The sequence below is a fragment of the Malus domestica genome, chromosome 05, assembly GCF_042453785.1.
Source record: "Malus domestica chromosome 05, GDT2T_hap1".
NCBI classification, from domain to species: Eukaryota; Viridiplantae; Streptophyta; class Magnoliopsida; order Rosales; family Rosaceae; genus Malus; species Malus domestica.
In genome coordinates this window covers 2,272,272-2,342,848 of record NC_091665.1, presented here as the reverse complement: position 1 = coordinate 2,342,848, position 70,577 = coordinate 2,272,272, and the positions used below count along the sequence as shown (strand labels likewise).

The 70,577-nt window shown below is 39.1% G+C and overlaps 7 protein-coding genes and 1 long non-coding RNA gene across 13 annotated transcripts in view; 3 read left to right on the top strand and 5 right to left on the bottom strand.

The window, feature by feature from the left end:
• Window positions 1–2,917, bottom strand: part of LOC139195785 (uncharacterized) — a 2,974-nt gene extending 57 nt beyond the window's left edge. The window contains exons 1-4 of the mRNA XM_070821404.1: window positions 1,754–2,917; window positions 1,330–1,587; window positions 933–1,229; window positions 1–564 (exon numbers count right to left, since the gene is read on the bottom strand). The exon at window positions 1–564 is cut by the window's left edge and continues 57 nt beyond it. Of these exons, the coding sequence (XP_070677505.1) occupies window positions 1–564; window positions 933–1,229; window positions 1,330–1,587; window positions 1,754–2,917 (2,283 nt within the window). The remainder of the gene's footprint in view (window positions 565–932; window positions 1,230–1,329; window positions 1,588–1,753) is intronic.
• A 147-nt stretch (window positions 2,918–3,064) lies between these two features.
• Window positions 3,065–6,957, bottom strand: LOC139195784 (uncharacterized). Its single transcript, XM_070821403.1, has 6 exons — window positions 6,847–6,957; window positions 6,186–6,286; window positions 6,015–6,081; window positions 5,613–5,702; window positions 4,093–5,522; window positions 3,065–3,584 (listed from the first exon to the last, which is right to left on the bottom strand). Exons 1-6 carry the CDS (start codon window positions 6,955–6,957, stop codon window positions 3,065–3,067), a joined length of 2,319 nt encoding a protein of 772 aa, XP_070677504.1.
• Window positions 6,958–13,708: 6,751 nt separating this feature from the next.
• Window positions 13,709–14,095, top strand: LOC139195775 (uncharacterized). Its single transcript, XM_070821277.1, has one exon. It carries the CDS (start codon window positions 13,709–13,711, stop codon window positions 14,093–14,095), a length of 387 nt encoding a protein of 128 aa, XP_070677378.1.
• A 666-nt stretch (window positions 14,096–14,761) lies between these two features.
• Window positions 14,762–15,235, top strand: LOC139195774 (uncharacterized). Its single transcript, XM_070821276.1, has one exon. It carries the CDS (start codon window positions 14,762–14,764, stop codon window positions 15,233–15,235), a length of 474 nt encoding a protein of 157 aa, XP_070677377.1.
• A 15,081-nt stretch (window positions 15,236–30,316) lies between these two features.
• LOC103436626 (2-oxoglutarate-dependent dioxygenase 19-like) lies at window positions 30,317–35,990 on the top strand. Its single transcript, XM_008375071.3, has 4 exons — window positions 30,317–30,633; window positions 31,360–31,583; window positions 33,021–33,351; window positions 35,561–35,990. The coding sequence occupies exons 1-4, from the start codon at window positions 30,394–30,396 to the stop codon at window positions 35,804–35,806; spliced, it is 1,041 nt and encodes a 346-aa protein (XP_008373293.3). The 5' UTR covers window positions 30,317–30,393; the 3' UTR covers window positions 35,807–35,990.
• Window positions 35,991–41,282: 5,292 nt separating this feature from the next.
• LOC139195863 (uncharacterized) lies at window positions 41,283–42,274 on the bottom strand. The gene is made up of 2 exons (XR_011580931.1): window positions 41,840–42,274; window positions 41,283–41,632 (listed from the first exon to the last, which is right to left on the bottom strand). It is a non-coding gene; the product is annotated as an uncharacterized lncRNA (long non-coding RNA).
• Window positions 42,275–45,724: 3,450 nt separating this feature from the next.
• On the bottom strand, window positions 45,725–48,498 carry LOC139196321 (2-oxoglutarate-dependent dioxygenase 19-like). Its single transcript, XM_070822021.1, has 4 exons — window positions 48,186–48,498; window positions 47,486–47,718; window positions 46,795–47,122; window positions 45,725–46,129 (listed from the first exon to the last, which is right to left on the bottom strand). Exons 1-4 carry the CDS (start codon window positions 48,420–48,422, stop codon window positions 45,887–45,889), a joined length of 1,041 nt encoding a protein of 346 aa, XP_070678122.1. The 5' UTR covers window positions 48,423–48,498; the 3' UTR covers window positions 45,725–45,886.
• Window positions 48,499–55,667: 7,169 nt separating this feature from the next.
• Window positions 55,668–70,009, bottom strand: LOC114824731 (TOM1-like protein 3). 6 transcript variants are annotated; one of them, XM_070822075.1, is made up of 11 exons: window positions 69,754–70,009; window positions 69,416–69,470; window positions 69,099–69,258; window positions 68,252–68,330; window positions 67,869–67,967; window positions 67,624–67,737; window positions 58,730–58,875; window positions 57,817–57,898; window positions 56,980–57,065; window positions 56,714–56,902; window positions 55,668–56,534 (listed from the first exon to the last, which is right to left on the bottom strand). In XM_070822075.1, exons 3-11 carry the CDS (start codon window positions 69,206–69,208, stop codon window positions 55,868–55,870), a joined length of 1,572 nt encoding a protein of 523 aa, XP_070678176.1. In that variant the 5' UTR covers window positions 69,209–69,258; window positions 69,416–69,470; window positions 69,754–70,009; the 3' UTR covers window positions 55,668–55,867. The 6 variants fall into 6 exon arrangements, with proteins under 6 accessions (XP_070678176.1, XP_070678178.1, XP_070678177.1 ...); XM_070822077.1 differs by having other exon boundaries at window positions 69,420–69,470; window positions 69,754–69,961; XM_070822076.1 differs by lacking the exon at window positions 69,416–69,470 and having other exon boundaries at window positions 69,754–69,966.
• Between the last annotated feature and the right edge of the window lie 568 nt (window positions 70,010–70,577).

The following is a 70,577-nucleotide window of genomic DNA, read 5'->3' as shown; positions in this document are numbered from 1 at the left end:
CCTGTCAATCCAGACCCAAGAACCCATCTCAGGAAAAACCCGCGACGCAATGCAGTCAGCGGCACCATTGGCTGTTCTTGACACCCAAGACCAGCGACAAGACTGAAAAGCAGCACTCACCACTTTAACTCTTGTCAGAACAGGAAAAGCTTCCCAACTGCCGTTATCACCAACTCCTGAAAGCCAATCAATGGACTCCCGAGAATCCGACTCCATAATAACCGACTGAAAGCCCAAAGAAGAACCCAATTCACAACCACGCAGCAGCGCAAGCGCTTCAGCCACTGCAACAGAAGGAGACGAGATGGCATATCTCGCCGCAGCCTTGAACTGACCAAAAGCATCTCGCACAACCACACCAACAAAGCCCGAGAGAGACGAACAGGACCAGCTTGCATCAACATTAATTTTTAAGAAAGGAGAAGGAGGAGGGCTCCAATGAGAGATCAGACCACATCGGGCAGATGGCCTGGAAGCACCCAATCCCGACCACCCCCTGGCATCCCAGTAAGACCCAATAGCCGAGGATATCCCGAACAAAACCAGCAAAGGATTAATAGGTACCTGATTAAACACAAACTCGCATCTTGTCCGCCAGATAAACCACACAGTAAACGCAACATAGGCGCTGACCCAATTCATTTCCGCCGAGCCACCCGGTAAACGCGCACAGACCTCCAGCAACCAATCCGACCAAGAAGAAATACCTTCTCCATCAATCCTATAATTAAGGGCGCCACCGAACCAGATTACTTTCACCCAAGGACACTGAAGAAAAAGGTGTTCAATTGTTTCCTCATGACCATTGCAGATTGGGCAAATGGGGGAAAGAGAAACCCTCATCCGAAACAAATTATATCGATGGCAAGACCGCGATGCAGCGACAACTAAACGAAAAGACGAATCTTAGCAGGAGCAGCCAGATTCCAAACCATCTGCCATAGCTTTTTTGGTATATTGCGAGTCCTGGGCAGTCTATGATCCCGAGACGCAAGGGAGCTCATTTGCAACCAACGATATCCCGACTTAACCGAGTACTTGCCATTCTTGCTAGCATCCCAGATTAACCGATCTTTGCACCTGAAATCACCAAGAGGCAGACATTTAATCGCAACTTGGGCCTCCTCAGAAATAAACGGCACAAGAAAATCAAGATCCCATTCCATCGTCTCATGGCTGATCAGAGAAGAAACACGCAGATTGGGAGAGACAGCAAGATCTCTAAGCGCCTGTGGATGCCCAGAAGGCAAAGAAGGGAGCCATCGGTCCATCCACACCCTAACATCCCTCCCCTCCCAAAATCTGCCAATGAGATCCACGCCGAATCACCTCCCTCCCCACCAAGAGACTAGTCCAAGCCCAAGAGGCACGACCTCCTTTCACAGCATCCCAAAAGGAACAATGCAGGAAATAGCGGGCTTTCATAACACTGGCCCAAAGAGAAGACGGATCAGAAAGTAACCTCCAACATTGCTTCGCTAATAAGGCATCATTGAAATCAGAAAAGTTTCGGAAGCCCAACCCGCCCAAGTCTTTAGGGAGGCCAAGAACCTCTTTCGACACCCAATGAGTTTTCCGTTTATCTCCCTGACTCCCCCACCAAAAATCAGCAACTAACGAATCGAAATCATGACACACTGAGGCAGGGAACTTAAAAATATACATGGGATAGGCAGGAATAGCCTGCACCACAGCCTTAACTAAGACTTCGCGCCCCCCCCGTTGACAAAAGTTTATGCTTCCAACCCTGAACCTTGGACATAATTTTTTCCTTGATATACGTTAACCCCATTTTCTTCGATCTTCCCCAAATAGCTGGGACACCCATATAAGCTCCCGGATCAAGAACAACCTGAACACGGAGAATATTGGCCAACTCAGCAGAGACCCGTCTAGGAATATTCGCACCAAAATAAACACTGGATTTCTGAAAGTTTACAAGTTGGCCCGAAGCATCACAGTACAACTTAATCAAATCCACTAAATTCCGACAATTTTTGCCATCAGCCTTAAGAAACAACAAAGTATCGTCAGCAAACAAAATATGGGAAATAATAGGCCCAGAAGCACCCAACTGCACCCCATCCAGCAGCTTATCATGCACAGCTTTCTGAATTAAACGGGAAAAAACCTCCCCCACCAGCAGAAAGAGAAATGGAGATAGAGGATCTCCCTGCCGGAGCCCACGAGAAGGAGCAAAACGTTTTCCAGGCTGACCATTAAGGAGAATGGCAAATTGAACAGAGGAAACACAACCCATAATTAATTGCTGCCATCTATTGCAAAAACCCATTTTTCCCATAGTAGCATCGAGAAAATCCCATTCGACCCGATCGTAAGCCTTCTGCATATCAATCTTCAGGCCCAGCTCATATTTAGTTTTAGCTTTACGCCCTTTCAAAAGATGAAACATCTCATGGGCGATACCAATACTATCGTGAATCTGCCGCCCCTCCACAAAAGCGTGTTGAGACGAAGAAATAATGTTCGCCAGAACCACCTTCAAGCGATTTGCCAAAACCTTAGACAGAACCTTATAAGAATAGTTACACAGACTGATCGGGCGGAATTGCGACACCAGTTCAGGTTTAGGCACCTTGGGAATGAGAACCACATGAGTGTCATTTAAAGAATTAGGCCCAATCTCCTCATGCATCAGAGCACGAATCAAAGAATTAATATCTGATTTCAAATCCTCCCAAAAAGACTGGTAAAAAATCCCTTGAAAACCGTCTGGGCCAGGAGCCTTAAGCCTTCCCATATTCATTACTGCCGCCTTAATCTCTTCATCAGACACCAGCGCAATCAGGTCCCTATTCATTTCCTCAGTAATCCCATTTGGAACGCAATCTAACAAGGCACCCCAGTTCTTGTTTCCCTCAGATTTAAATAAATTCTGAAAATGGTCCTCCACCATCTGACGAATCCGACTAGGGTGCTCAACCCACTGCCCATCCTCAGCCTTGAGCTTTAAAATCGTGTTTCGGCGCCTTCTTTGTAAAGTAGACTGATGGAAGAAACTGGTATTTAAGTCTCCTTCACGCAACCATTTAACGCGGGATCTTTAATGCCAAAAGCTCGCCTCCTGAGCTTGACGATCAGCAATGAGTTTTTGCGTCTCTTGAATGTCCGCCAAATTAGGTCCCCACTGCTTTTGTAGCTCCATAAGGCGCACAGTAAGCTCCTCAATTTGCTGTCTCCGATGAAAGAATTTGCTTTTGCTCCACCTAGTAAGGTATAACCGACAAGCGTTAATTTTCTGAGCCCATTGCTCCTGCACCGGTCCGACTCCTTGCCTGGCCCAACAATCCTCCACAATCTTCTTACACTCCTCCTCCTGAGCCCAAAACGCCATAAACCGAAATAGCTTACCTCCCAGAGGCCTACCCAAAACAGACTTGATGACAATTGGGCAATGATCAGAACCAAGAACAGGACCATGCTCAGCAAAGGTGGAAGGCCAACCCTCCTGCCACGACCCATTAATTAAGCCCCGATCCAATCTTTCTTCCACCCACTCCCCATGCCTACGACCCCTCCAAGTATAGGCAGGGCCTTGAAAATCAAGATCCAGTAACTCCGTCCTATTCAGGAAATCAGCCAAAAAACGAGGTCTATTATAGATACCTTTCACTCCCCCGGATTTTTCATGATCCCAAAGTAATTCATTAAAATCACCCCCACACAACCAAGGAATGTCAGAATGAGAGAAATGAGAATTCATCCAGTCCTAAAAACCAGCTTTTTCCCCTCTGTACGGCGTACCGTAAATACCAGTAACACGCATCCAACTATGCTCACCCTCAACACGAGCTATAGCATCAATCACATGCCTAGAGGAATAAACAATTTGCACTTCCATAAATTCCTCCCACCATAAGCTGACACCACCTGTTTTCCCAATGGGTTCCACATTAAAACCATTCGCATACCTTAAGCGCCTTCTTAACCTATTTATTCTATGATTTTTCATTTGGTTTCGGAAAGAAAAATCATAGAGGGTCGGTGCTTTCGAATAAGCCCATTAAGAGCCCGAACTGCCGTGTCCGACCCAAGACCACGACAATTCCAGAAAATATAACTCATGGCAACCTTGCGGCTGTTGAGGGCCAGCCGCCACCACCCCGAACCTGAAAGCTCGACTCCGATTGCTTATCCTGTTCATTACCATCTACACAGCCTTCCTCCCGATCTACCCCCAGACATTGCCTGCCATTTGAGCCCTCCATAGTCCAACCCTCCGTATATACGGCCCGTTCAATCATTAAGCAACGTTCTGGTAACATCTGACCCATCCAATTCTCTGCCATCACAGTAGAAGGGTTGCTCAAAAACTCTATCCCTCTCACTTTCTTGATAGGGTTGTGAAAATAGTCCCATCTTTGGGAACCTCCCCGTTTCAGACCACTGCTCTCAATGTAAGATGGGTCCATCATCACCCCTGTACTCGAAAACTTCCCTGAGGGGGCAACAACCCACCTGTCAACCCCCCGAGGAATTCCCATTTCTTTACCATCAAGCGAACGGACATTCGAAACCCCTTGCACTTCGTGATTGTCGTCATCTAAAACACATTCTGCACTTGTATTACTAGAGGCCTGTCCCCGCTCACGTCTCCTCCATCTCTTTGAAAGCCGCAACTGTGGGTCTGCCATGACATCACTAGTCGGGGCCCCCACCCTTGTCGACTGCTGGCTAAGACTCGGTTCTGGTCTAGGACTGGTGGGCACAGCAGAGGCTCGAGCAGTTCCAGCTTGTCTTCTCTCCCCCACTCCCGCCACAAGAGATCTCGATGGGACCATGTCCTCTCTTATAGGTGGCGCTTTCGTCCATTCACCATACCCTGCAGTCCCAGTAGTAGCAGCATCAAAGGTGCATTCTGTATTTATATGATCAAGACGCCCACACCTGTAGCAGAAATCTTGGAGTCTTTCGTAACGAAACTCCACCCACGTGTCTCTATTAGCCCCCCTCCTAAGCCAACATCCAAGACACAAAGGGTTGGCAGTATTAATAAGAATGCGTGCCCTCAGAAAGCCTCGAGCTTTAGCCGTGTCCTCCAGATCTAATACCTCGCCTGCGGCTTGCGTTAATTTCTGAACATTCGCCAACGTACTCATCCCAAGTGGTACACCTCTAATTTGAGTCCAGAACGGAACCATCTCCATAACAATTTCTTCCAACGCCAGATGCGGAGGCCACTTCTTAACAGACAAATTCTTCTTCATGATTCCCCATGGTACCTGGTCAAGAATCCTAGTTGCCATATGGTCGTCCGCAACCGTGATAACATAAACGTTTTCTTTGACCCACTTAACATCTACCACCCCAAATTCCTTCCAAGCCGATCTCAGAATATTTCTAACTCCCCACTTATTAAGGAGTTTTTTCGTAAGAACCTTCCCCACCAGCTTAACTCCTTGTTCCATTTCAGACAAATCCAAAGCTTCCTCAAGCTGAATCACAAGATCTGGAATCTCACTACTCGTCATCCCGCCCCCCAGGAGAAGCAAAACCTCCCACTGTATCCCACCGGAGTGAATTAACACAGCAAGAGCCCACCGCCTCCATAACCAATTCTAGAAGGTCCCACAGAGGAACAGATAGCTTACCGTTGAAATAGCCAGAAGAACGATCAGTGATACAGACCAGTACCGGTGGTTTAACTCCACCCTTAAGCTACACCTTTTGTAAACCTTACTCTGAAAAGTGAAAGAATTAAGGCGTTTCACCCACCTTAACTGCATCCATTTAATGCCCGTGCGGGAGGAGAACCTACCAATATTCAATAAGCCGAGTCTCGCCCTGAGCCAACTAAACGACTCTAAACTCCAGTGAGAGAATTTCATAACTGAATCAGTCCTGATTAGGACAGAGAACAAAACCCCCAAATTCATCAACATTAAATTGACCCCCCTCCCAACGCGGAAAGGAGAAATCAGGCTTCCCTACCTACCAGAGACTGCAATTAAAGGCAGCAGCAGTAAAAACCCCTTCTGACTGAAGTAAATAACCGGGCCAGCTTTTAGCTCCACCAAGCAACCACCAAAACCCTCTCTCAAGACCACAGCATAAAAGACCCTTCCAATCAGCGCGAAAAGGAGAAATCATGCATACCCATCACCAGCGTTGTCGATTTAAAGTAGTTGCATACCAACCCCCCCTCCCCGACAGAAGTAAATAACCTGTCCAGATCTAATCCCCACCATTCACCCACCGAAACCTTCCCCCAAAACAGCGAATCAGACACCCAAACACAAGACCCAGCGCCATCAAACGAAACCACCTACCTGAGAATCCGAAAGAGACAGCAGCAGTACACCACCCACGAGAAAGACGACAAGGACACGCACCACGGCGTAAGCTCATTGAGGAGGAAAGACTCTCACGCCACCCGGAGAGAAAAAAAGGTTTTAGATCTCCACTGTCTTTTGCTTTTGTTTTGATGGTCTAATTTTATGTAAAGATTTAGAGAGTTACTTAGACGTGTTGGCTGAGTTGCAAGATTTATTGGTTAACTCAAAGCCTAGGGCAGAATCTAGGGAAAGATTCTCCGTGATTAGCCGTACTGGTTCTCGCCTCGATTCCACTTCAAATCCAACTAAAAGGATTGAAAATAAAAGCATACAAGCTTGTGAGCCAAATAAGCTACATTGGCCCATCGTCATTCGGCAATTATTCCTTGTATTTGAACCGATTGGACCTGAGAGATCAAGACTATTATCCAATTCCAAAGACCCGGTCAATTCTTATTTTAACAAATTTAAAATGTTACTAGGCCATCCAATTGTCTTATTTCTATACTCACATTATAATCTCACTCACCATAAAAAATAAGAAAAATACCTTACTATCTTCCCACCTACCATTATCCCCAAAAGTACCCTTCCAATGCCCACCCTCAACACCGTTCACCAGCACGTCCTCCCCATATAGAGAAAAAAACTCCAATGACATCCATATACGGTTTGATGCATTCAGTGCGTTTGGGATTTGTATTACAACGAACTCGAAGAATGCAACATGATCAATTCATGAGTCAATCATAGATTCAAAATTTAGGATCCAATAAACATAAATTAAAATTTAGAAGGAATAAAATGAAGGTGAGATGTTTGGGAATTGAGATTATGAGTTGTTGGGAGTGTGGTTGGAAGTGAACGATCTGATTTTGTTTTCCATTAGTCCTTAGATGACATTTTACATGAGAATAATTTGATAATTAAAAATTTTAATAAACAATGAGTGTAGAAATAAGACAGAATGGTGGTGAGAGTAGCACTCTAAATTTATAGGACTTAACAAAAATAATTTTTAACTATTATCCAATGCCCAAAGACCCGGTTAATTCTCAATTCTTATTTTAATAAATTTATAGAACTTAACAATAAAAATTAAAATTATCAGGATGGGGTTTTTTTTTTTTTTTTTGGTCCAGGTATAGCATTAGTAAGTTAGATGTTAGATTAACATTGATGAGTTTGAACCCACGCCGTCATACAAGGGCACAACATCTTTCTATCACTGTGGTAAAGGGTCACTAGTTTTTGTCCTTAACTTACCACCTTCGGAATTTAAACTCTTTCCTCTTTTCTTAAAATTGATTGGTGTAAAATACCACTTATAAATTATAATACAACAAAAGGAATAAAAATAATTTCAAAATTTTATTTTACGTTTGATGTATATCCCCTATAGACCAGTGCCCACCTACTATAAGTTTGTCCACATTTAATGAATATATATTTATAGATAGAGTGAAAGAGAGAGGCATCTAGAGCAAAGACTGTTTAGGAAAAGTCGACATTTTTTATGAGTAAATAAACTTAGAAGAAAGGCAAGTTGATGTAATTTTATGCTAAATCGATGGATACATTTATACTTAATGTGCAAGTTGAATTATTTTTATATTCACATGCCAAGTTGAGATTGTAGATATATAAAATTTGACAAGTTGAGATCATAAGAAACAAGTTTTTTCAAAATACCTTTGTGTACCAGTATATTCGTTCTGATAGATATAATGAAGTTATGATGACTGTAGAGCCAAAAATATTCATTAGGCGACACGTGGACTTTTGAACGAAAGAGGACAAAAATACCCTTGAGGCATACCGGGATTCCTACGCGCAAGCAGCAGGAAATTATCTTTCAATCAAGTCAAAAGTGCTCAAAATAGGTAACGATTTAAAGCCTATTTCATCAAATCATTTCTATAAGGTAATTCCCAAAACCTAATTCATTTTATATGTTTTATATTCCATTATTTAGCTAATCAATTAGCTAAATAATATTTTCTTTTCATGTTTCCTAAAAATTGACTAATTAAGGGATTAATCACATAATCAATCCCTTAATTATCAATTTGAAACATCTACTCGAACCTAAAAAATACTATAGGGCCGGCTATCCCATTCAAAACCTAAACCATTAGCTTTTTGTTACCTTTTCCCACCATTTCTTCCCTTTTATTAGCCAATCAATACCATAATTACTATAACATTTCCTTTAATATTTAATTAGCCAATTAATTGGCTAATTAAACCAAAAATAAAACCTAAAATTCCCACCTAGTAGCCGGCCACATTTCCTCCCTTTATTCTTTACCTTTTTTATTTTCTCCATCTTATTACCCAAATAAAGCTAATCATTCAATTTGATAACACCCCATTTATTTCTATCATATTTTATTAGCCAATAAAGTGGCTAATTAAACCACAAATTCACCAAAAAATGGAGAGAGTGGCTGGTCATTCCTTGAAGAAAATGGAGAAGCCTAATCCTATAAATAGGCTCCTATTTTCACCAAAAGCTCATTCCAATCCTCTTGCAAAAATTCCAAAACACTCTAAACACTATTTCTCTCTAAAATTCTAACTTTGGCATCGGAGGTTCTTCGGCCAAAGCCCCCTATTCATCGTGGGCGCGTGAGGCTTTTGGCCTTAACCTAAGGTGCTAGTTGTTTTGTAGATGCAAATTCGTCCAAGATCGAAGAGGAGAAAATTTGCATCCACAAATTGGTGCTTTCATTGAGAGTTGAAATCCATACTCATAGAAGACTCTCGCACAAAAAGGTTTTTTCTCTATTTTTTTAGTCCATTTGAATATTTTTCATACGTTCTTATTATTAGAATTTTTTACTTGCAAAGGTTCTTTGATAAAACGTATAAGAAAAATATAATGGCTAGAAATTTAGAAAATACCACAAGTGAGAATTCAAATACTCAAGAAATGGGATTACGGAGATCCACGAGGCAAAATACAGTCGTAAGCAGAGTGGCACCACCACCACGAAGTTCCACCATCGCCCAAGCCGTGCCATCCAAGTTTGCACGGGCCCAAACCCAAGCTTCGCATTCGCATGCACCACGCACTGAGCAGCCTGCTCCCGTGATCCAGCCTGCCCATGTAGCCCAGCCTGCTCCACTGATCCAGCCTGCTCCTATGATCCAGCCTGTTCCCGTGATCCAGCCTGCTCCTACGGCCCAGCCTGCTCTTAAGGTTTCTCAAGCTGCTCAAGTCGGCCCAAGACAATCTCAACCATCCGGACCAATCATCGAGGCTGGGGCATTTTCACCACATTTCTCCGCAGATTTGACATTCCCCAACTCAAATCTCGCACTTGGAGCCAATCACCCTTCTATTGTTCAAGGAGGTGCATTCCACCCAAGTTCTTCTAATCTGAATGGTGAACAAAACTTGTCTCGACAAGTCATAGAGTTGACGAATGCCCTTGCACAACAAATAACCTTGGTGAATCAACTTTTGCAATGCATTGAGATCCAATGTGCCCCAGATGAAGTATCCCGAAGTAGGACAAGGGCAGGCGAGGAACCTCTCAAGCAGCGTCCTGGAAAGCAGCCACTCAACCAACCACAAATGGAGCATTCAGGTAGTGCACATTCCCAATTGGGCCCCCGAGATAGCGTATACTCCCATCTTAGCGCACAGAGGAGCGTGCACTCTCGACTAGGCCCGAGGGCAAGTATACATTCCCGGTTGGGGCCACGCTTTGATAATCAACATGGGCAGCCTTCCAGACAAAGTATTCATTCGCGGTTAGGCCCGCAAGGAGTGTCCTCCACATCACATCGGAGCAGTCAGCCTGGCAAACGGAAGGAAACAATAGTTCAGTCTGATTCTAGTTCAACCGGCGGCCCGCAAAATCCTTCGCCTGTTAGTAATCCATCTCATACACCGCAGCCACGACATAGACGAGCTAAGCGCGTAAAAGAGCAGCCTAGACCGGTAGGTCGAGACCAGGGGCAGCCGAAGACTCCGCTACCCCAACAAAGACAAATTCAGGAAGAGGTAGAAAGGTTTTTCAATGAACGGATGCGTGATTTCCGACGCAACAAAATGGTTAATGAAGCACTAAGGCGAGATATGTCCAACATAAGTAAGTCACCTTTCACAGACGAAATCGAGCAGGCAGAGCCTCCGCGCAAGTTCAGCATGCCACACTTCACATCTTTCAAAGGAGACGGGGATCTCGAAAGACACTTGAAACATTACCGAAGTGCAATGGTCCTCTATCGGAATAATGATGCCCTTATGTGCAAAATATTCGCCACTACTTTACAAGGCGAGGCACAAGATTGGTTTCATACCTTGTCGGCACGATCCATCCAGAATTTTGATGATCTTTCCTTGGTTTTCACCAAAGAATATTCATCTTATCGTTCGATCAAGAAAAAGTCTGATCACTTGTTCAACGTAAAGAAAAACCCAAAAGAGTCACTTCACGATTACGTGAAGAGATTCAAAGCAGAGAAGGCGAAGATCGTCGGATGCGATAACTCGATTGCAAATGCAGCCTTCTAAAAAGGACTACCAGCAGATCACCCACTGTTTGGAGAAATGATCATGAAATAAGACCTAACTCTAGCAGATTCCTTTGCTTTGGCAGAGAAGCATGCACTTTAGGACGAAGCTCGACAAGTAGAAAAGGTTCCCGAACAGCCTAGAAAAGAGTTGGCATCTACTAAAAAAAAGGAGGATGGAAAGTAACCCAGCAAGGGCAGGCAGGAGGTCAAGCGCAGGGACCGACCCACGACCAAAGAAGGCCTGATAACCAATAACTATTCAAAATTCTCAATTCCGATTCATCAAATCCTTCGTGACATCAAGAATGAACCATGGTTCAAGTTGCCGAAACAGTCAAAAGGAGATACTTCCAAGTTGGACCACACCAAATATTGCGCATTCCACCGAGGTCTTGGGCACACAACCACCGACTGCTATACTTGGAAGAACTACCTAGAGAAACTCGTAAAAGAAGGGAAAGTCGATAGATATTTGGACAAGCCAGCTGAGCAGCCAGAAAGGAATGCAGACGGAGATGAGGAGCCACCAACTAAGATGATTCGAATCAATGGCATTTTCGCTGAATCCGAGCACTTGGGGGCCACTAATAACTCCAAAAAGAGGAAGATCATTTCACAAGTTCAAGCAGTTGATACCCAACTTGGACCTATCATTGGCTTCACAGAGCAGGATACGGAATGAGTCAACTTCCCACACGACGATGCATTAGTAGTATCTGTCCAACTAGCCCATGCTATAGTCGACAGGATGATGGTTGACAATGGAAGTGCAGTCAACCTACTTCAACTTTCGGTCATTCAAAAGATGGGCCTAGAAAGTACAATCATACACCGGGCAGAGGTACTTACTGGATTCAACGGACACACCTCAACTGCCATCGGTCATATCACACTTGACGTAAAAACACCGCCAGTCGTCTCAAAGCAAACATTTATGATCGTAAGCGACCCGTCTCCCTACAATGGGATTCTTGGGAGACCTTGGTTGATCAAGCTGGATGCCGTCACTTCCGTCAAGTATCAAAAAATCTGATTTCGCATCCCGGGAGAAGGAGTCGGAGAGATCAAGTCTGACCAGGTTTTATCCCTACGATGCACTGTGCAAATGTTGAAAGAATCAAAGAAGAAGACCTTTACCCCCGTAGAGGTTACCAAAGTCCAAAAGGACAAAGAAGCTACCAAATAGCAATTACAGCAGGAGGACCAAGAAGATGGCACCCAAGCAGACGAAGTAGGATGGAAACCCGAAGAGGATGCTGAAGACATCATTCTTGATCCCCAGCAGCCGGAAAAGACGACTAAAATTGGCTCACGACTAAGCCCAGGCGAGAAGGAAGAACTCACAATTTTCCTGAGGGAAAACCGAGATGTCTTCGCATGGTCACCATCTGACATGCCCGGAATTGACCCCAAGGTGGCCTGCCACAAGCTGCACGTCGACCCTACTGCCAAACCGGTAATCCAAAAAAGAAGACATTTTGCACCCGAACGAGTAGCGATCATTGAGGCAGAAATCGACAAACTATTAGAAGCCGGGTTCATATAAGAGGTAGCACACTCAGCATGGCTTGCTAATGTCGTACTAGTCATGAAGAAAGAGAAGGGCAAATGGAGGGTTTGCGTAGATTACATTGACCTCAACATTGCATGCCCAAAAGACCATTATCCTGTCCCCCAAATTGATCTATTAGTAGATTCAACTTCTGGAAACCAGTTGCTTAGCTTCTTAGACGCATACTTCGGTTACAATCAAATAGCCATGTATGAGCTTGACAAGGAGAAAACTGCATTCGTGATAGAGCGAGGCACCTACTGCTACAAGGTCATGCCCTTTGGCCTCAAAAACGCGGGAGCCACTTACCAAAGGTTAGTAAATATGATGTTCAAAAAGCAAATTGGGGTAACCATTAAGGTCTATGTCGACGATATCATGGTAAAGGGTAAGCAGCGATCAGATCATATTCGCAATCTGGCAGAAACTTTCAATATCCTTAGAAAGTACGAGATGAAGCTCAACCCAACCAAATGCACATTTGGAGTATCTTCAGGCCGATTCTTAGGGTACTTAGTAACCCAACGAGGAATTGAAGCACATCCCAAGCAAATCCGAGCAATCCTAGAGATGAAATCTCCAACTACTTTGAAGGAGATCCAAAGCTTGACTGGACGAGCAGCTGCCCTCAACCGTTTCCTCTCACGATCCACCGATCGATGCAAGCCTTTTTTTCAAAGCTATCAAGAGGGCATAAAGGGACAAATGGGATGAAGAGTGCGAAAAAGCTTTCCAAGACTTGAAGAAGTATCTCACATCACCTCCCTTACTATCCAAGCCGGAAGGAGCGGAGGATTTATACATTTATTTGGCAGACTCCGAAGTAGCGGTGAGCTTTGCCTTCATACGAGAAGAGATGGGGGCCCAACTGCCGGTATTCTACACTTCTAAAGCTCTTCTCGATATGGAAACAGGATATCCGAAGATCGATAAATTAATTTTGGCGTTAGTTGTTGCGGCTCGGAAGCTTATACCATACTTTCAAGCTCATACGGTCATTGTCATGACTCAGTATCCTTTACGATCAATATTACATGGTCCGGACGCTTCTCAATGAGTAATGAAATGGGCATTGGAACTTGGCTAATATGGTTTAGTTTTCCAACCTTGCACAACGATAAAGGCTCAAACCTTGGCAGATTTCGTAACAGAATTCACGCCTACCCTAGGCGACGCAACAGAGCAGCCCAACGATACCCCGGAAGCAGCCGAGAGCACCTCAGCCACGCTTGCTCCATCCGATAAAGACTTCTGGAATTTGCATGTCGACGGAGCATTCAACTAAAAAGGCTTGGAAGCAGGTGTAGTCCTTGTTACTCCAGACGGCTTAATGCTCGAGCAGGCGATCACTCTAGGCTTCAAAACATCTAATAACGAAGCAGAGTACGAGGCTCTACTAGCAGGCCTCCGAATGGCAAAAGACTTGGCAGTGAAGAAACTCGCGATTCATTCTGATTCCCAATTAATCACCAGCCAGGCTAATGGGGAATACACGGCAAAACACCTAAGGATGGCACAAGACCTAGAGAAAGTACTCCAGCAGCTTGAAACATTTCAGACTTACACTCTCACTCAAGTTCCGCGGGCGGACAATGCCCATGCAGATGCACTAGCTGGTTTAGGCTCCGCCATTGACCACCAATTTAAACGCTCCATTCCGGTGGAATATCTAGATAAGCCAAGCATAGAGATAGAGCTGATTGCCGAAGTGTCGTAGGTTAGTGTAACTCCTACTTGGCAAAGTTCTATTATAGACTACTTGATCAACGGCACACTACCCACCGAAAGATTGGAGTCAAGGAAACTCCAAATCAAGTCGGCACGCTACTATATGTGGAATGGCATTCTCGTTCGAATGTCCTACACCGGACCACATCTCCGTTGCCTAGCACCTCCCGATGACTTGAAGGTTCTAAGCTCAATCCACGAAGGCGTTTGTGGGAATCACTCTGGAGGCTGATCCTTAGCCCAAAAAGCTCTTAACGCAGGCTACTACTGGCCTACCATGCACCAAGATGCTAAGGAGTTAGTACAAAAGTGCGATCGCTGCCAACGCTACAAACCTGTACCAGCACTACCTACCAGTGAGCTACACCCACAGACGAGTCCTTGGCCATTCATGCAATGGGCAATCGACCTGGTAGGGCCTATGCCGCCTGCTACGGGGGGCAGATGCATGATGATCGTGGCAACCGATTACTTCACCAAATGGGTAGAAGCGAAGCCCATGAAGACCACAACTCAGACGGACATAGAGCGCTTCATATGGAGGAACATCATTTGCCGATTTGGCATCCCTCAGTCCATCGTCACTGACAACGGCCCGTAATTTGTGGGAAAAAATTTAGCGAAATTCTTCCAAAAATACGGCATCAAACAACACATGTCCACGCCGAGGTATCCTCAAGGTAATGGCCAAGCCGAGGCATCCAACAAGAAGTCCATCACCGACAAAAAGGGAAAATGGCAAGATGAGCTCCCTGGGTGTCTATGGGCATATCGCACGACCAAAAGACGAGCAACCGGTGAAACTCCTTTCTCTTTGGCATTTGGTTCGAAAGCAATCATTCCTCCCAACATCATCGTGCCAAGCATCAACACTCTACTGCCAAGCATTGACCAGAACAGTAAAGAGAGGGCCACATATTTAGATTTGGTAGAAGAGAAACGCGAGCAGACCATCACCCACATCGCAACCTACCAGCAGCAGCTCATTTCCAGCAATAATAAAAGGGCTAAGATCCGGCAATTCCAACCTGGATATCTAGTCCTAAGAAAGGCCTTCATTACTGCCCCGCAGAGAAGGCTAAAAAAATGGATCCCATCTGGGAAGGTCCTTACAAGATCAGCAGAGTAGGCAGTAAGGGTAGCTACACTCTTGCTACCAAGAATGATAAAGAAATCGAGAAGCAATGGAATGCCTACAATTTGAGGAAATACCATGTGTGACTTCCCGCTGTATCAAGACCCGAAGACTCAAACAGCTCAACGGGCGCCCCCTCGTAAGCCGAGGACTATCCAATCATCATGCAGTTTTTTTCAGCCAAGTTATTTGTTCATTTTGTTCATTTTTCAATGAAGAATTTAGAAATAATTTGTAACTTGGCTCAATTACATGTTTACAACAAATTATCTTCTCATGCACTTCAAAAGAAGATTGCACCCCCCGAGGGACCAACTATGCTCTCCAAGGCAGGGGGATGAACTCAACACTCCGAATATCCAGACGTGGATGAGCCTGGCTGCCCTAGTATAACTAGGTGCATGATGGCTTGCGCCGGGATTCCTAGAAGCAGCCACAATGGTCGTTTTCAAGGCTTAGCTAGTTGAAGGATTATGGGTATATTGGCCTAATCCGCAGGGAACCAGGCCCTAGAAACGGAGGGGGCACATTATGCAGCACACCCAACGAACGGCTGCCCTGGAAACCTAAAGCTGCTACCAAGTGCACTAAGGTAGCCTACGGATTCCGGAAGACTGCCTACGGTTTGCCCTTCGAGCAGTAAAGCAGCACTAGACTTATACAACCGCACATTCTTATGAAAGGTTAAACAAGCTAGCACGCATATACGAAGTTTTATCCACTGCCGACATGCTACGCAGTCGATAAGCTTCACTTCTGCCAAGCGCGGAACAACCTACACCAAGTCCTAAAATGTTGTGATACTTGCTACACAACCTACGAAATTGGAGAAAGTCAAGGTTAACAGCCTAGTGGTTACGCGAACTTGTCTGCTTCTGTAAGTAAGGCATCCGGCTGCCAACCCAATGGCTAACAACTTTGCAAAGTTCTACACCAATATCTACGACTGCGTAGGCTATGCAGGTCTGTCTACTTATAGAAAAGTAGCACGCTTACCACTGGTCTATAAGGTCTAAAGGTTAGGGCGTGGACAAAAAGAAGCGGAGATAAAGAAAAGCGAAGGAAGCAAGTTTATTAAATTTTCTAGCAAAAATTGATAAACAACTAGCAAATACTGAAGGAGTTCAAGCGAAAAAGGAAAGCAAGGAAAATCCTAAATGCTCCCTAGAAGACTATTCTTCAATAGCTTGGACATCTCATGACTACTCGGTCGTCACACCTTTAGCAGCCTTGATGTTCTCAGCAGCGATATCATTCGGCGCTTTACCCTCAGTTGTCCCAGCCTGGACACCAACTTCTCCAACTACTTCACCGATAGAAGACTCAAAAGTACAAGCAAGCAAGTCTTCTGGAGAAATAGAGAAGGTCTCGAAATCTTTACCGAAGAATTCAAAGTCAGACGGTCGCCCATAGAGATGATCCACATAACTTAGCTTGTAGAAATCGGCTTGATTCTGAGTAAGCGATGCCTCGAACCCAGCCTTCTCAACTTTCAACTGCTCATTCTCCTCAAGCAGCGATCAATTCTTCATCCTTCGCATAAGCAGCAGAGCGGAATTCAGAGATAGAACGTTCAAGATCTTGAATTTGAGGTATGTAACCCTCGATTTCCTTCTCTGCACCTTCGTACTTTACTTGGATCGCATCAAGTCTAGTCTTCAAATCCGTGATCTCTTGGCGAGCGACCTCAAGCTGCAAGGAAGTGGGGGCAGGAATGTTAGATCCCTTCAAAACAACAAGCTCAGATTCCAATTTCTTGATTTTTTCGATCGAGGAGTAAGCTTCGACAACCATGGTTCTTGCCATCTCTTTAGCAGCCTTGGTATCCTCTTGGTCAAGGAGTATAGACTCGGCTGCCAGAAGTGTTGTTTTCTGCATCATGGATAGCAAGGCAGTCTTCCTATACTCGGAGGTGTTCTTCGCGAAAAGACTCGGACCAACAATTTCCCTGACGCCATCAACAAACTTGGCACATGTATCCATGTCTTCAAGTAGATCTGGTTTCAGAAGCGCGCAAACCTCAGCAAATTCTCCAGAAACAGCCTTGGAGGATTCGCCAAGCTTGCCTAAACGAACAGTTTCCTTCTTGTCAGCAGACGAGCTGGGTGCAGTAGCGGAAGAAGCAGGTTTTGGCACCACTTTAGCAGGCAGAGACACATTGTCACTCTTCATAGTAGCAAGCCTCTCCAAAGGTGAGCCCGACTTAGCCCCAGATGAACGCTTTGGCACAAACTTCGGTACCGGAGGAACGGAGGAACTTCTGCGTTGGGCAATTTTTTCAGCAATCAAGCTAGCAGCCTTCGAAGCAATAGGCGCCACCGGTATAAATCTAGCAGTTCGTTCTTTCTCACCTTTAGAGGAAGTCAAGTCAATCACGATCTTGGGGATAACCGGAGAATCCCCACAAACAGTTTTCAGTTTCTTTTCAGCGGGCGTCTCTTGGGCAGGCGGGGAATGTTTCTTTTTCCCACCTTCATTAATAGTAGGCGCTGGAGAATCCCCACGAGCAGTCTTCAGTTTCTTTTCAGCAGACGTCTCTTGAGCAAACGAAGAGTGTTTCTTTTTCCCACCTTCATTGATAGTAGGTTCCATCACAGCAATGGGACGAGCCATCGCGTCTACCTTGATCCGTTTTATCTCTTATTTTGGGGGCAGCCCACCTTTTTCCCTATGAAGAGGACTAAGCAGCCAACGCCACTCGCGATATTCGGAAGGGATACCCAGAGTGACGTGTACTTTCTTCATGTCCGGAAAAACCTTAGGAGTTGAGCCGAATTCCGAATCTACGACAATCAGAAAGTTGAAGAGTAACTGGGCACTAAAGTAAAGCAGCCGAGAAGATTAAGCAGCCTGCTTACCAGATATGAAGACCGTAGGAACACGCAGCTCGGAGGAAGAATCAGACTCCCATTCTCCACTTATCTCCAAAGTCTCTTTGGCCCAGTCGTGATCTCCTTTGCTGGAGCTATCAAAAAGCTTATGACGAGATCGCAGTTGCCCAACTCCATCAATGTGACCTATGTTAAAGAAATACCAAAATTCGTTGGTGGTTAGTCCCAAGTCAAAGAATTGGTTCAAATTGTGGAACCCCACCATCACTCGAACCGCATTCGGGGAACATTGGGCAGGCGCACATTTCATGGAACAGAGCACTTCTTGGAAGAAACGCGGCATAGGGAAGGTAAACCCTAACACAAAATAGTAAGGATGGAACTTGATAGCTCTCCAAGTTCCACTGCATGGTTCCCGGCTGCTACCTTCCTTAACTCGCCGCACACGCACTCCCGACGGAATGGCATGCCAATACGCTTCAAGAAAATCTCTAAACAAATCGTCATAGCTAATCTTGAGGTGAGCAGCTTTGAAGTAGCCAATCTTGCTTAAAGACCCGCCTTGACAATACAACGAGGGCACATCATCATCATTCTTGCGGCTCGAGGAAGACATGCTTGAAAATTCTGCAAAAATACAAGGAAGATTTGTTAGAGAGTTGTTTTCAAAAAAAAAAAAAACAAAAAACAAAAAAACAAAGCAGCTCTCAGCAAAAAAAAAAAAAAAAAAAAAGTTGAAAGCCGCAGGAACCCAGCCAAATTGCCAAGCCCCACGGGTGTGGGGGCATTTGTGGAGCCAAAAATATTCACTAGGCGACACGTGGACTTTTGAACGAAAGAGGACAAAAATACCCTTGAGGCATACCGGGATTCCTACGCGCAAGCAGAAGGAAATTATCTTTCAATCAAGTCAAAAGTGCTCAAAATAGGTAATGATTTAAAGCCTATTTCATCAAATCCTTTCTATAAGGTAATTCCCAAAACCTAATTCATTTTATATGTTTTATATTCCATTATTTAGCTAATCAATTAGCTAAATAATATTTTCTTTTCATGTTTCCTAAAAATTGACTAATTAAGGGATTAATCACATAATCAATCCCTTAATTATCAATTTGAAACATCCACTCGAACCTAAAAAATACTATAGGGCCGGCTATCCCATTCAAAACCTAAACCATTACCTTTTTGTTACCTTTTCCCACCATTTCTTCCCTTTTATTAGCCAATCAATATCATAATTACTATAACATTTCCTTTCATATTTAATTAGCCAATTAATTGGCTAATTAAACCAAAAATAAAACCTAAAATTCCCACCTAGTAGTCGGCCACATTTCCTTCCGTTATTCTTTACCTTTTTTATTTTCTCCATTTTATTACCCAAATACAGCTAATCATTCAATTTGATAACACCCCATTTATTTCTATCATATTTTATTAGCCAATAAAGTGGCTAATTAAACCACAAATTCACCAAAAAATGGAGAGAGTGGCCGGCCATTCCTTGAAGAAAATGGAGAAGCCTAATCCTATAAATAGGCTCCTATTTTCACCAAAAGCTCATTCCAATCTTCTTGCAAAAATTCCAAAACACTCTAAACACTATTTCTCTCTAAAATTCTAACTTTGGCATCGGAGGTTCTTCGGCCAAAACCCCCCCATTCATCGTGGGCGCGTGAGGCTTTTGGCCTTAACCTAAGGTGCTAGTTGTTTTGTAGGTGCAAATTCGTCCAAGATCGAAGAAGAGAAAATTTGCATCCACAATGACCAACTTGATGGTTATTCTATAATTAGGAAAACATATCCAATCTTAATTTTGGCATTTGTATCAAAGAGCGTATTTATCTTATTATTTTGGAATTTTCTCTCGTAAAAAATAAATAAAATAAAAATAAAAAGGCGAAGGCCTCATGCAATGTATGAATAAGGAATTTGCTGGTCGAGCATTTACAATACTTGTATCTTAAATTTTTAACCACATTATTCATATACATGGAAATAGTGGATTACTACGACAGTTAGAATCATTCTTTCAAAACCTTATACTCATGAAAGAAAGTTGATGTTCTACTATAAAATTAATAGAGAAGATGAGTAGTAGTCAAACCACTTTATAAGTCATTGCAAGATTTCTCCTTTTAATGATATGGACTCTTCTATCTTCACATCCTCACAGGCTCCCATTATGGTAATGAATTTTCAACCCAAACACGTGGACAACACAAACTGGATGATGCGGAGCACGCGTGAGGCTTTATATATAGACCAACCTGCTCTGATATCATGAAAAAAGTTGTAGTTCCACTAAAAAACCAATTGACAATATAAGGAGTATCCCAACCTCTTAAAAGCCCTTGCAATGTTTTTCCTTTTACTGTGTAGGATTTCTCTACCTTCATGTCCTCACATTCTCACACCCCTTAGTATAAATTTAAATAATTAATATCACCTGTATAAAGAAAAACATTTATTCATGAAGAAGTAGACTATACTATAATCACGTGAAGAAATGTAATTAACCAGGTCTGTCTGACGCTAGCATGTATGCGATCAGTTTTGCAAGAAGACGAATAAAAGAAATAGAAATATTGGCACAAATAATTTGTTTTCTAAAGATTTTTTTTTAATATGCACAAACAAACAATTTTGCTTACAAAACATTTGTAACGTCACAGCTTTGGGACATACTGCAAATAATCCTTTATAAAGGATTCTATGGTAAAGACTGATTAAGGAGTCTACAGCAAAGACTAATTAAGGAGTCTACAGCAAAGACTGATTAAGGAGTCTACAGCAAAAACTGATTAAGGAAAAAGCCATGCAGTTTCATTGAGGCAAAGTCGATGTTTTTATTAGTAAATAAACTTAGAAGAAAGGCAAGTTGATGTGTATATAAAATATGACAAGTTGAGTTAGGGTTTCATCAAATGTATTTAAAACATTAATACACTTAATTTGTAGCATAATTATGATGACCTTGATGATTATTCTATAATTGGAAAAGAATCCAATCTTTAGTTTGGGTTTTGTATCAAAGAGCATATCTTATTATTTCGGAATTTTCTCACGTGAAAAAGAAGGTGAAGACCTCATGTAATATTTGAATAGGGAATTTGCAACTCGAGCACTTACAATGAATAGTACTATTTACACATCTATTTTTACTTCTCACACGTCCCTCTTAATTTTTGGCCGTCGGATCGAATGAATTGAAAAAGATCAATGGCCAAAAATTAACAATGGTGTGTGAAAAATAAAAATGAATGTGTGGCACTTTCCTTTACAATACTTGTATGTTAAATTATTAACAACATTTATTGATTATATAATGGAAATGGTGGATTACCATGGTAGTTAGAGTCTTTCTCTGTAACGCATTGTTTTCCACATTCAAACCTCCCACTCTCACTGTTAGATTATATATACGGTTGTTCATATTGTGACACTTGTCATGAGATTAGAGACTGACTTAGTTCATAAGCTTGTAACATCAAAGACTATAAAATCTAATATCTTGCATACTTCTTCATTAAGAAATAGAATCTTCCCTCTTCTTCTTTTCTCTCTGAAGCTCTTTTGTCTCTTACAAAGTTTACAATACATAAATCAATTCATTATGTACAGCTTACCATGCTATTGATTCCCATTGTTGCTTACGCTTGAAGTCACATTCCTTCCTTTGCTTGCGCTTACTCAATTATGCCTTCGTCTTATTTGATTCCTATCTTTGTCTTTTGAAACCTATTTGCCTTATATACTCTCTACGATTTCTAGGGTTTTGCTTCAACCTTGATAATCGGTCTTCTTCTACATCTCTTTGATTCTTGCACGTAACATGTTTGTTGTTAGTCCTAACTGGTATTCCTCTGGAATTCAAGAATTTGTAATCTTGCTTCAGTGAAGATGGTGACTACATCTGAACCTTAGCTTCTCTAATCTCCGATCACTGCTCTCATCTCTACGATCTCCACTTATGTTAATGTCAAATTGGATTACTCGAATTATCTGAATTGGCACTTCCAAATGCAGTTGCTACTGGAAAGTAATGGAATTATGGAATTCATAGATGACTTTAATCGTTGTCTTCCTTTACATATATCTCAATTTGGTGATTCTGGTATTAATTCCCTTGATTCTTGTTTATACCATATTTAGGACCTTGTATTTAGACCTCGTATAAATACTCAGGGGACTTAAATGTAATTATGTAATAAAGGAAGGGGCAAATATGTAATTAGGGGAGGATCCCTTATTCTATAAAAGGGCATCCTCACCCTCACAAACCCTAAGTCTCTCCTCTCTAAAGCAAAGCTCTCACACTCTCTCCCTCACAAATACTCTCAGATAAATATAATCAATGTGGACGTAGCCCAAACCTTGGGGTGAACCACGATACATCTTGTGTTATTTACATTTCATGCAGATTCACAGTCGGATTTGCGTTGTACCAAGACCTCCGGTTTTGTGCATCAATATTTGGCGCCGTCTGTGGGAATCAATACGAAAAGTTGTGTCAGTTCTCTTTGATTTGTATTTAGACCTCGTATAAATACTCAGTTGAGCTACACCCACTTCAGCTTCTGTTGTTGCTGCTTCTTCTTCCACGTCAGATTCAAAGTCATCAGACTCGAAAACGACTCTAAGCAGCACCAACAATGGAGCAGGACTGATGAAACTCAATTGGGCAAGTTGGCAATTACATCGGGGTGTAGCTCAACTGGTTAATTTCTGCCATAAAATATGGAGATCTGAGCTTGGAGATAGTAGAGACGTGTTTGATGCATCATGCTAAGAAGTACGTTCCTGGAATCACGTTTAGCTTCGGAGAGCCAACAGAGAGAATTTTTGGAGACGACCATCTCCAATCTTCCATTGGAGAAAAGCTCCAGACTTTCGACGACCACTTCATTCCTTTTATTCAAGTTTCTGGCTCCAAGCTTTCATGAGGCCCATCTGTATCAGTTCAAGAAACGTTCATTACCAGATCGAATTCGCCATGCCGGTCGAATCTCGCTGGGAAAACTGTCGTTATTCGGCCACATAGCTCGGAATTCAAAACCCAGTTGGTCAATCTTTGAAACCCAATTGCTCAATTTTTTCCGGAGTCGTTTATTTGAGGAAAAAAATAGAGGAATTTAGCTTCTGAAGCAAAGTAACGAGCTTTGTCAGATCACAAAAGTAATCATGAATAGCAGCGTTGACACTATCAGCGCTGCCACCACCGCCATCGTCTCCGCCAAAGCTCGCGCCCAGCCCACCACTATCTCTCGGTTGCAGTTCTCAATTCAAGGTTCGCGCCACCAAATATTCTTTCTCGCATTTCACAACTTCATACACCTCCGGAGTTCTTCTCCAGATTTGCACTCCATGGATTATCTTCTATGTCAATTTCCATCGGATTCGTGTCGATCATGTCAAGATCTACGTGTGGATGGTAGTTTGAGATTGTGAGGCGATGGTTTGAGCGGCCCACTAGAATTCCAAAGCTCTCTTGCAGAGTGAAAAACTGTGTGGGGTAGAGCGTGCAAAATGAACAGTGACCAGTTTCGAAAGCTTACGCCTCTCCGAGACCTACGATGACGTCATCCAGAGGCCGTTGGATCTGAAGCGCCGGATAAACGGCACCGTTTTGCATGTGGGGTTGGGTCATGCCTGAGAGGAAGCGGGTTGAAGTCCTTCAATATGTGTAGAACATCATCACATCTACCAGGTTTTGCAGCTACCAGTGTTCGCCACAATCATAGGGAAATTTGGTCTTGCAGGAAGTGTTATTTGAGCAATATCAACTGCTGTCTTTGCGTGGAGATATTATATGAGTTGACATGACAATTCCATGCTCTTTCTCCCGTCGTACCAAGCCTTCTCCGGGTCGGGTTTCTTCAGCAAGACAACCCGCCCATCCACAGGCAGTGGAAGACCCGACGGTATGGCATGGCAGAAAAGAAGTGGGTATCTTTGGTTGTTGTTCATAGTGATGCCTGGCAAGTGTCACTTTAGAGAAAAGCAAAAGAAAGCAAGTGGGTGGTATCTGTCTTGTTACGTTTTACAGGAGAACGTGCAGGAAATGGAAAAGAGAAAGAAAAGCAAAAGAAGAAAACAGAAAGAAAAACAATCAAATGAGTTGCGGCACAAAAGCAAAAGACAGAAACGCAGTAGAGAGAAAAGAAGAAAAGCAAAAGATCTTCCTATTATTATAATTCCTTCTGTCTGCCAGATGAAGAGACAGAAAGAGTGCAGCAAGAAAACACAAGCAAAAGCAAGGAATAAACACCCCACCAGAATGATGTGGTTTATTTTACTTATTTTTGAATGATGTAATTTATTTTTCGTATCTTTCAGAGATATCTGTATAAACCCCATCATAGGGTAATAATAAAAAAATAAAAAAATAAAACGGCAAAGCCCAAAATAAATGGGCTGTAATGTTGTGTGGAGAGCGAAGGCCTATAAGCCCAAAATCGCACCAACCAGGTGATCAAAAGTACGCCCAGCACTCCAAAATTATTCGGCAACCTGCCGTTATTACCACCAACAAGGTGATCAAAAGTATGACCAGTACTCCAAAATTATTAGGCAACCTGCGGCTATTACCACCAATCAAGTGATGAAATGTACAACCCGTACTCTCCTTCATGCCACCAACCAGGTGATCAAAAGTACGCCCCGTACTCCAAATTATACATGAGCATTACTCATGTCATTCATACATAAACATTCATGAGCATCACTCATGACAATTATACATAAACATTCATGACCATCATTCATGTCAACATTCATGAGCATCACTCATTTTAACATTCATGAGCATCACTCATGACAACATCCATGAGCATCACTCATGTCAATCAACATAAACATTCATGAGCATCACTCATGACAACATCCATGAGCATCACTCATGTCAATCAACATAAACATTCACGAGCATCACTCATGTCAAACAGCTTCAAAAGCTTCATTTACAGAGCTCTAGCTTCAAAAGCTTCATTTACAAAAGCTCCAGCTTCGAAAGCTTCATTTACAGAGCTTTAGCTTCCAAGCTTCACTTGCAAAGCTTCACCCACAAAGCTTCAATGCAGGGTATACAAATACCGCCTCCGAACAACCGCCATTTCAGCCCATACATGGATTTAATTTGAAGTCTCTAACCAACAGACTCTATTGACCGAAGACTTGGGGGACTACATTATGTACCATATATTGGGCCTCAACTAGGCCTTATGAAAAATACTTGGGGGACTTAGCCCATTACTTATGTATTGAGGAGTGAGCCCTTATTCTATAAAATGGACTCCCTCACTTTCATTAGAGAACACCCATTGGTCATGTACTGAGGAGCAAACCTTTATAAAAGGGACTCCCCACCATCATTAGAGAGCAACATCGCCAGCTGAGCAACCGCATCGCCGCGAGCATCACTCCTAACCCATCACTTATGTATTAAGGAGCGAGCCCTTGTTCTATAAAATGGACTCCCTCACCTTCAAATGTCGCAAGCCGAGCCAACCAAGGCAACATAAGCCATTAGCCGAGCAGCCTCGCAGCGTGTGCTACTTCTAGTTAAGCGTCATTTTAGATTGAGCACTGCCTCATATCGAGCATTAGTTCAAGCCAGCATCTAGTTACTTTGGCCTACACATAGACTGAATTTCAAGTCTCCAGCCAAAAGACTCTCTTGACTGAAGACTTAGGGGACTACTATTTATACTATATTTAGGGTCTCGTATTTAGACCTCGTATAAATACTCGGGGGACTTAAATGTACATATGTAATAAAGGAATTGGCAAATATGTAATTAGGGGATGAGCCTTTATTCTATAAAAGGGCCTCCACACCCTCCTAAACCCTAAGTCTCTCCTTTCTAGAGCAAAGCTCTCACACTTTCTCCCTCAGAAATACTCTTAGATAAATATAATCAGTGTGGACGTAGCCCAAACCTTAGGGTGAACCACGATACATCTTGTGTTATTTACATTTCATGCAGATTCATGATCGAATTTGCATTGTACCAACACCTCCGGTTTTATGCATCAACAATTCTTATACTTCTGCAGAGAATGATGATTTACACTGCACCATATTGTAGTTTTGAACCTCTAGATAGACCTAACTGTCAAATCTTTGGCAAGAACAACCATGGCACTTGGATTTGTTTTTACAATAATAAGGGGTCTAACTACATTGGGTCTTTTAATTCAAACTATTGTCATCTGGCATCTTCTCCCTTTGTTCCTTTACATACAATGCCTAGCTACCATATTCAGTCTCAGTAGCCATATTTGTCATCTCATCAGATTCATTCTTAACAACCAGAAATGTCATTACATAAATTTCAGTTTGGGTCTCAGTGACTCTATGTATATTATATGTATGAGTCTCAGTGACTCTATGTATTCTATATTGTACCGCTACTATCCTACTGTTACGTGTTGATTCCGAGCGTATCTCGGGATCGAGGCATGACATTTAAGATATATTATGTTATGAAATGTCTAAGAAGAAACTCTATTTTTCTAGACATGTGTTTAATGAGCATGAGTTTCCATACACAGACTTATTGACACATTCCAGAACCACATATTCACCTCATGTTTTACCAACTGCATTTTGTTATATATCTATATATCTATAGTTATAGTATCACCATTGTCTAGTTCCACACCTCAATCCATTGATGCTCGCACTAATGTAGCATCATTTTTTCATCATTCCTTTACTCTAGTAGTTAATACTCCAGAATCGTCATCATCTCAATCATTCACAGACACAAATCTCCAACCCATTACTGTACATCAGACTCCTCTTCTCATTTACACATGGCACCCGATCTTAGTCCTGATATTCCTCAATTAGCACATGAGTTTATTTATAACACTCTTTAAGTGGTGTTGTCCATTCCTCCACTCAATCTGCATCCAATTCAGACTAGAAGTAAGAGATGGACTATAAAGAAAAAAGACTTGGTGGTTACTTTACAAGAGTTTGGGGGAGCTTATTGTCTTTAGTTAAACCAGCAACCTAAAAATCAGCTATAAAGGTTCATGTGTGGTTAAATGCCATAAAGGATGAGGTTGATGCACTACATGCTCAAGGTACTTGGAGTTTAGTTTCTTTACCTGCAAATAAAAACTTGGTGGGGGTTCAAATAGATTTTTAAAGATCAAGAGACACTCAGATGGTACAATTGCTAGACATAAGGCCAGAATAGTGACCAAAGGCTTTAGTCAAGAACCTGGATTAGACTATAGTGAGACTTTTAGTCCTAAAGTCAAGCCTATGACAATGAGATTAGTGTTGGCACTAGTTGCTCATTTCAATTGGTCTCTTAGGCAATTAGATGTCAAATATGTCTTCTTACATGACATTTTACATGAGGAAGTATAAATTGTTGGGTTTTTGGCTCAAAATTAGGATGATGCAATAAATTAGGTTTGTGTTACCTATTTGGTTTTGGTGTCCTATTTGGGTTTGGTTTTGACTTCTTAGTTAGTTTCCTTAGTGGAGAGATTTTGTTAATTACCTATTTGATTAGGATTTGGATTTATTTCCTATTAGGATTCCTATTGTAACCTAAGTCCTATGCACTATAAATAGGGCCTTAGGGTTAGTGTATTTTGTGTGGCTCATTCGTGTGGCAATTTGGTGAGAGTCAATTTGTGAGTTTGTGAGTTAGAGAGCAATTTGGGAGAATCTCCTCCGTTTGTTTGGGTTCTCTACTCGTTTGGTTTAGGGTTTGTAATTTGTGGAATTTAGGTTGTGAGAGTTTAAACACTCTTTTGTAATCTCCGTTTGTTTAGTGAAATTCCTTGCCGTGCTTCGCCCGTGGAGTAGGCTTTACGCCGAACCACGTAAGTCTCGTGTTAGTTTGAGATTGTTTGTTTTAGCTTTCACCTACGACGTTGATATTGGTACTTTGTTATAATTCGCTTCCGTTTGAGCATAAAAGTACAACATAAATGACACACATTCCAGGGTTTGAGGATCTCAATCATCCTACTCTAGTTTGTAAGCATCACAAATCTCTCTATGGCTTGAAACAAGCACCTAGGCCCCAGAATGGGAAATTTACTACTTTTTTTCTTCCTAAATTGGGTTTCATAAATACATACAATGATTCCCCACTGTTTGTAAAGCAAGTTGAGTCTGCAATTGTGGTTTTCTAGTTATATGTCGATGATATTATCATCAATGAGAGTGTTGTTGATGCTATTCAATAGGTAAATGCTCTCACTTCTGAGTTTTACATTAAGGACTTAGGTCCATTACATTATTTTTTGGAAAGTCAATATACCCGGACTGCACATGGATGATTCTTATCGCAGACTAAGTATGTTCAGGATTTATTAACAAAAACTAAGATGCTTGAGTCCAAAGCCTATGATACACCTTGCTTTCCTTACAATATGCTTCTTAAAGATGATGGTCAGCCATATGGAAATCCAGCTTTATATAGAAGTATTGTAAATGAATTGCAGTACTTGATTTTCACTAGACCAGACATAGCTTTCTCTGTGCATCAAGTCTGTCAGTTTGTTCATAATCCAATTATGTCTCATTTCACTGCCGTCAAGAGGATATTAAGGTATTTGAAGGGCACCATTTACTTTGGCATATCTGATACCGTAGGAAATTTACTTTTGAAAGCTTTTAGTGATCCCAATTGGGTAGATGATCTTAATGACAGAAGGTCACTACTGGTTTAGTGGTGTTTTTAGGCTCTAATCCTATTTCCCGGTCTTAAAAAAACAGTAAAAGTTTCAAGGTCATCAATTGAAGCTGAAGATAGGGCTTTGTCTTCTACTTCTGCAGAAATTAATTTGGATAAAGCAGCTTTTTGCTTTTCAGTAGGTTTCATTACCTTATACTCATGTGTTGTTTTGTTGATAATTTGTCTACCATTGCTTTGTCTTTCAATCCAATGCAGCATCAAAGGACCAAGTATATTGAAATAGATGTTAATTTTGTCAGAGAAAGATTGGCCAAGAAGCAGCTTTATGTTCTATTTGTGTTATATTTTAAAGACATCCTTATGAAGGGGTTAAGTTCTCCTTTTCTTCATACACATTGTGGCAATCTCATGCTTGGATCTTCAAAGCATGAGTTGAGGAGGGATGTTAGAGTATATATGTGGTAGTTTAGATTGACACTTGTCATCAGATTAGAGACTTAGTTAGTTGATAAGCTTGTAATATCCAAGACTATTAAGTCTAACATCTTGTATTACTTCTTCATTAAGAAATAGAATCAAAGAATTGTTCTTCCCTCTTCTTCCTTTCTCTCGGAAACTCTTTTCTCTCTTACAAAGTATACAATACATAAATTGAGTTATTCTATATAGCTTAATGCTCACGCTCCTAGCTAGTATAAATTTGAGTAGTAATATCGCTTGTATTAAAAAATATTTATTCACATACTTCAATGTTACTCTTAATAAGAAATTTTTTCCGTTCCCAGTTAATCTTTTATTCATGTAGTTCTAAATAACTCCCGAGTCCTGAAGATGTAAACTATAATAGGAAAATTATACCTTCATTGATAAAGAATAATAAGATTAATTACAAAGGGTATTTATACTTAGCTTGCTGCACACACTTGTGCTTACAACAGATCCTAACCATCTAACTAACTATTGACAGCTATAACAAATCTAACAAAAGACACCTTAAGCTAAGTTTTCTCTTGTACAATTTGGTCCTTAGTAAACTATATTGTAAATGTAATTAACCTGGTCTGTCTGCCACCAGCAAGCAAGCGGTTCTGCCGGAAGATTAATAAAAGAAACAGAAATATTGGCATAAATAATTTGTTTCTAAAGATTCTTTTAATATGCACAAACAAACAATTCTGCTTACAAAACAGTCGTAACGTCACCAACTTGGAGTCTTGGAACATAATGCAAAGATTCTTTACAAACACATGCACCAAGGCAAAATCAGTTTGTCGTTTAATTAGGATGCATTGTTTCCTGGATTCTATAAATTTATTTCGTTTAGCTGAAGAGAAAAGGACTAAACGAGCTAGATTGTGTTCACATATACTGCTGAAACATGGTTTGTTGTATTAATATTTCAATCAACTAGGGTTTTGGTCAAAATTAATCAACCAACATGAATTAGTTTATGAGTAATTTCCTTAGTTTATACTTAAGTGAAACATTTTTCTAGCCAAGTGGGGGCCACATTCTCCCTATAAATGAGAGTAACATAGTCGTATCAATGCATGCAAAACTCATCCACCTGACTTCCTAAGCAAGTTCAGAGCAACTAATATTCTCTCTTGATTATCCTTTCCAACACGCAATTAGCAGACATAAAATGGCTGCTGAGACAGCTCCAGTGCTTATTAATCATATGACTATTCAACCCAACCCTGCCATCTCCCTTCCCTCCATTAACTCACCGTCCATCATCAACCCTAATGATTCTGTTGTAGCTGTTGGGGCTGATGAAATCCCCACCATTGATTATCTCATGTTATTCTCTAATGATTTTGATGAACGATCCAAAGCCCTCGAAAACTTAGGCCATGTCTGCAAGGACTTCGGCTTTTTCTATGTGCGTATATATGCTTGTTTTATTTTTATTTTTTGTTGCAGGATTTTCGTCTATGCTTTATATGTGCCCTAAGAATGTCAGAACCCCCCCCCCCCCAATTAATATTTATGGAAACAGATCTCCCTTTATTACTTTTGCTTTCGGAAGTCCAATCATATTGAGGGTTTAGGCTAAAACCAAATATTGAAACTTATATCCTTAATATATTTCACCCTTTTTCTTTGGTACGTTCAATCAGATTTCCCTATTATTGTTGCTTTAAGAAAAAGAAAAGAAATAATGTTCTTGTCGATATACCTAGCCGCTCGACATGACCAATATATCTTAGGTATTATAAGGAGCAACTATTATTACTCTAAACTAGGAGGAGTTCAGTTTTCTTCCTTAATCCCCTAAAAAAAATGAAATTAGAGAGCCTATTTTGTTTCCATATTGATAGATAAAGTATATATAGTACAAGCCAACATGATTATAAATAAGAACTAGTAAATATTTTAGTCAGAAATCTTTCATACTTGGATCTGAAGTACTAACGCAAGTATATACCATATATATTAGAGGTGCTTTCCTAATTTTTTATGCATTAACCTTGAACACTAATTTAAAGTTAATTATCACGCAACTATTTGTTCCATGCACATTTCATTTCATTTTTTCTCATGTAACATGTTTAATAATTGGATTAGTTATCGACTGCTGATAAATTTTTGTGCTCCATATTTTCAGCTTGTAAATCATGGCATCTCCAACGGCGTGTTTGAGGGTGTTTTCAAAGGAATTTCTGACTTCTTTAACCCGGAGGAGATAGAGGACCGAAAGCAGTACGAGAAAAAGAGCCCAACGGATAGAATTCGATGGGGCTTGCGATCTTCTCCTGGAGAGAATAGGGAATATCTGAAGGTCATTGCACATCCCCAGTTTCACTGCCCTTCTAAACCAGCTGGTTTCAGGTATATTAATGGTGATTTAGTTTGTCTATTATGTTATGATATTTATAAATCAATCTACTGTAAATTTATCAGTTGTGTTAAATATCGAAATAGCAAATTATAACATAATATTTTTTTTTTAATTTACGTAAGTATTATAACTATGGCGCGTTTGATAACGTTTTATTTTCTGTTGTTTTGGTTTATGAACTAAAAAGAACGAAAAGACCAGAGAAAAAAAGAGAGAGATTTGTAAATGAAAATCGAGGGAGACTGACTGATGAAGGGATATATGTTTCTTAATTAAGGGGAGGCAAACCATGTTTAGTAATAAGGAGACTAATTATATATAGGATTCACTCCGCATTAAATTTCAATAATTTCAATAGTTTAGTTTCCAAATTTCACTTTATAGATTATTTTTTCAAAGAGTAACGTTACACTCACTATTTATTTGTACTATCTTTCTAATATAGGTAGCATGTGGTTCAATATCCTAGTTGATAGGGTATTGGGTTTCCACCCCTACGTCCTAGATTCAAAACTCTATCATCCCCTAAATTATTGTAATAGTTTTGAACCCTTCCCCTCCCCTTAATAATAATAATAATTAAAAAAAAGTTTCTAATAGAGTTAGGGTCCACCAAAGGCAATTTTGAATCACATTATTGCTAGCCCATTGTGAGGCTAAGCTCATCCCCTCCCCCTTAGTGTAGAAAATATCAATTGTTAAAAAAAAGTTAGGACCCACCAACACATGTGGGTATCATTTCTATTATAGAGATGATACAAATAATGGTATAAAGAGATGATAAGAATAACATTTTTGCTTTCAAAAATATTATCCCAATTGAAATGGTTGAGACATCTAGTAATTATGAACATAATGTTCTAGGAAGCAATGGATATTCATGATAAGAATTAAATAGGTAATTAAACGAATTGAATTTTCAAGGATTTATGAGAAAAGACTTTCAAAATAGACAGTTCCGATCGTTGTACAAGAAGTGTAGTGGGTTTTGCAACTAGTTCTCATTTCTTGTAAAAATATGAGATTCTCTCTTCTTAAGCAACATGTGTAACTAGGCCATTCAATAACTTTTTTTTACATTATACATAATTGTTTCTATATATCCTCTCTCTTTTCATGTTTAAGACTTCAACCTATAGTTTAAAACAAAAGCCAAAAACAAAAGTGCCACAAAACTAGCATAAATAATACTATAATAATCTCATGTTCGATCGGATCCCCTTTTGTTGTAAATCAAAAGGAAACAAAACAAAAAAATTATATATGCATAGAAGCACCCAGCTAACACTTGATGAAAATAGGGTTTGGCACTCCCTCTCTTATCAAGAACTAATATATTTTAAATTTTTGACTGACGTACTTCGTATTGTGATGTACGACATTTTTTTCATAAAATTATATAATTTTGCGGTTTTTTATTTCAACAGTGACGCTTTGGAAGAGTATTTCAAAGCATCGCGAGAGATAGTAAAAGGTTTGGGAAAGGCAGTGTCAAAAGGCTTGGGATTTGAAGAATGCTACGTAGAAAAAGCTTTTAAGCTTGAATCTGGTTTTGATATGTCTGCCATGAACCTATACCCACCCAATTTCAGATCAAAAGGATCAATTGGTGTGCCTGATCATACTGACCCAGGCTTCTTTGTGTCACTCATACAAGATGTGAATGGTGGTCTGCAAATACTATCCAATAGTGGTCAATGCATCAATGTTAATATCCCCCATAATGCCATTTTTATAAACCTTGGTGACCATCTTGAGGTATATTCACTAAATTAATAGTTTGTTCTTTTACCTGTCTTTGTAGTGGTGTGTACTTGTATTTTAATTTTTGTCTATAATATAATTTAGGGTAAAAGACTGTTTACCACCCTCATGTTTCGTGGTTTTCAACATTTAGTACATCGAGTTTTTTTCGTCCCAGAGTCATACCTAAAGTGTAAATTTTGGGACAGTCTCATACATCTGTTAGTCAAACTGTTAGTTCTCCCGTTAAGTGATGACGTGGCGCTCTGATTGGACGCCACGTGTCATTAAAAAATTTATTTAAATAAAATTTCTTCTTCTCTTCTTCTTCTTCTTCTTTTGGGTTCGGTTTTTTTTTTTTTTTCCTTCTTCCTCCTCCTCCTCCTTCTTCTTCCTTCTCCTTCCTCCTCCTTCTTCTTCTCCTTCTTCTTTTTCTTCTGGGTTCGGTTTCTCTCTCTTTTTTTTTTTTTCTTCTTCTTCTTCTTCTTCCTCCTCTTTCTCCTTCTTCTTCCTTCTCTTTCCTCCTCCTTCTTCTCCTTCTTCTTCTTCTGGGTTCGGTTTCTCTTCTTTTTTTTCTTTTTTTTTCCTTCTTCCTCCTCCTTCTTCTTCTCCTTCTTCTTCTTCCTTCTCCTTCCTCCTCATTCTTCTTCTCCTTCTTCTTCCTTCTTCTTCCTCTTCTTTTCTAGGTTCGGTTTTTTTTTTTCTGTTTTTTTCCTTCTCCTCCTTCCTTCTTAAGAAGGAAGAAGAAGGAGAAGAAGAATGAGGAGGAAGGAGAAGGAAGAAGAAGGAGAAGGAGGAGGAAGAAGAAAAAAAAAGAAAAGAGAGAACCGAACCAAGAAGAAGAAGAAGAAGAAGAAGAAGAAGAAGAAGAAGAAGAAGAAGAAGAAGAAGAGAAGAAGAAAAAAAAAATATTTTATTATTTAAATATTTTTTAATATTATTTTTATTTTTTTAATGACACGTGGCGTCCAATCAGGGCGCCACGTCATCACTTAACGGGAGAACTAACAGTTTGACTAACAGATGTATGAGACTGTCCCAAAATTTACACTTTAGGTATGACTCTGGGACGAAAAAAACTTGATGTACTAAATGTTGAAAACCACGAAACATGAGGGTGGTAAACAGTCTTTTACCCTATAATTTAAGATGAGGCAGTTCACTCTGTGTTTTGCATTTTAAATGTTCCGACGTCTAGCTTTAGGTTTTTTCTTAACAGCTTGATTAGTGTTTTCTTAAAATGACTGTTCTCGTCAATTTTATTTTTTTACAACAACTAGTATGTCTTATTAATTTTTTATTGTCCTTTTTAGAATGATTATATTTGAATAAAAAATTATAAGATAGACGTTTTGAATTATTAAAACAAATTGTACAAGGTGCTCTTCGAATAAGGTTATTTAAGTCGTTATGTGGACCCTTCCAATTTGTACAAATAATTTCTGCTCGGCTAAAACAAAATACATTATTAGCTTCATATGTATTATTTTAGGAGTAATTAGGTTTTCATCCTTATTTTTACTACTCTATTGATTAAAACCTTATTACTTTTCAATTTTTTATCAAGGTCATTTGTATTAATAATATCATTAATTATTTCAATAATAAAATATTTTTTATTTCTAAATATATTCATTTAATATTAAAAATGTTACAATTAGTATATTTATATTTATGGCTAAATTTTTTATCATATATTTTTATTTTAAGTTTGTACCCATTTTTAATTTGCAACCCTTTTTTAATTTGTACCAATTTTCCTTTCAATTTTAATTTGTACCCATATATTAATTTCTTTTTGTGCCCATATTTTTTAAAGTTTTATTTGTATTGTACCCATATTTGTTTATTTATTTGTACCCATTTTTATTTTTGCTAAATGTACCCATTTTGAAGAATGTACCCATGTTTTGATACAATAATTTTTTGGTTATTTTTTATGAATGTACCCATGTATACACACACACACACACAATAGTATATTTATATTTTAATATTTTTAATCCCACAAATTATGGTTTTTTATTTAAAATCTCATTACTATAAACAACTATAAATTTTAATTTTTAATTTAAAAAATATAGTAACGTACATAGAAATAAATTATCAATTAATTTTAGGGACTTGGATCAAAAATTGAAAAACAACAAGATTTCAGTCAAAGATTGTTCATAATTAGGGACCGCATCTAAAGTCTCCCATTATTTTAATTATGTTGATACAGATCTTAACCAATGGGAAGTACAAGAGCCATGTTCATCGAGTGGTGGTGGACAACAACAAAATACAGAGGATCTCGGTGGCAACACTACATGGACCATCGTTGGATGCACTAGTGGGACCAGCACCAGAGTTTGTAGATGAATGTCACCCACCAGCATATCGTGCAATGACCTACAAACAATCCAAAGAAGCTAATGGCGGTGATGAGATTGATGTCCAGTCAAGCATCGACCAAATTCGCCTTTGAAACCATTAAACATTTGAGCTGCCCATAATTAAACATATGTGTCAATAAAAGTTGAACTATTGTGTCCGCTCCATTGACCTAGTTCAAAATCTCCATCTCAATTATAGTAGTGTAAAATATCTTCTTATCAAACAAAATAAAGTTGAACAAGTGTTCGGTTCGAACAAGTTTTTAGGAATAGAAACTTTAGTTTGGTTGTGTATGGTTCATCTTTGTGTTATCTGAATCCAAATAATTGTATTAGTGATAATTGTGATTGTGCTATACAAAGGTGCATGTTTATCTAAATTCCAACTTTCCAAGTTTGGCAACAAAGAGAAATCCTACTATGCAAGTGACATCGAACTTTTTTTATTTATTTTTTGTTTTAAAGCCAAGTGAAGTTGGTTAGTTTTGCTTTGTAAACAAAGGAGACTTGGGTGCAACATACAACGATGTGCATGTTTTATTGTGGTTATACTCTCTTCACAGGTTAATTTGATATATTTAATTTGTTGTACAACTATTTCCCTGATGAAATTAGTTGTACTATCTATTTCCCTGATGACAACTTTGGCTGTAGAAGAAATCATGTTGCTTTTGCTTACCATTCCAGCCACAACATCCGATTGCTTCTCTTTCAAATAACTAATAACCATTTTCTTCAAGTTCTCAGCATGCTCGAGAATATACTTTGCAAACTCATTTTCATTAGAACCGTAGAAAGGCTCTATGGTTACCTCCTTAAGCTGATTAATGAAACCAAGGTTTTGCATTTTCCAGTAGTATGTGTCGAGCGTAGATGACTGGCGATAAGACAACAAGGAAACGAGCAGATCACTAGAAAATTCTAACCAAAAGAAAAAAATAGTTTAACGGAGAATAGGCAACACAGGCTTTCACTTACATCACATTTAAAGGAATTGAGAAGAAAATGTATTTCTGAAATATTACAATTTCATTACTTGACAAAAATAATTACATGAGTATGGTATTTATGGTCATAACAACAACTAATAACCTTCTAACTAACTTGTACACATAGCACATTACAATTAGTTAATTAAAAACAGAATGTATGTCATGATTTGGCATCCTCATCTTTACACCCCACCCCCTCAAGCTGAGCTTGGAAGAAGTTGGAGTTCCAAGAGATAGCTTGGATTGAAGAAGAAGAAACCGGTTCTTGGTTAAAGATCTAGTGTGAATATCGGCAATTTGGTCCTCAGTACACACATACTGAACTTGAAGCAGATTAGCAAGAACCAACTCTCGCATGTAATGATAATCGATCTCAACATGCTTTGTTCGAGCATGAAAGACAGGATTGGAGGCAAGAGAGATAGCAGATATGTTATCACACCAGATTGTAGGTTTTGAAGATAAGGGAAAACCAAAATCATGAAACACCTTGCAGATCCATATAATTTCAGCGGCAGTATGTGCCAGAGATCGATATTCAGCTTCAGTGGAGGATCTAGCCACTGTAGGCTGCTTCTTAGCACTAGCTGATTAAGTTTGTTCCAAGATATACACAAAAGCCACTAGTTGATCGTCGATCAAATAAACAACCAGCCCAATCGGCATAAAAAAATGCAGAAAGATGAAGAAAACTTTTCTGAAACCATAAACCATGATCAGAGGTGCCTTTGAGGAATCGGAGAATCTTTTTGGCAACTTGGAGATGAAGATCAGTGGGAGTATGCATGAATTGGCATACTTGATTGACAGCAAAAGAGATATCAGGCCTAGTCCAAGTTAAATACTGTAAGGCACCGACCAGGGATCTATATTCAGTGGGATTTGATAGAGGAATGCCACTGTGATCCAGTTTAGTAGTGCCAAGAGGAGTACAACAAGGCTTGGCACCTTCCATTTTTGTTTTCTGAAGTAAACCAGAAGATATTTGCTTTGATGAAGAAATAAACCTTTGGATGATCTTTGAACTTCCAACCCCATAAAATAGTGAAGATGACTTAAGTCTTTGACTAGAAACAGAGACCCAAGTTTCTAAATAAACTGCTTACACACTGACGGATCAGGACCACTGATCAATATGTCATTGACATAAACCAATACTATAACTAGAACAGGATCTTTGATGACAAGGAGAGATGCATCAAAACAAGATTGAGTGAAGCCAAAGGACTTGAGAGCTTGAAAGAGTTTATCAAACCATGCCCGAGGAGCTTGTTTGAGGCCATATAGAGACTTTTTGAGTTTACACACATGATTTGGCAGATTAGAATCAGTAAAACTAGGAGGTTGTTGCATAAACACCTCTTCTTGTAAGTCACCATGAAGGAATGCATTGCTTATGTCAAGTTGATTTAGAAACCAATTATATTGAACTGCAACAGTTAACAGAATCCGAATAGTGACTGGTTTAGCTACAGGGCTAAAGGTTTCTTGATAATCCAGTCCTTGTTGTTGGTGAAAGCCCTTGGCAACTAATCGAGCCTTGTATCTTTCAACAGAACCATCAGGCATTTTCTTAATTTGAAATACCCATTTGCAACCAACCACATTTTAAGAAGGTAAAGAAGGAACTAGAGACCAAGTTCCAGTAAATTGAAGAGCATTAAACTCATTTTGCATAGCTAATCACCATTCACTGTGCTTGGAAGCTTGATTATAAGTAGTGGGAATATAATCAAGAGTGGATGGTAAATGGTGTTTAGTAGCAGAGTAAGCTTTAGGTCGAAAGATACCATTTTTTTATCTAGTAACCATGGGATGATGGTTAGTAACTGCTGCAGAATAGGAATGAGCAATATATTGATCAGGAGATTGAGAAGAGGAGGGTGAAGAAACATGTGGAACAACAAGTGGATGAGGTGGAGGAGTAGGGGAATGTGAGGAGGAAGAAAGAGGGAAGTGAAGATCAATGATGGGAGGAACAGGAACAGGTGATGGTAAGAACTGTGAAGTATGATCTTGTGAAAAAGGAAAGGATTTCTCATTGAACAATACATGCCTGGATATGTAGACCCGGTCTGTGAGAAGATCCAAGTATCTGTAGCCCTTATGTTGTAAACTATAGCCAAGGAAAACACATTCCTTACTTTTACCCTCCAACTTAGAAGAGACATAGGGCTTTAACCAAGGGTAGCAGCTACAACCAAAGATCTTAAGTCTAGTATAATCTTGTGAAGTATGAAATAACAATTCCCACGGAGAACAAAGAAGACCAGATATAGGCAATCGATTAATCAAATAGAGGGCAGTAGATATAGCCTCAACCCAATACTTTTTAGGAACATGAGATGCAACTAAGAGAGTGCGAGCTGTCTCTACAAGATGTCGGTGTTTCCTTTCTACACAACCATTTTGCTCAGGAGTATGTGGGCAACTAAGTTGATGAGAAATGCCATGTAATTGAAGAAAAGCTTGAAAAGAAGAACTGACAAATTCACCCCCTAAATCTGAACGAATAGCCTTGATTTTATTTCCAACCGTATTTTCTACATATGTTTTGAAGGTTACAAATGTAGAATACACCCCATATTTTGCTTTCAATGGAAAAAACCAGCTATACTTAGTATGATCATCTACTATCAACAGATAATATCGAAAACCACTAACTGAAAGGATAGGAGCAGGTCCCCAAACATCACAGTGAAGTAATGCAAAGCTGTGGGATGCAGAGGAACTTGCAGCTTTAAAGGGAAGTTTGTGGTTTTTAGCTATAGCATAATCAGAGCAGAAGAATTCAACTGAAGATGCACCTTGCACAGCAAGTTTATTCCTAGAGAGAACCTTGCGAAAAATAGGAGAAGAATGATGGCCCAAACGACTATGCCATATCTTGACTAGAGCTTTAATACTGACGAAAGCTGATGCAGTGAGTGAAGGAGGAACATTACCAGAGAAAGAACGATTAGATGTAGAGGATTGCAGAGGATAGAAACCGTCTTTAACTGAACCCCGCAAAAGCGTCTTCGCCGTAGAATGATCCTTAGCAACGGATCTATTAGAATCAAGGGTTGATGAACAATAATTGTCTCGGAGAAATTGAAAAGCAGACAACAAATTGTGCTTCATGTGAGGTACATGAAGGACATTGTTCAGTTTAAAGGAAGTAGCAGGTGTACGGAATGTAGAGGAACCAACATGAGAAATGGACAATCCTTTACCATCACCTATGTATACTTTTTCTTCACCGTGGTAAGGAGTAGGAGAGTGAGTATTGGATATGTCATTGGTGATGTGCGAGGTAGCTCCAGAGTCAATCAACCAAGGAGGAGAGGACTTGGCATTGTAACGAGCACACATCGCTTAGAGCTTGGCAGGAGGAATTCGACCAGAGATCTCCAAATTCATATGGTCAAAGCAATTAATGGCTTCATGACTTGAATTTCCACAAATTTGACAAGGAACTAGAAGACCAGAAGAAGAGCCTCGAGAGTGAGCTGCGGTATTGTTGCGATTGAAGCTACTGTTGAAATTGTTGCCTTGATAATTTCCTCGATTACCAAGATTATTGGAGAAGCGATTGTTCTTTCCACAATTCGAATTATACCGAAAAGATTGCTGCAATGGTTGATTCTGAATGACATACGCCTGAGGCGGTGTGGGAAGTAACGGTGGCTGAGTTTGGACCAATAAAGCATGAAACAGTTTAGTATTATTGGATAAGGTAGCTTTCTTGCGACGAATCATAAAGAGTTCTTTGGTGAGTAAGAATCCATGCAATTCATCCAAAGATGTGGAGGATAAGCGAAGCATGATTGAATCAGTGAAGGACTCAAAATCATCAAGAAGACCAGCAAGAGTGGCTACAATGAGATCTCGATCAAATATTGGGGCAGCAATGAGAGAGTCAGAGATCTCTCTGAGCTCTTGCAGGTAATCAGACATGGATTGTGAACCTTTTTGAATGCTTTGAAGTCGCGATCGAAGCTGATGAACATGTGCATCAGAAATGCCCCCCAAATCGTTGCTCGAGTTTGAGCCAGAGATCACGAGATGACGAAACACCAACGGTGAACGGAATCACCTCCTCAGACAATGTGGAATTGAACCAGATCATGAGGTTTTGATCTTTCTCATACCAAATTTCGAACGCCGGATTCAGAGTGCGATCGAGCATAAGTGGTGGTGGACAAGGTTCGGTGCCATCAACGATACCAAGAAGTCGATAACGCCTAATAATTGGGGCAAAGAGAGCGCACCATGGGAGATAATTGGACCGCTTGAGCTTGATTGGCACCATGCTGCCAATGTTTTGGATCGTGAGAGAGGTATAAGGAGAGTAATTAGGGTTTGAAAAGGGATTTGGAATTGGAACCGACTCAGAGGGAGAAGCGGTCGCAGACGGAGACGCCATTGAAGATCAAGAAAACAGATCGATGATCGAAGATCGGAGTACAAAATCAACAAGAAATTCGATCGAATTTGGGTAGAGATCAGAGAAGTAGAGCGGAAGAGAAGAGGATCGAGAGAAGCCGTGAGGCGGTTGGCGATGAAACCATAAAGGAACTGAGAAGAAAATGTATTTCTGAAATATTACAATTTCATTACTTGACAAAAATAATTACATGAGTATGGTATTTATAGTCATAACAACAACAACAACTAATAACCTTTCTAACTAACTTGTATACATAGCACTTTACAATTAGTTAATTAAAAACAGAATGTATGTCATGATTTGGCATCCTCATCTTTAACATTGACCACCACCTGCGAATATACTACACTTATGTGCAAGGTGTTCATATTTGTCACTGCTCTGAAAAGAGAGACCACTGCAGGAACTATGTCATCATTCAAGCTCCTAAGATGCAAGCCCAAATTACAAATATCATGCAATGGTTCCGTCACAGAACCTTTCCCGAACAAAGCCTGCAATTTTTCGTAGGAAAGTTAAATAGATAGAGGACAATAAACCGAACACTATAAGGAAAAGGAAAAACAAAATGTAGTAATAGATTTCAACTAAAGCAGTCTCCACTCTTCAGAAAATTGTATGTAACCTACAAAAAGATTTTAGTAATTCAAATATATCGTTTTAGCAAAAGAGAATGTGTTTAGAGGATAGTGTATCGTTACCTTAGTGGCCTGGTCGTTTAGAATAACAGTTTTAGCATTGCATACACTGCGAAGAACCTCAAAAATATTGCCGCACTCATTTGCCTTGGGCCACAATAAGATCTCGGCTTTCTCTAAGGTCGTATGCTTCCAAAACTTTAGCCTGTTCATCAAATGACCCTCCAGTTTCAACTTTTTAAGATTTGGAGCAGATATATCATCAAAGATGTGCTACTTGGTGATGAAGAAACGTTTTTCCAAGCTATATGTATCTCTTCGAGTTTCTCACCAGAGATGTTAAGATGGAAGAGGTCTCCATTATTTCCAGAAACCAGCTTCAATGATTCTAAAGACGAGCTTTCAATGCTGATATTTTGCATCCCTTTAACTTGAATAAGCTGTAATTCCTTAATGCTTCTGCAAGAGCTTGAGAGCCAGGTGCAAAACCTTCCATCTACAAATGTAACATCTCTCAACGTCAATTGACGGAGATTGCAGGAGAAATATAAGGAAGGAACTTGAAGAGTTGTCCCGCGCAAGTTCAGGGATAGAGACCTCAACGATGGACAGAGAAGTATGCATGACAAAAACGCAAAAATGGTCATACCAAACACAGTGAAATCAAGGTCAAGCTCTTCAACTTTACACCTTATTGCATTGTGAATCCAGGTGATCACTCGATAATGGTCATCAATTAACTCCCTCGGAGATTCAAAATCAACAAACAACCAACGAATGCGAAAACACTAAATCCTATTATCACCGCGATTGATCAAGAACATGTCCAAAGAATTGTACAGCTCTCCTCGCCTCCAGTTGCAACTTGGTATAGAAATTGCATCGAAACTCACTGTCGGATTTGATAGGTACAGTTGTCTGCATCTTTTGGACACAGCGCTCGCTCGAGTGAGGTCTTTGAAGGATAGGAAGGAAAGAATGTGATGAGCAACTTCGATCGGAAGATTACTAAATCTGTCTAGCGTACTACTCTCAGTACAAGCTCTAAGCATTACACAATTTTCAGTTCGTTGTAACTTATTGTGCCCCATGATTTTGTTTCTGTTTGCGACAGTAAGAGCACCCTTAATTGTGAAATGTTCAGATAAGCTACAAGGATTATTCTCCTAAAATGTCAAGAAAAATAGAATGATTAATGAGATTCTCATCATAGTTCACAACTTAGGGCTGGTTTGGTATTGTTATGATTTGAAAAAAAACTACTTCTGTTGTGCTATGAGAATAAGCTCATTCTTGCTGCTTCACGTTTTCAGCTTTTTTTTCATCCAAAACTGTGAAAATAAGTTGTTTTTAAGTATTTACCAATCATCTTTTTAAACTCACCTTTCTTTTATACCCATTTTTTTATAAAAACACATTAGTATCAAACCAGTACATAGAGTTATCCAAGTGCTAGTATCTAAATTAATCAAACACGTAAACACACAAATATATATGTGTAAATAATAAGTAAATAAACCCAGATTTTTTGAATTGATAAAAAAAAAAGCCCAGATGCAGAGAGAGAGGATGAAAGCATAAGAGAAACCCTAAAACCAATAATATCTCATATTTCTTTTTAACTGGCGTGAAGTAAATAATTAACTAAAAGCCAAAGGCAGAGATATAAAATAAAAATACAAACAGAAAATTAAGGCAGAGGCAAAAACCAGGGAAAAGTATAATTTTGTCTCAAACGTTTCAATTCAATCAATGTGGTTGTTCTTTTCGTTTTTCTTCTCACATCAATTTGATCTTATCATTCAAATTCATTAAAATCCTTGTTAGTGTGCTGACGATGATAAGACGATGGTGATGATGATAGTGAGGTCGGTGGCAGTAACGATGGTGGTGGGCATGTAAGAGTGTTGGTGATGATGGTCTAAATTTGGAATTTAAACTTTTTATTTATTATGGTTCTAAACAAGGCAATTAGTATATGTCATTTAGTCATTTATGGAAATGACATCGATTTAGATAAAGTTTAGTATTGGAATTTGTGACATGCATCATTCTTTTTTAATTTACCCTATTATTATTAAATACACATAACCTAATGAATACAACCTACATTTACTTTTTCAAATAAAATTTATCTTAGTACACCTTACATACTTTTCCTGCTACCCTCACACTCCACACTTTCTACATACACCTCACACTCTCCACAGGCACTCCACCTCAACTCGCTTATTATGTATTCATTTGTTAAAAAAGAAGCAGAGGAAGATGTTGTAAAATTTCAAAAAAGTAATTAATCAAATAATTCTTTGTGGCTAATTGGAAATGGTCATAACCCTTCAAACAGAACATGCATATTAGTGATGGTTTGTAACTGGAATAAGGGAAAGGTTACCATCTTTCATTTTGAATGAATAATGGTTGTTTGTAAATCACACACTGGAATGATCGTATTGTTAAAGATATGCCCTGAAAGTCAATCTTGAGAAGAAACCTTTCAAGATAATGTCGAAATATTTGGTGATGACTAATGAAATACACAAGTAAAGCCCTAATTAGGACTATGTCAATTAAACAATATGTGTTCAAGTAGTGAATCCATGGACAATGGATTAATCGAAGAAGTAATGTTAAGAGGTTTGACTAATGAGGCATTTCCATAATCATAATCCTAAAAGGTTCTCTGTCCTTCTGACAATCCAGATCCAGATATATTAGTACATACTATATCTACTTCAATAGGAGGATGGCCCGTCTGAAACCACTCGTGTATGGACACTAAGACTAGTATGTAGGTGCTTGTTAAGGGAATGAGCTCATTGAATACAATAAAAAAAAGTACTCACATGAAATTCCACATACATGTTAAGCAAGCAACCCAACAAGTTGGAATAATGCAAGTAATCCTTTGACCAAAGACATCATAGTTGTCATGAGGATACCTTGCTAATCAATGACAATGAGACATGACCAAATCTCATATTGGATATGTTCTATGCATTGTTGTGGTCACTAACTTATTCTCAGATAGATTTGAATGTTCAACAAGGAATTTCTAATCCTCAGTATGAGAAGAAGAATAATCTATGATATGATTCAGGAATCTTTGGCTGAAGTATCGAGCATAATAATGTCTCAATAGAATCATATAAGTTAGAATGATTCCAATACTGATTTGACATAAAATTAACCGTACCCTAATAACATGATTGAGAGTAATAAATTAGAGAATGATTGGGTAGCCATGACACATGGCTAGATGCCATTTTTGGCTTGTGTGGTTCCTCTTGATGATTCATCACATAATTGTCGATGTAAGGGAGAATTAAAAGTAGGTTTTAATTCACTAAATGATTATAAAAGTTCTAACCAATTGTATTGATACCAATCACCTTATTACTTCGCTAATTAGAACCTAAAACGATGAGATAAGTAAGGGATGATGGAATTAATTGATTATATTAATTAAGTAATCAGAAAGTATTAAATTAACACATAGAATCGATGAAACTTCTCCTTTGGGCTTAAAGGCAGTTCAGGTCCTTAGTTAATTGGGTAACAGACACAAAAGATTAAAGTCTCTTAGTGTTGAGTTACATTATTTAATATTAAGTGAAAAAAAAAACAAAACTAAAAAGGAAATTATTTAATATCAAAATGCACAAACCCGAGTTGTTAAACACCAAAACCAAATGATTAGGAACGAAATAATAATCACACATCAGCAATGGGAGAGGGCTTTTTCAATACACTTTATTACAAGCGATATCACTATTCTAATATACACTAAAATAGGGTAAGAATTTGAATCTAAAATGCAGTGAGTTCAAAAAAAAGACCCTATCCACCAGTATGATTACTAAGGTACAACAACACGAAACAAACGTGATTTATGATGGCGTAGCTATTACTAGTAAAATTGCGACACACAAGCCAAAGTGTGGCAACTTCTGCAATACCTTATTCATTATTAATTAGCACCATAACAAAATATTGTTTTTAGGATCAATTACATTGATTACTTCATAAAAGAAACACACACATTATTTAAATATTTTAGCACACGACATCTCTGTGCCAGCTTTAAGCTTAAATACCTAGCTGCTTAATTCATATCCGAAGTTGTTGTAGGCATGATTTTCCATCAATCTCATGGTAACCATTGGCTTCCAAGGAGTCCTTGTATATCATCCCTCGGTATTTTGGCGGGTGAGACTCGTCCACAAACTCTGGAACTGGTTTCACGAATGTGTTGTGTGATGGTCCGTGTACTGTGGCCACAGAGACTCTTGTAACCTTGTTGTTTAGGATCACACGATGCATAGGACTCTTGTACTTCCCATTAGTTAAAACCTATTATAATACAAGCAATATTTGAATCAAAATTATCTTAGTTATACATTAACAAACTTGGATACTTATCTTCTTTACTTTATTCTAAGTTTTGTACTAAAAATCTAATTGCACTTCAATTGTCCGGGTTATTGAGTAGTACAGAAAATGAACCATCATAATTGCATTGAGGAAATACTATATGGAACCCCATATGTTCATACCTCTAGTAAGTCGAATCCATTAGTTCATAGGTTCGATCTTTGTGAAAGATAAGACTAATATAGTATGTGAGCAATAAATATGGCACATATAAGGTTTCCCTTCATACGGCGTGAGTCATTCTCAATACAAAAATGCTAATCTTATCATATTTTTTATATCACATTTGTACTGCCTCTCTAATAAAGATGAGACCTATATGTGTAGGTGACCATACCTCTATTAGAGAGATGGTACAGATACGATATAGAAAATACGGTAGCCTAGCACTACTCTTCTCAATGTCCAAGAGACATTATTTCCTTGTTTGTTGGGTTGGTTCGCGTATGCAAACGAGCACCGGCGGCCTCATCTCTATAAGATATGGGTCAGCAATGTAATTAACATGGTTGATTATGTTACCATATTATCGCATGTCCAAAAAGAAATTATGGGCTTAAGGTATACAACTAATGCATATTTACCTCAAGATGATCCCCAATATTAACAAAAATGGAATTAGAAGGCATATGAACATTGATCCACTTTTGCTTATAGTGTAATTGGAGACCGCCGTTGACGTTTTGTACAAGGGAAACTAGGTAGCCAGGATCGTGATGCGCCGGCAGACCGATTGGAGTGTTTGATTTAAACCAGGGGGGATACACGTTCATTGCAGAAACATCGGCGCCAATTTCCAACCCTAGTTCCTTTTCTAAGTAATTTTCTTCGAATCCCAATGTTTTTGATACTGCCTTTGCCAAGTTTATCATCACCTCTCGGTCCCTTTGGTAATAATCTTCCAAAGACTTGCTGTAACACATAAAAGAAAATTTTGAAAGGCCAGTAGTTACGAAGCTAATTAGAATTTGGATATACATCATAAAAGTGAATTTATATGCTTTACCCTCAAAATTTTCAACCCAAAGTTGCATTATATTGAATATAAGAACGAAAGTAATCATAAAAAAAACACAATTATAGAATCTATGTGGACGATGTAAAAACACTATGAGGTTGCTCGCAGAACAAGTAAGGTCTTGTTTTTGCTTTTGTAGAATCTTTATAGAAAGGAAATAACTTTGGAAATTCTTGATTTTTTTTGTGCATTGGAAATTCTAGCAATGAAGCAGCGACGAATTTCTTATAAACTCAAACACAACTATTTTCTTATACCTGAAACCTGCTGGTTTGTCAGGCCCTTGAAACTTTGGATGTGGGAGAACTTTGAGATACTCCCGCTTGACAGCTTCATGGTCCCCAGGTGAGAAACCTAGCCCCCATCTGATCCTATCTGCTGAATCCTTCTTCTCATACTCCAACTTTTCCTCCTCCGTCAGATTAAAGAATTCGGAAACTCCCTTCAGTGCTTTGTCAAGTACGCTATCCGGCAAACCATGATTTATCAGCTGGCAAATTGTTTAGTACATCCTCAGAAAACCTACTTTTTTATACAAAATAAAATAAAAACCTAGGACGGAATAAGGAAAACTTTATTGACATGAGAAAAAAAAAGAAATAGAAATAGAAACATGCATTTCTTTGTGCACAAGACAAAAAATGTCATAGAATAAAACGCAACACGTACCCTTCTTTGTTATATTCTCGTGGGTTTATAAAAACTGATCTGCTTAGTTCCATAATTAATTATAATTTTATTTTCTTTTAGTAAACTATGGGATATTTCCACCATGGCATCCCCGTGCCATGGAAGTTTTGGTAGAGTGGGTAATCAGTAGCTCGTCTCTGTGAACATCTGAGACACACTTGAAGCTCTATGTGTGTGTTATATAATACACGTGTTTAAGAAACTTTAGTCGGTTAAATTAAATTGTGCATACAGGTGTAATGTGTGTAGATGAGAGGAATTCCATACATAAAAAAAGCCGTACTCCTCACAAACATAGGCAAGATATTGGAGGGCCTTGAGTCGTTGATCGACATCACCAGAGAAGATCATGCTGTAATCAATGGTGGGGATTTCATCATCAGTAGCTGAAATGGAGTGCACTTGGCAGTTGATGCTAGAGGAATCAGTTGAATGATTAAAGGAGGTGGCCCTTTGGGTATCAGAAATGTTTTGGGTCAAAACTACCGGAGCTGTTTTAGCCATTGAAAAACAAAGAGCTAGCAACGTACAACTGAACAAATTAGATTAAATGAGGAGAGAACGTTTTACTTGGATTGAACTTCGACCATTGCCTGTTTTTATAGTGCTATGAAAAGTTAAAAACATTGTATTTGGAGCAGTTCAGATGTGGACTTCCCAGAACTCCATCTACGAAATTTCTAAGAACATTTTGTCAAATTTTATTAGCCCTCTCCAATATTTTTTTTTCTTGTTGAATATCTGTTTGTTCCTCATTTAGCTAATATATAACATTATGATGGATATCCGCTCATAGAACTCAATTATTTTTGCAAGGGGCTTGTAGATCAGTTGGTTAAGAGTATTCACCTTTACAACTCCTCATGTCTCGAAAGTCTATTCCTTCACTAGCGTTTGTATTAAGAACAAAATAAATTTCTCCACGCTGCCGAGGTTTAAAAAGAAGAACAAAACAAAATAAAAAAGCTCAATTATTTTTCTAAATCGACTGGGGTGTGTAATCTAGCATAATAGCACGTATTTTACATGTTCCTACTGCCTAGTTACAGTTAAGTTCACCATACATATTGAGCCCTTACACAACTTTGTAACAAGATTCTCAAATCAGTAAGAAATCAAGATTTTTTTTCTCCGCATCTCTTTCACTCATGTTAACAATGTTTGCAGAAATTCTAAAATAACTATATTGTTTATCAAATGAAATTAAGGGATGTAAACTCAAAATAAGTCTCAAATGTAATGGTTAATATTATTGACAAGGTTGTATTTGTGAGTCTACTAGTTTTGTGAAACACATTTTTTTTTTTTTTTTTGCCAAATTAATTTCCACACTATAAAAAGTAGATTTGAGAGCGAGACATGTCAGAGAATAAAATGAACACATTCAAACCTTAAATCATTAATTCACATCCAAACTTATAAGACTAAAAAAAAAGACTCCAAAACCAAATGAACTTATACCTAATAACAAGAAGGCACTTATTGACGAAAATACTAAAATCAAAAAACAAATCTGCGTCAAAATCCATGAGAACATGAAGGCTATGAGAATGGACCACCTTCCCCAAGACGGAACAAGGCTGATGGCCAATGAATTTTGGAAAATATTTTTAATCGGAACATGTGCCTAAACCCTAAAATATGTAATTCATTGAGCATATAAAAATAATAATAAATGAAAACTTTTCTAGAAGTTGATCAACTACTAGGGAGATTTGATTATTAGAAACTTTTGGACTGACAATTAGAAAAATAAATTTTCTCCTAATGAGTCCAAAAATGGAAATTGCTTATTAGAATAGTTTATAATCTTTTTATTTTTGTACTCTTTGAATTGACTATAAACAGTTATACAATGTAGCCGGTCCAAAATAATTATTTGCCCTTAATTTCTTAGAAGAAGAGATAATCCTTTTATTTTTCTAACGCTTGGTAAATTCCATTTCATTTTGTTATCAATTGACCATCCTTAGCAAAAACATCTATTTTAGAGGTCAAAAGTAGATTATCCTCTTGCTTTTAAAATAGAATAATTATTTGCCCTTAATTTCCTAGAAGAGATAATCCTTTTATTTTTCAACGCTTGGTAAATTCCATTTCATTTCGTTATCAATTGACCATCCTCAGCAAAAACATCTGTTTTAGAGGTCAAAAGTAGATTATCCTCTCGCTTTTAAAATAGAATAATTATTTGCCCTTAATTTCCTAGAAGAAGAGATAATCCTTTTATTTTTCAACGCTTGGTAAATTCCATTTCATTTTTTTATCAATTGACCATCCTTAGCAAAAACATATGTTTTAGAGGTCAAAAATAGATTATCCTCTCGTTTTTAAAATAGAATATTTGCATAAAAATTAACTAAATAAAATGATAAAATGTAAAGTTCTTCAACAGCAGTAGGTGGCAATAAATATAAAAGGTGCCTATGGCAAAATACTTGGCAGTCCAAACTCATTTGTTGACCGGGAACCATTTTCCAAATTATATTAAATAAAAATCATAACAAGTGGTCCAATGATAAAAGCGTGGAGTGCGGCTCCTCAATAAATAAAAAATATGAAAGGTTTCGTATTCGATACTTCGAGCCAATGAGTCTACATGACTGCGGATAAAATAAAATTCCACATGGGCAAAAATAATTAATTTATTAATAAATTTGAAAAAAATAAATAAGATCCTCCCTGTTTTTCTTGTGCACAGTACAAGTAAAAGTCAACTTGGAATTTGGGACTCTGAACATAAGGACAACTTGGACTTTAGCATCTGCTCTGCACACACGGCTGCTTTTCTAGCCGTAGAAATAATTAATAAGTTTAGGATAATGCTATAGAAATCAAAATTTTAAACTAAATTTGTAAATTAAGTCATGTGTCACTAATAGAAATTAAACATATTAATCAACACTTAAATGATAATCTAATCATCAATAACTACATCATTTGGTTTACAAAATTTTGTTTAAAATTTTGATTTTCCTAGCATTATCCATAAATTTAATTAACGGGTGCATATAAGTATTCATTCACTAAATGATAATCCAATCATCAACAATCACATCATTTGATTTACAAAATTTTGTCTAAAAATTTGGTTTCCTTAGCATTATTCATAAGTTTAATTAACGGGTACATGTAAGTATTCATTCACAGCCATCAAAACATGCAGCTATGGATAATAGCAATTGTTCTTTAACTTTAATCCAATTAGAGTAATGGTCTCCATATTAAAATTTTGTAATCATTGGTCTCTTAACTTATCAAAATGTGCAGCTATGGTTTTTTTGTCAACTCGGTCAAGATTTCCGTCAAAATGAGCCATAGTGAAATGACCATTGCTATAATTGGGTTAAAGTTGAGGGGCCATTGCTCCAATTAGATTAAAATTGAGGGATCATTGCTACAATTTTCTCATTTACTTTTACATATTTGCCCATTTAATTCAACCTCGCGTGCGTGACATGTGACTTATTTTGACTGAAATTCTAACGGAATTGATGAAAATGATTATAACTGCACGTTTTGATGAGTTAAGGAAACAATAATCACTAATTTTAAGCCGTGAATGGGCAACTCTTTGGAGATAGATAGCAAGGTTCTAACAAATTATCGGCGCTAGTTAGGCGGCGGGCTAGCTCTTATCGGCTAGGTGGGATCAAGGCGGGCACCTAGGCAGGCTAGACGGATTTAGGTAAATTTCTTGTATATCTTGTAAATAAGTGCATCTTGACACTTACAAAAAATTATAATTGAATGAAATTTATGGATAAGAATTTTTAGGTACATAATAAAAATATATATGGTATGATCCTTAAATAATAATAATAAAACATTACAACAAAAAAATAAAATAAAAAATAATGAAAAGTAATGGAAAAAAACGTAATGAAAAGTAAAAAAATGGTGGGGACCATTTCAAAGAAAACATTGCAGCTATAGATAAAAGATGGTGGGACCATCTTAATTGAATCGTGCAAAAGCATGTTAGGGAACCGTCTTCTTCGCAACCACTGCAAGTGGCCTAGTGGTTCTTGCCTAGTTGGGTTTGCTCCCCAGCCTAGGTTCGAACCCCGAAGCTGTCAAAGTGGCCAGGCACTGTGCTGCAATGCACAGTTGGAGCATTTCACATGCGCCGGAGGGATTAGTCCTTGGGCCTAGGAAGCCTTTGGGATACCCTTGACTTAGTCAAAAAAAAAAAAACAGTCTTCTTCGCAGAGGCGACTTTGCAACAAAAAAAAATTGCAGATTTCAGCATCTTCATATAAGCCCGATTAGTCTTCACCCAACTCCGCCTAGCCCCACCCAAACTTGCATATCTCCACCTAGTTTTGCCTAATCTCGTCCAACGCCCGCCTTGCAACAAAAAAAAATTGCAGATTTCAGCATCTTCATATAAGCCCGATTAGTCTTCACCCAGCTCCGCCTAGCCCCACCCAAACTTGCATATCTCCACCTAGTCTTGCCTAATCTCGTCCAACGCCCGCCTAATCTACTCTCCGATTTTGTGGCCGATTAGGAGTTAAGCACAGCGGTTGGCTGCCTTTCAGCGCCTAGGCGGCCGTTTAGGCCGATTTTTAGAAAATTAATAGATAGCAGAGAAACTTCTTTTAGGGGAGTTAGCTTGCGATTGCATGCACATTGTAGCTACACCCAGTTCTGAATTTTACGTCATCTTTGCTAAAATTTGAAATCCACCTTTTTACATACCTCTTTATTCTTACAAGTAAAATGGTCCGGCTATACTGAATTTTTTCTCCACAACTTAGGTGAGAACGTACCAAATTTTTGTCTTAATGATTTGTATACGCATAATAAGACCAACTCCAATTGTGGGCTAAAAGCCAAATTACCCCCCAAAATTTCCCCCCAAACCCACTCCAACTCAAGGGGAAATTTTGGGCTAAATGCTAAATGCTAAACCAAAGCTAGATTCACCCCCAAAATTTAGCCCAGAAATCGGAATTTAAATTTTTCAATATTTATCGGAATTTAAATTTTTTTAGATTAAAATGTTCATAAAATTAATTTACAATAGTCTACATATTTATTTAAAAAAATTAATTTAACAAACAAAATAGCCTAAGTTCATTCTTTAATAATCCCGGGCTAAAATTTTAGGCTAGAACGGTTGGAGCAGAAAAACTGTTTCTCGGCTAAAAGCTAAATTTTCCAGACTTAAATATTTGGCTTTTAGCCCAACCATTGGAGATGGTCTAAAATGGAAAATTTACTACAAAGTCTCGGACAACTGCTTCTTTCCATCTGATGGTCGAAACGTGTTCCCTGCCTAAATAGGGGTTTGAGTTTTTGTTTTTGTTATTCTATTTCCTTGCTCTTGGAACGTTAAGGTCATTTCACTAGTACTTTACAAAAGTCTCTGAAGTTTTGGACGTTGCACTAATACACCGTAACATTTCAAGTTTAAACACAAAAGAGCTTAGGGAAGAGGCGTGATTTCCTAAAATCCCTCTAAATCAATCAAAATTCTTCACGTTTTAAAGTACTTAAAAATCAAATCATAATTGAATACAGGTGAAGTTTTATGGACTACTTTATTTGGAATGAGTTCACTCAAATTTATATGTAGTATTATAAACTCTTGAAATATCGATGATCCAAACCGATCATTTTGAAGCACTAACTTACTTTCTAGCAAGGAAGAAAATATCGGTAATATCGGAAATATCGGTAGTCCGAAAACACGGAAATATCGATGGAAATATCGGGATAATATCGATATCGATAAAAATTACATGGAAACCACGGAAATTGTAAGAAAAACTTGGAAATTTTTAATGAAACTTTGTAGGATGTTTATTTAGTCAATTATCTATTAGTTTATCACAAAAAATTGGAAGGAAATGCATTGCATGATGGATTTAACTGATTTAAGTTGATTATATAGCGAGCTGACAAACATTGTGAGTGTAGAAAATATGTAGTAATTAATGAAAGAAGTTTAAACACACCATAATCATTTATATATAATTAATTAGTACAATATTTGGAGGTTTTATTTAGGATATTAAAAAAAAAAAAGGGAAGTTAATAAAATGATGAAGAATAATGTGCCGAATTTGACAATTTAAATTTCTTACACATAAGCATGCGTCTAGGCGTTGAAGTTCCAAATTATAGTATATCAATTAACGATTGAAAATCAATACATTAAATAAGATTAAACTTTAATTTGGATGCCGATTATGTTTTTTCAACTTGATATAAAGTAAAAGTATTGAATTTTGGAAGCTAGGAGTGTGTCAATTGAATTTTGGCTGACGTGCAAGGTATCAATCTCTTCGTCTCTTCGAGGGCTACAACTTTCCTTTTTGTTTCACTCAATTTCGTTGCGTATTGAAAAAGTTATACTCATTTGAATCTTACCCAGTTTCCGGCGACCTCAGTAGATTTCGAGGCAATTTCCGGCCAAACCACAACGAGTCAGACGTCGTGTGAGGTACCATTCTCTTCGTCTCTTCGAGGGCTACAACTTTCCTTTTTGTTTTACTCAATTTCGTTGCGTATTGAAAAAGTTATACTCATTTGAATCTTACCCAGTTTCCGACGACCTCAGCGACCTCAGTGACTTTCGAGGAATTTTCCGGCCAAACCACTACGATTCAGACATCGTGTGAGATACCATTCTCTTCGTCTCTTCGAGGGCTACAACTTTTCTTTTTGTTTCACTCAATTTCGTTGCGTATTGAAAAAGTTATACTCATTTGAATCTTACCCAGTTTCCGACGACCTCAGCCACCTCAGTGACTTTCGAGGCATTTTCCGGCCAAACCACTACGATTCAGACATAGTGTGAGGTACCATTCTCTTCGTCTCTTCGAGGGATACAACTTTCGTTTTTGTCTTGCTTGATTTCGTTGAGTTTTGACAAAGTTATGGCCGTTTAAAGTGGGTGTAAAATTTCGGCCGAAATTTTGATTTTTTCCCCATTGGGCGAGTCCCACATCGCCCATGCAAGGAAGTGAGCAATGAATTTTTCCTATAAAACTCACACTCCCCTGGTGAGATAACCAAAACTTGTTTGGCCTTTGGGCCATGATCAAGTTAATTATGTGTTGAGTTTTTTCAACATATTTAAGTATTTTTTTAATAAAATATCGCGATATTATCGATAATTTTGAAAATATCGCGAATTATCAATAATATCGCGATATTTTGACGAAAATAGATTGGATAGTTAAAAAAATTTCGGAACCTCAAAAAAACGATAATATCGGCGATATTTTGCCGATATTATCGATTTTTTCCTCCTTGCTTTCTAGGTACTCGTTTAAGCACATTTAACAAGATTCATGATGATCCAAACTAATCATTTTGAAGGGCACCGTTGAATAATGATTACTCTTGCAAAATCTCATTCAAATCGAAAAATCATTTAGTTATCCAACTACAACACCATGAACAAAAGAACTTGGTGACGTCAATAAACAATAAAATGTCACTACGAAAATCAAAGGGCTCAATCATGTCTAATTTAAGTAATCATCAAAGTCCACGGGAGGCCGAACAAGAAATCAAAGCAGCAGGCCGAACAAAGGACCACGGCGGCAGCCAGTACACACGTCTAATTATTAACAGAAGCCATCCGCCAACGATTTCTGGCAGGCAACTGGGCAAGAAGTCAAACCTACCAATATTAAATTTCAATCTCTTCCTACATACATACATACATACATACATACAAACAAACAAACAATTTGGCCGAGTGTTAAAAACAAGCTGAGATCAAAGAAATCAAACAATAAGGTACATCAATTATATGTAATACGTGCTGGACATCTCGGAAATATACCAACTAAACATCATAGACAAACCAAAACCGAAAAAGTTCCTACCAATGTTTATTTAGCAACACGTAATCCCATGATCTCATGTATGTAAAGATGAGGAACAAGGTCCAGAGCCGGACTGACTGATACGCTGATGGGCACAATTCAAAATGACCTATTCGAGTTCGAAGGCGAAGATGACTTGGCTTTTGCAAAATCAACCAGGTCCTTGAAAAGAGCATCTTCCTTTTTCACTTGTTTTGTTGGGGTAGACGAATTAAGGGAGAGATTCTGAGTCTGTCCCACTAAGTTGTCATAAGATGCACCAGATGAACCAGATCCGCTGCCTGGAACGTTTTGTTGCTCAAAAAACTGTTGTCTCTGGTTATACCTGGAAGGTGGAGGAGGAAGGCTGACAGGAGAGTGATCATTGCCAGGAGACCGAGGATTCCCCAAAGACTGAGTATCCCAAGGAGCAGGAGGTAGCCCATCAATAGATTTGCTTCTAGGAGCCGGTTCATCATATACAGGCTTTCCCGTGAATATAGGTGATGGAGTTGTGTTTTGGGAAGAAGGGGGTGAGGGTGATAGTGGAGCCAATCGTGAGGTGGAGCTGGAATGAACTGGAACTGCAAAGGATGTGGATTCTGATGCTGCAGAGGATCCTTCAGATTTGTAGGCTTCGCCACTGAGGTAATCAATCAGGCCAGGACCTAGAGTGATTGGCCTTTGCGAAGACGGTGGAGGAGGAAGAAGTGGGCTGACTCGCACAGGTTCAGCCTTGGCATTGGCTGATCTCTGGCCCTGTCCTTGTGAATTATCTCTTGATGACCTGCAATGAATTTCACCGAATTTTTAAGAGGAACAAGAATATTAAAAATAGAAGATTAACGGAACTTACAATCTTCATATTCTTAATCGCACACATATAAGCAAAATTAGTAGAAACAAAAACAGGCAAAAATGAAACAATAATACAACAAAACTCAGAAGTGCTCCTCTAACAATCACCTATGCGCTAGTTGGGAAAATTCATCCTCAGACTCATCATCCTCATGGTTCACATTCACAAGTGGCACAACTGAAGATTCTGCTCCTCGTACTACAGTTGTAGTTCCTTTCACAATATCGTCATGCCGGGAAATTACACGCTGCAGATCATCGTTCAGTGCCAATCCCTGACATAGAAGATCCTCATCTCTGAAAGGAGAGCAGCACAACTGTCACTATTGCATCAAATCTATAAGTCAAACTCAACATTTCATTAAATCACTTACGCAGTCTCATTCACAAGAAGCATGACACGCTTTTGGTATGAACGGCACTGATCAACAAGGTCAACAATCACTTCTTCCTTCAAACCCTGCCACATTTTGATCATTTATGACCGTTCAATTTGCATATATTAAAAGCCCGTTGGTAATACTTAAGAATTTGGTTCATTTTTTATTATTTAGCAAAAGCCAAAGTGGAATTGTAGGGGGAAAAGAAGGAGAAAGAAAGGGCTCAGATGGGTGAGCTTTACAATGAATATGGAATGGTACTTATTATTTAAACAAAAACCAAAAACCGAAAACAATCTCAACTATTTTTCTCCTTCAAGTTTTTATTTCACCCATTCTCCTTCAATCGTCCAACCCTTCAACAAGCACAAGAAAAATGCAACCCTTAAAGGTAGTAAGTTCAAAGTACTTAACCACCTAATTCCGACTTTGCTAAAAGTCCCAATTTCAAATTTTACAATCACAGTAATTGATACCCAATTACTAGCCTCCTTCACCTCTGGATAACTAGCCTTATAAATAAAGTTCTGTTATCAATATTTCTCTTTAAATAATTTAGATACAGTGCACATGTAAAGAAAAGTATCACAATGGGCCATAAATATGCTCCAATATTAACCATATACTGTTTTCAGAACTTTTTAACTGTGCTAACAGTCGCATATGAAACTTTCACCACTAGATTGCTCCACACCCAAAAACGACAAAATATAATCATTGTCCTCTCAACAAAAATATTTCTAGAAAAACATAAATGAGAAACTATCTTCTAATAATACCTTTTTGGAAAGAAATTAATCAGAACTCAAAAATAGGTAGAAAATATATTACCTCAGGATGCTCAGGATCCAACGCATTAAGCATTTCCATCAACACATCTGCAATTCCTCGAGCATTCTGAATCTCTGGCAAGCTGATTAAAGACAATTTCAATCAGGGATTCGGGATGGATCTATCATAGCTTCAATAATAATTCAAACAAGTCATAACAAAATAAAAAACAATCCCAAAGAATAAAAAAAGATAGCATCTGTTACAATATCACGCATTTATGTTTTAATTATGCGAATGATGGAATAACTATACAAAGGAAAGAAATGCTTTGAAGTCTATCGTTCAATTATCTTATTAGCACAAAATTCAACCAAGCAAAGATGAATTCTGTCATAAATTACAGTTATGGACATTCAACAAGCAGCAGCTGAAATAGTTGCATAAAAAATCGAAGCTGTCAGACATCTTTTATAAAAGATTTAAGACCTAGAACTAATGGGATTTATAATAATAAGGATGTAAGAGACATCCTCATGTCAAGGGGAGAATTTGATAAATACTTGACAAGGTTAAGGCATTTCAGATATATAGTCAAATTTGTCTGCACCATTAAAGCACGCACAACACATTCAAAATTGATGATGAGAAAGGTATAAATTTTGTTTACAGAAAATGTGATTCTATTTATAAGAAAAAGAAAAGAATGTGAACAAGAAACAATCGAATCACCAGTTTATGCAAAACTGTACAATATATGTATAACATGTCATACTGAGGGGTTTAATCCTGGGACATTTTCCAATTGCCTACATCTATTTTTAACCTCTTTCATGCAATCAACTCGCAAGTTTATCATTATGATCAACATGCATGTAAAGGAAACAATAATTGTTTGAAAAGGGAATAAATATCATACTGAAAAGGCCCAAAAAATGTATGTTTCCTAGGAAACGATATTCTCAGCTAGTACCTAAGGCCAGATGCATCCGACTGGAGAGAAGCCTGAATGGCAGCATCATCATATGATGTAACAGGGGAAACGACTGGCTGGGTCTGGGGTGGAGTAAATATTGGTACACTGTTCTCTTCTCTTGGTGGAAATTCAACTCCAGCAGCCTGTCAGTTATCAAAGAAAAGAGTTAGGGGGAAGAAGAAGCTAAATAAAAAGAAAATAATTAAAATCCATAGTTTGTACCAATATTGAATAGCAAGTTTATATCTAATTAGTGCTGACCAAAATGATGGAAATGTTATTTTGGACCTATTAAACATCATTAAAAGGTGTGAAGGTAATTGCTTTGAAATCCAATAGTGTGAAAGCTGAGGCATAGAGGCATTCTGTTTTTTTTTTTTTTTTTTTTTTTTTTTTTTGTCAGACAAGGCGAGGGGTAAGCCTCTCGGACATGAAACCTTATAGGAAGTATATAAATAATGCAATACTAATAAGTTGAAGTACTAGTGAGTTATTAAAGTATAATAATCAATCCCTAAATGACCACATATAAGTAATAATAGTCATTCAAGTATAATAACCAATCCCAAAAATAAAAAACTCAACAACAACAACAAAGCCTTTTCTCACTAAGTGGGGTCGGCTATATGAATCCTAGAACGCCATTGCGCTCGGTTTTGTGTCATGTCCTCCGTTAGATCCAAGTACTCAAGTCTTTTCTTAGGGTCTCTTCCAAAGTTTTCCTAGGTCTTCCTCTACCCCTTCGGCCCTGAACCTCTGTCCCGTAGTCACATTTTCGAACCGGAGCGTCAGTAGACCTTCTTTGCACATGTCCAAACCACCAGAACCGATTTTCTCTCATATTTCCTTCAATTTTGGCTACTCCTACTTTACCTCGGATATCCTCATTCCCAATCTTATCCTTTCTCGTGTGCCCATAAATCCCACGAAGCATCCTCATCTCCGCTACACCCATTTTGTGTACGTGTTGATGCTTCACCGCCCAACATTCTGTGCCATACAACATCGCTGGCCTTATTGCCGTCCTATAAAATTTTCCCTTGAGCTTCAGTGGCCTACGACGGTCACACAACACGCCGGATGCACTCTTACACTTCATCCATCCAGCTTGTATTCTATGGTTGAGATCTCCATCTAATTCTCTGTTCTCGTGCAAGATAGATCCTAGGTAGCGAAAACGGTCACTTTTTGTGATCTTCGCTAGATTGCTCCGGTCATTAGTGTGGATAAGTATATAAATGGATAGAGATAGGAAAGCAAACACAAGATGTACGTGGTTCACCCAAATTGGCTACGTCCACGGAATAGAGGAGTTCTCATTAATTGTGGAGGGTTTACACAAGTACATAGGTTCAAGCTCTCCTTTAGTGAGTACAAGTGAATGATTTAGTACAAATGACATTAGGAAATATTGTGGGAGAATAATCTCGTAACCACGAAACTTCTAAGTACCAGAGTGTTGTATCGTCTTGACTTTCCTTATCTGTCTCATAGGTAGATGTGGCATCTTCTCTGGAAGTACTCTTCCTCCATCCAGGGGTGGTATCTGTAACTGGTGGAGATGCACAAGGTAATGTATCAATGTCACTTGCAGCTTACTTGTAGTTTCAGGCTTGGTCAAGCGCGATACAAACCATGTAGTAGGAGTCCCCCAAGTCGCCGAGCTAGGGGATCTGCTGAAAGAGGTGACAGACAAGGTAAGCAATCAGAGCTCCGGCTGATTGTTCACATTCTCCCTATCTTGCAGGCAGCATGAAGGATAAAGAGAAGAAAAATGAGAAGAGATGATATGGGATACTTTTGCTTTTGAAGTAGTAACTTAACACAGGCTTATTCTTGAACTGGGCTGGAGGGTTTTCTGGTTTCCTCCAGAGTATAAGGCCGACTGAAGAATTTGAGGGTCAAAACAAGTCCATCAAATCTAGAGTACGTTCGACCCTGCTGATATGGGATACTTTTGCTTTTGACAGAGTAGTGGATGTATCAGCACGTGTGCTGTTACGCTTGTCTCCACATGCTTCCTTGTATCCTTCTCACTTGCCCTATCTGTTCCTCAGGCAGATGCGGTATCTTCCCTGGAAGCATAAGATGTTGAAGATGAGTACTCGAGAGCAATGCCAGGTAAGTAATCAGGTAAGGGGTTCCAGGCAGTCAGTTCCTGGCTGGAAGCTTGATTCCAAGTGCTGACTGATTGCTCTCTTTCTCCTTGTCTTGCAGGTAAGAACAAGGCCAAAGGAAAAGACAGGGAAAAAGCATGATATGGGATACTCTTGCTTTTAACCCTGATGATATGAGATATTCTTGCTCTAGTATAGCTTGTTTACAGAGGTATTATCGGGGGGAAAGAAAGCTGAATATTTCGAAAGGCTTCGTTGGGAGTGCCCTCTCAGATAAGAGGAAGGGTTGAGCATTTTTGCAGGTCTGCCTGTCCGTTGGGGATGGAGGTTGACATATATAGGAGTCTCCCTAACATCAAGTAATAATGCTATTCCTTTACCCTGCTTGGTCATAGCACGGTAGTGGGAGCTGCCAGCTTCACAAGTTTTAACACTGTCAGAGCACTTTGAAAAAGTGGTATGTGGTATCTGGAAAGCTGATGTTGCGTGTGAAGATTACAGACAAGCTTTATCCAAGGAGATCCAGCTCTTGAAGTTAGGAAAGTGGTGCCTCTTCGGTTTTAGAACAAGCAATCCTGTCGGGGATCTGGCTCTCGAGATTCGGAGAACGATGCCTCTTCGTTTTTTGAGAAAGCAATCCTGCTGAGGGTCTGGTTCTCGAGATTCGGAGAGCGGTGTCTTCGATTTTTGAGAAAGTAATCATGTTGGGAGTCTGGCTCTCGAGATTCAGAGGGCGGTGCCTCTTCGATTTTGGAGCAAGCAATCTTGTTGGGAGTGTTTTCTCGAATGTGAGTAAAGGTTGGCCATGTTTGCTAGTCTACTTTGCCACGAAGCACAGAGGTTGACACACAGGGACTTTCTAATTATCCAGCAGTGGTACTGTTCCTTTACCCTCTCTTCGATTTTTGAGAAAGTAATCATGTTGGGAGTCTGGCTCTCGAGATTCGGAGGGCGGTGCCTCTTCGATTTTGGAGCAAGCAATCTTGTTAGGAGTGTTTTCTCGAATGTGAGTAAAGGTTGGGCATGTTTGCTAGTCTACCTTGCCACGAAGCACAGAGGTTGACACACCGGGACTTTCCAATTATCCAGCAGTGGTACTGTTCCTTTACCCTTGTAGGTAATAATATGGTAGCTAGACCTTCAAAATTTATGTGTCTAAACTTTGTTAGTGTTGTTTCTTTGCTATTCTTTTACCCTTTTTGGTCAGAGCGATGTAGTGAGAGCTGCAAGCTTCACGTGTCTCAACTTTGTCAGAGAACTTTGGCAAAGTTATATGTGGTACCCATGAGCTACTGTTGCGTGTGGGAAGTGGGTGATTGAACAGTACGATTCATGTGCTTTCTACTTCGCCAGAAATCTTCGACAGAATGCCCATAATTTCCGCAAAGCTGAGTGTGCGTGTGACAGGTGCTGACAAGGCTGGAAAAGTAGGTGCCTCTTCGATTTCTGAGATCGGCCCTCGTGGTCTCTGAGCAGCCCAGCTTTTGAGAAAGCAAGCCTCTTCGATTTCTGAGATCGGCCTTCGTGGTCTTTGAGCAGCCCAGCATTTGAGAAAGCAAACGCCTCTTCGATTTCTGAGATCGACCCTCGTGGTCTCTGAGCAGCCCAGCTTTTGAGAAAGCAAATGCCTCTTCGATTTCTGAGCAGGCGCCTCTTCGATTTCTGAAGCTTCGTCGAGTGCAAATTTTTATAGGGGCTGACATTAAGTTCCAAAGCACACTTGAATATCCACCAGTAGAAGCTCCATTCTTGCACTTCTAAGATCTTGATTTGTCCGACCTCTTCTCTCTTCAACACCTTTGAAAATGTCTGGCCCCTCCGACCGTCGTTTTGACTTGAACCTTGTTGAAGAGGCAGCCCCGCCTTCTCCAGACAACATATGGCGCCCATCCTTCGTCTCCCCTACTGGTCCTCTTACCGTTGGGGATTCCGTGATGAAGAATGATATGACCGCTGCAGTAGTGGCCAGGAACCTTCTCACTCCCAAAGATAACAAACTACTTTCCAAACGGTCTGATGAGTTGGCTGTTAAGGATTCTCTGGCTCTTAGTGTTCAGTGTGCAGGTTCTGTGTCTAATATGGCCCAACGCCTATTTGCTCGAACCCGCCAAGTTGAATCATTGGCGGCTGAAGTGATGAGTCTCAAAGAGGAGATTAGAGGGCTCAAGCATGAGAATAAACAGTTGCACCGGCTCGCACATGACTATGCTACAAACATGAAGAGGAAGCTTGACCAGATGAAGGAATCTGATGGTCAGGTTTTACTTGATCATCAGAGATTTGTGGGTTTGTTCCAAAGGCATTTATTGCCTTCGTCTTCTGGGGCTGTACCGCGTAATGAAGCTCCAAATGATCAACCTCTGATGCCTCCTCCTTCTAGGGTTCTGTCCAGTACTGAGGCTCCAAATGATCCCCCTCCGGTGCCTTCTCTTTCTGGGGCTCTACCAATTGCTGAGACTTCTCCTAAGCAACCTTTGTGAAGGCTCCCTCATGTTTGTTTATTTTGACTCAAGTATATGTACATATTTGTAACTTATCGGGGATATCAATAAATAAGCTTTCCTTCATTTCAACGTATTGTGTTAAATACACCAAAGCCTTCTTCGCTAAGTTCTTTGAATTTTCTTTTGTTGAAGCTTGTATGTTGAAGCTTTGTGAGTGGAGCATGTAGGTTGAGGTAGTGTTCCCTTAATTTCCCGAGTGAGGAAAACTTCTCGGTTGGAGACTTGGAAAATCCAAGTCACTGAGTGGGATCGGCTATATGAATCTTAGAACGCCATTGTGTTCTGTCCTGTGTCATGTCCTCCGTTAGATCCAAGTACTCTAAGTCTTTTCTTAGGGTCTCTTCCAAAGTTTTCCTAGGTCTTCCTCTACCCCTTCGGCCCTGAACCTCTGTCCCATAGTCGCATCTTCTAATCGGAGCGTCAGTAGGCCTTCTTTGCACATGTCCAAACCACCGTAACCGATTTTCTCTCATCTTTCCTTCAATTTCAGCTACTCCTACTTTACCCCGGATATCCTCATTCCTAATCTTATCCTTTCTCGTGTGCCCACACATCCAACGAAGCATCCTCATCTCCGCTACACCCATTTTGTGTATGTGTTGATGCTTCACCGCCCAACATTCTGTGCCATACAGCATCGCCGACCTTATTGCCGTCCTATAAAATTTTCCCTTGAGCTTCAGTGGCATACAGCGGTCACACAACACGCCGGATGCACTCTTCCACTTCATCCATCCAGCTTGTATTCTATGGTTGAGATCTCCATCTAATTCTCCGTTCTTTTGCAAGATAGATCCTAGGTAACGAAAACGGTCGCTCTTTGGTATTTCTTGATCTCCGATCCTCACCCCTAACTCGTTTTGGCCTCCATTTGCACTGAACTTGCACTCCATATATTCTGTCTTTGATCGGCTTAGGCGAAGACCTTTAGATTCCAACACTTCTCTCCAAAGGTTAAGCTTTGCATTTACCCCTTCCTAAGTTTCATCTATCAACACTATATCGTCTGCGAAAAGCATACACCAAGGAATATCATCTTGAATATGTCCTGTTAACTCATCCATTACCAACGCAAAAAGGTAAGGACTTAAGGATGAGCCTTGATGTAATCCTACAGTTATGGGAAAGCTTTCGGTTTGTCCTTCATGAGTTCTTACAGCAGTCTTTGCTCCTTCATACATATCATGTATAGCTTGGATATATGCTACTCGTACTCCTTTCTTCTCTAAAATCCTCCAAAGAATGTCTCTTGGGACCCTATCATACGCTTTTTCCAAATCTATAAAGACCATGTGTAAATCCTTTTTCCCATCTCTATATCTTTCCATCAATCTTCGTAAGAGATAGATTGCCTCCATGGTTGAGCGCCCTGGCATGAACCCGAATTGGTTGTCCGAAACCCGTGTCTCTTGCCTCAATCTATGCTCAATGACTCTCTCCCAGAGCTTCATTGTATGACTCATTAGCTTAATACCCCTATAGTTCATGCAATTTTGTACATCGCCCTTATTCTTGTAGATAGGCACCAAAGTGCTCGTTCGCCACTCATTTGGCATCTTCTTCGTTTTCAAAATCCTATTGAAAAGGTCAGTGAGCCATGTTATACCTGTCTCTCCCAAAACTTTCCACACTTCGATTGGTATATCGTCTGGGCCTACTGCTTTTCTATGCTTCATCTTCTTCAAAGCTACAACCACTTCTTCCTTCCGGATTCTACGATAAAAAGAGTAGTTTCTACACTCTTCTGAGTTACTCAACTCCCCTAAAGAAGCACTCCTTTCATGTCCTTCATTAAAAAGATTATGAAAATAACCTTTCCATCTGTCTTTAACCGCGTTCTCTGTAGCAAGAACCTTTCCATCCTCATCCTTGATGCACCTCACTTGGTTTAGGTCCCTTGTCTTCTTTTCCCTTGCTCTAGCTAGTTTATAGATATCCAACTCTCCTTCTTTGGTATCTAGTCGCTTATACATATCGTCATAAGCCGCTAACTTAGCTTCTCTCACAGCTTTCTTCGCCTCTTGCTTCGCTTTTCTATACCTTTCACCATTTTCATCGGTCCTATCCTTGTATAAGGCTTTACAACATTCCTTCTTAGCCTTCACCTTTGTTTGTACCTCCTCATTCCACCACCAAGATTCCTTTTGGTGTGGGGCAAAGCCCTTGGACTCTCCTAATACCTCTTTTGCTACTTTTCGGATACAACTAGCCATGGAATCCCACATTGGGTTAGCTTCCCCCTCTCTATCCCACACACTGGGTGATTACTTTCTCTTTGAAAATGGCTTGTTTTTCTTCTTTTAGATTCCACCATCTAGTCCTTGGGCACTTCCAAGTCTTGTTCTTTTTTCTCACTCTTTTGATATGTACATCCATCACCAACAAGCGATGTTGATTAGCCACGCTCTCTCCTGGTATAACTTTGCAATCCTTACAAGTTATACGATCCCCTTTCCTCATTAGAAGAAAATCTATTTGTGTTTTTGACGACCCACTCTTGTAGGTGATCACATGTTCTTCTCTCTTCTTAAAGAAGGTGTTGGCTAAGAAGAGATCATATGTCATTGCAAAATCCAAGATAGCTTCCCCATCCTCGTTTCTCTCCCCAAAACCATGGCCACCATGAAAACCTCCATAGTTGCCTGTCTCCCTGCCCACGTGTCCATTTAAATCTCCTCCTATAAATAACTTCTCCGTCTGAGCAATTCCTTGCACCAAGTCTCCAAGGTCTTCTCAAAATTTCTCCTTCGAACTCGTATCCAACCCTACTTGAGGTGCGTACGCACTAATCACATTGATAAGTTCTTGTCCTATTACAATCTTGATTGCCATGATTTTATCTCCTACCCTCTTGACATCTACAACATCTTGTGTCCAGGTCTTGTCCACGATGATGCCAACACCGTTTCTCGTTCTATTTGTGCCCGAATACCATAGTTTAAACCCTGAGTTTTCTAGATCCTTTGCCTTACGCCCAACCCACTTAGTTTCTTGTAGGCACATAATATTTATCCTTCTCCTCACCATAACTTCTACTACTTCCATAGATTTTCCCGTCAAGGTTCCTATATTCCCATTCCTAAACGCATTTTGCTCTCTTGAACTTTACCCTTCTGTCCTAGCTTCTTCACCCTTCCCCGTCTAATAGGATCAAAGTACTTCTTTTGTGTGTCCCGTGTAAAGTTGATAGGAGCATATGCTCCCAAACAACTTTGAGTGGAGTCGTTCGAAAAGAAGTTTCTATAGCCCTCTTGCTCATTTAACACTGCATCCGGGTGCCGATGGAGATACAGCGACCCTTGCTCACTTATCACTGTGCTCGGGCCACACAGCGCGCCACTTACGGGTGACGCCCTAGCTTTAGCGCGATTTCGTTCTGGATTCATTTTCATAAGGATTCGACGTAATCATGGAGTGTCGGCTGTCGACTACCTGACGCCCTCCCCCTCCTCCTTTATCCGGGCTTGGGACCGGCAATGTAAGATAAACTTACACGGCGGAGTTCCAAAAATAAAAAACTCAATTGGTCATAAAATATTCAAACCCCAAAAGATAAACTCAGTTCACCCCAATACTCGTGGTGAATAGAACTCATACCAACATCACTATCATATTGGTCTAACCGATTAATGAGAGTATGGCAGTGGCTTGCACTAGAGGAGGCTTTGCAAGATCACTATTACTTCCATCATTCACAACATTTACTATCATTTGTCAAAACTGAAGGCAGTTGGGCTGAACATGTTTACCCTTTAATCTTAATTTGATTAGGTCATATAATTAAACAGAAATGTTTGAAAACATGGCCTATTAAGCAACTCAAAAGAAAAATAACAGTGTAGAATGTCACTTATTGGACCAGCGGGCCAAGCAGGGTCAGACTGGTGATATCATAAAGATATAACAACATGAATCTATTCTCTATATACCCATTCTTAGCCAGATGAAAGAAATATCCTATAAGGCAGTTTTAAAAGGAAATACTTTTCAAAAAATGGGCTACTTTGATCAGTTTACCCAAAATTATTTAGATAGTTCCATGGGGACAGCTCAAGTACACATGCAATATACATAATACAGATTGAATTTTATAATGGCTTGAGTTTTAACCTTATAAAACTTACACGACTTCTACAAGATACTGACCGCATAAGTTAAACTTCATACAAACCATAAATGCTAATATCTCAAGGAAAGATAACCCTAGTTGTTTGCAGATCACAAACAAAGCTTAACATGAGTATAACACAGATGTGATAAAAACAATTACCCTCAATTCATTATATGCTGCATGGTACTGGGGAAATCTTCCCCTTGGTCCCCCAAAAGCTTCTTGCCATGTATCTATCAGAATTAGTATCTTTTCCCTAACATTCAAGTCCGGCTGCATAATGGAATTAGAATAACAAAGCAGAAAGAAACTTAGTATCCTATTCATGCACATACTGGAAAGGGAAAATGAAACAACAAGTCAGTAAAAACAGAAAACAAAAGGTTGGGAGAGAAATTCAGCACCTTCTTCTTTACTATTTTGACCATTTCATGCAAGATATCACGCTCAACGATCTGCTGAAAAACATTCTCACCACAGTTCTTGCTCACAGTCTCCAATGCCTGCATCGAATAATATATTAGGAAAAGGAAAAAGACATCATTGCTCAGAAATAGCTTGTTTTGTGCTGATGATAGGGTATAGCAAGGCAACCACGGAACCATGACTGGTCCATCATAAATCACAAATTTATTGACATTTTCACAGGTAAACATATTTTGGGATGGAAAGAGTACCAGAAACTTCACATCATGAATTTCAAATTTTAAAAGAAAGAGGCAAAATTTATGACAAGGAATAACACAAACAATATTGAAAGTCTCAAAAGAAAAGGAATGGTGCTAACAAAAAGAGCCAGGAGTTGTATTTTTGGATTTTTGCTGCCCAGGCGCTTCTTGAGTATCTTCAAGGCATCTTTTGCTTGCCTGAAATTTCAATCCAATTCATTGGCAAAATAAATGTACTTGCATTCTGAATATTTAAATTGGGAAAGAGGTTCTATCAAAAATAATAATAATAATCTACAACAATAGAAGATAAAAGAGGATAGTCTTCTGCGGAGTTTAAGAGCTAAGAGATGTTCAAGATATCAAAAGAGCTGGATACACCAAGATGCTCATAGAATCTAGTGAAAAATAAACGACTACTTTTACAAAGTTTCCGGTTCATCCCAAATCAATGTCACGAAAACTTTCTACTACCCTGTCAATTTTTCAAGTGTTACTATTCAAGAGGACAGGAGTTCCTTATGAGATAGCCACATATTCATATCAGGAGGAGATCACCTCTTCTATCAGGAGCCAAGTAGTAACCTTCGTGTGTGCATGCATGTGTATATTTGAATACATGAATACACACACACACATATAAAAAGAGAGAGAGAGAGAGAGAGAGAGAGAGAGGAACAGAGAACATAATTGGCAAATTTTATTCGACATCAGATGCTTTTACCATATCCTAGAATCCATTAGAAAATGTTTCCCTTGTTGGACATTAGGATGAATCTATCCATGCATTACCACGTAATAAACTATGAGCACTTTCAAGTTTAAACCAAGACTGCGCCATCAATATTTCAGAAAGATTCAACGTACTCTACAATTTAAGTAATGTGACCTCTATATGGGTGGTTATACCTATACATTAAATTCAAATCTAACAAACAAAACTGAGGGAAAACAAAGTATTCATACCCAGGCTCCACATTGATGATATCGCATAATTCGATATTTATTGCCCAGTCTGGACCAATCAACATATCACTTGTTGCCCTCTCAGCACAAGCTGCAGCATTACCAGCCATGTTGAATGTCCTAATTCCCCTTTACTTAAGTCCTTTATCCTTAAAATTTCCTGAGAAAATAAGCCATAAGCAAGTTCAATTACGTACAGTCCCGTTAGTTGTGAAGGTAAAAGAACTCAATAAACGCAAGAAAAGGAAGCTCATACACCTATCACTAATTAGCTGGATGTCAGTAATCTTGTTCAATTCCAAAAGTTATTTTCTTACCCACCAAGACAAAACTTATGAGAATCCCAATTCAACTATTCGCTCATCCCAATCACTACAAATCCCAAATCAAAAGAACAAACAGTCAGATCGTCAATAAAGTACAATTAACACCTATCAAAATTCAACGTCAACTCCGTACCCACAAAAATTTGAACGCAAAAAACATAGGGAAGCAAAACCCAATTGGATATTCGTATTAAATTGAAAATCAACAATCGAATTATCAAGAAAATGGCCCCGCGCTTAAACCCAGTTGACAAAAAAGATCAGAGAATAAGACAAGGGAATGAGAAGATTTGAGTATTTTGGGTCAGGATCTCAGGGAAAAAGTGTACCTGTGAAAACCCAGTATCAAATAGAATCAGAACCCACCGAAATGCCAAGATTTGAGAATTTGAGAAGAGGAAATGGGATAATCACGGGAGTGGGTTTTCCTTCGCTTTTCCTTTTCTCTGGGTTGGGGGATTGTTTTTGCTTGTTTGGTGGTAGTTTCTTTCTCGTCAGCTTTTGCTGTTTAGAAATTAGAACCAAAACTTGGGACTTACAACTTTTTCTACAAAATGAAAAAAAATATAAAATAAAAGTCCCTTTGTTTTTTTTTTTTTAACAAGTTTGATACTAATTTATCGATCGTCATTTGATTATTTGAGTGTTGTTTTATAGGAGGTATTGTATTGGCATATTATTTGTTCATAGTTAGATAAATTAAAGATGAAAGTTCAAATTATAAAACAACATAATAGAATGGATTCAAGTGAGTAGTTATCGTTAATATCAAGTAGCAAACTTAGTTGAGGTTAATTTAATAAATTGACAAAACTAAAACATTAGGAAAAATACTTTCGACTTAAAACTTACAAACCAAAATGTACTTATCTAAAGATCATTACGGTTAATGTTCACTAGTCCTCATCAATTTATAAATATGGATTGCAAATATGTATTTAGTCAAGTTAGCTAGAGCTAACTGTTGTGTTTCACCCTTTGTATCCAAGTTCGAACATTTTCCCCTTTATTTAGATCAGGCTAGTGTAACTATCATGTCATTTGTGATGAAAAAGCTGAGGATGATAGTTGACAAATGTGCTAGCGATGGGGATGATTACGGGCGGTGGAAGTGGTGGCAGTAGTATTGGTGGAAGAGTAGTGGACCAACGAT

What these genes read in the sequence shown, in the direction of transcription:
- LOC139195784 (XM_070821403.1), bottom strand. Translation starts at nt 6,957, where the DNA reads ATGTCATTGGAGTTTTTTTCTCTATATGGGGAGGACGTGCTGGTGAAC. An exon ending in TGGAGCTAAAAGCTGGCCCG is followed by an intron (nt 5,703 to 6,014) that starts GTTATTTACTTC and finishes TTCACTTTTCAG; the next exon opens with AGTAAGGTTTACAAAAGGTG. An exon ending in TTCTTCTGGCTATTTCAACG is followed by an intron (nt 5,523 to 5,612) that starts GTAAGCTATCTG and finishes GGTGGGATACAG; the next exon opens with TGGGAGGTTTTGCTTCTCCT.
- LOC139195775 (XM_070821277.1), top strand. Translation starts at nt 13,709, where the DNA reads ATGCTCGAGCAGGCGATCACTCTAGGCTTCAAAACATCTAATAACGAA.
- LOC139195774 (XM_070821276.1), top strand. Translation starts at nt 14,762, where the DNA reads ATGTCCACGCCGAGGTATCCTCAAGGTAATGGCCAAGCCGAGGCATCC.
- LOC139196321 (XM_070822021.1), bottom strand. Translation starts at nt 48,422, where the DNA reads ATGGCTAAAACAGCTCCGGTAGTTTTGACCCAAAACATTTCTGATACC. An exon ending in AGGAGTACGGCTTTTTTTAT is followed by an intron (nt 47,719 to 48,185) that starts GTATGGAATTCC and finishes ACAATTTGCCAG; the next exon opens with CTGATAAATCATGGTTTGCC. An exon ending in GACAAACCAGCAGGTTTCAG is followed by an intron (nt 47,123 to 47,485) that starts GTATAAGAAAAT and finishes TATGTGTTACAG; the next exon opens with CAAGTCTTTGGAAGATTATT.
- LOC103436626 (XM_008375071.3), top strand. Translation starts at nt 30,394, where the DNA reads ATGGCTGCTGAGACAGCTCCAGTGCTTATTAATCATATGACTATTCAA. An exon ending in AGGACTTCGGCTTTTTCTAT is followed by an intron (nt 30,634 to 31,359) that starts GTGCGTATATAT and finishes CCATATTTTCAG; the next exon opens with CTTGTAAATCATGGCATCTC. An exon ending in TCTAAACCAGCTGGTTTCAG is followed by an intron (nt 31,584 to 33,020) that starts GTATATTAATGG and finishes TTATTTCAACAG; the next exon opens with TGACGCTTTGGAAGAGTATT.
- LOC114824731 (XM_070822075.1), bottom strand. Translation starts at nt 69,208, where the DNA reads ATGGCTGGTAATGCTGCAGCTTGTGCTGAGAGGGCAACAAGTGATATG. An exon ending in TCGGATGCATCTGGCCTTAG is followed by an intron (nt 57,899 to 58,729) that starts GTACTAGCTGAG and finishes GTCTTTAATCAG; the next exon opens with CTTGCCAGAGATTCAGAATG. An exon ending in TGGATCCTGAGCATCCTGAG is followed by an intron (nt 57,066 to 57,816) that starts GTAATATATTTT and finishes AAAATGTGGCAG; the next exon opens with GGTTTGAAGGAAGAAGTGAT.